The sequence below is a fragment of the Tenrec ecaudatus genome, chromosome 12 (assembly GCF_050624435.1).
Source record: "Tenrec ecaudatus isolate mTenEca1 chromosome 12, mTenEca1.hap1, whole genome shotgun sequence".
NCBI lineage: Eukaryota > Metazoa > Chordata > Mammalia > Afrosoricida > Tenrecidae > Tenrec > Tenrec ecaudatus.
The window spans coordinates 98,669,792-98,741,880 of record NC_134541.1 but is presented as its reverse complement, the minus strand read 5'-3'; the positions used below and the strand labels follow the sequence as shown (position 1 = coordinate 98,741,880).

The 72,089-nt window shown below is 43.8% G+C and overlaps 1 pseudogene; it reads left to right on the top strand.

Annotated features, from left to right (window-relative positions):
* Positions 1-47,657: 47,657 nt before the first annotated feature.
* LOC142423400 (STING ER exit protein pseudogene) lies at positions 47,658-48,326 on the top strand (annotated as a pseudogene).
* Positions 48,327-72,089: the final 23,763 nt, after the last annotated feature.

The following is a 72,089-nucleotide window of genomic DNA, read 5'->3' as shown; positions in this document are numbered from 1 at the left end:
AATGGAGGAGGAAAGGACACCCTGGCCCACCAAGCCCCAAGGATGATGTTCCTGCTCAGAGCAATGCACAGAGAGGACCATAGCGCCAGCCCCACCATGAGACACAATGTCCCCCACTAAACCATAACACTAAGAGGGACAACACTGGAGACATGGTGGGGGAATAGTGCACAGTCTGACCTCATCACCCTGGGGTGAAACACTAAGGGCATGCAACAGAGCAGCAAGTGGAGCATAGCGAGGAAACCCCTGGGGAATACCGAAAATAGACTTTGGAGACAGAGTGTGGCACCCCATCAGACTCAACTGGAAAACACTCATAAAGGCCAACAAATAGGCCTTGAACTATTTATAGGCTTTTCCAGTTTTGTCAGTGGCTTTCTTTTTGTTATTGTTATTTTGCTTTTGTTTGTTATTATTGTTTTTTGTTTTGATTTCCTTTGTTGTTTTATTTGGCTTTGCCAGGTTTTTGTACTTATTAATGTATCTGCATGTATATCTAGATAAGATAGGCGGGATACATAATTCAGAGATGAAAAGAATGGGACCGATGTTTCTGGGGGATACGGGAGAAGGGGAGATGGGAGAAAGGAAGGGGGGTGGAGTAACTAACCCAGGTACAAGGGAACAACAAGTGAACTATAATCAATGGAAGGAACATCGTAGGATGCCTAGTGGACCTTAATCAAGGGCAATGTAGCTTCAAGAAATTATTAAACCTGAATGAAGGCTGAACGTGATGGTGGACATCATCATGGAAAGTAAAAGGAAAGAACCAGGAGGCAAAGGACATTTATAGAGGGCTAACTACAGGCATGTACATATGTAAACACATAGATAACGAGAGGGGAAAATAACTATGTACTCATATCTATATGTTAAGAATTAAGGTTGCAGATTAACTTTGGGCCTCAACTCAAGTACTCCATTAACACCAGAACACTTCGTTCTAACAATCTGGCATTCTGTGATGCTTACCTTTCCGACAGGATTGCTGAAGACAAAATGGGTGCATAAGCAAATGTATTGAAGAAAGCTGATGGTGCCCAGCTATCGAAAGATATAACATCTGGGGTCTTAAAGGCTTGAAGATAAACAAGTGGCCATCTAGCTCAGAAGCAACAAGACCCACATGGAAGAAGCATACCAGCCTTTGTGATCATGATGTATCCATGGAATCCAGTATCTGGCATCTAAGACCCAGAACAAAATCATACGCAATGTATGGGGTATGGGGGGGGCATGGAGTGGAGACCCAATGCCCATACATAGACAATTGGACATCCCCTCACAGAGGAGTCACAGTGAAGAGATGAGCCAGTCAGGGTGCAGTATAGCACCAATGAAACACACAACTTTTCTCTAGTTCTTTGGTGCTTCCTTCATCCCACTATAATGACCTCAGTTCTACCTTTCAAATAAGATTACACCAGAACATGCACACTGCTACTAATAAGAGCCCTCAACACAGGGAATCCAGTATAGATAAGCCCCTCAAGGCCAACAATGATAGTAGAGATACCAATAGGATTAGGGGGTGGTGGGAGAGAAAATGGGAAATCGATCCCAAGGATCAACCTATAACCCCCCTCTCAATAACAAAATAATGTATACAGTGATGGAGGAAGATGTAAGATATGAAAATAATAATCTATAACATACCAAGTGTTTGTGAGGGAGGGTGGACAGGGAAGGGAGGGGGGAGAAATGGGGAACTGATATCAGGGCTCAAGTGGGAAGAGAATTCTGTTAAAATGATGCTTCTATAAAGAAGAAATAATAAGAATTATACTTGTATTTCTTCACCATAACAATGGAAACCAGAAGACAACGTTTTCTGTGAAGTTACAGTGCTGACATGAATTTCTATTCATGAAATACTATTTGGACTTAAATTAGCCAAATGGCCAGCTCTCCAGAGGTCTTGGCACTAAAGAATGAAATTATCCCAAAGAAAACATGGATGTAACCAGCAGAAGAAACAGGGGGGAATAGTCAAATCCAACAGATGTGAGAGTTACCTGTATTATACTGACTTAAGTATTCACAGTTTTCTGTGGAAGGCCAAGGGAAATCGAAATCTTTTAGCCAGAGTTATATAGTGAGATGTCAAGATGACATTCAATTACAGGTCTATATAAATTCCAAACCTATACCCTTAGCTTCTGTTTCCAAAAGAAGGTAGAAAATGGGGAGTCAGATTAATTGAGTCAAACCTGGCTGTCTGGAATGGCAGATACTCTAAGCTGATTTCCTGCTTATCCAAAGGCAGGAGGTTGAGGTGAGGGGCAATATCTTGGCAGTCCAGGAAAAAGAACAATCTTTCTCTTTTTAGTAGTTTTCTTGATATAAAATTCATATATTATACAACTCAATAGTGAAATTGCTTTTTAAAAGAGTATATATATCATCACAATCAGTTCTAGTGCTCCCTCCGCCCTCCCACATTCATTGCTTGCTTCCCAATCCCATCCCGGGGCCCAGATAAACCATTGCCTCAGTTATTATCTCTATGCATCCACTTCTTATATGCTTTATAAACTAGGAAACCTAGCAGAAAAAAATGAAATAGAAAGAAGAAAACTATAATATAAGGATAAAGAGTAAGAGAAATTTTTATTCTCCATAAAACCCATAACATATTAGCTTACATAGATATTTCAAATGGAATTTTACCAATTAGCAAAATAGATATGCTTCTTCCTACTAAATATGAAAACTTTGTAATTCCGAATTCTTTATGTTATGCTTGTGACTACAGAACATACAGAATTAGTTTTGGGGCTTCATAGTAAAGATTACATTTAACCTATATTTTAAAACAATCATCATGTGTATTATAAATACTTATAAATTATAAAGCACTTATAACTTGAATAATCTTCACATAAACAATTTAGTGGTGTTAATATTTTAAAAAGTAAGAAATAGAAGGCTACCTACAATATTTAAAAAGGTAGAAAAGAAATTTCCGTCATGGAAAAAACAAAAAATATTTGAACCTAGAGGAAATTCTGGTTGGGTCGTGAGAGGTCAATCAACAAGTGTCATACTATACCTTGGTCTTTTCTACCATACTGACGTTTACAATAATCTCTGCCAGACAATGAAGCGGGTCGGTTCCTCACCCATGGCTAGAGAGACTGTGACCGAGAGGCTTCATCTGACTACATCACCTGCTGTTGGATTTGGGGCTCCCACTGTCCTCGAGTGTTCACAGTTTAAGTTCTGATGCTTTTCCCTTCATCATATTTGGATCTTGTTATCATTGTCTTTGGACCACACAGGCTGGTGCGCTTCTTCCATGTGGACTTAGTTGATGTCTCACTGAGATGGTTGCTTGTTTGAATGCAAGCCTTCAAGAAATTGTTTCAGTTGATAGCTGGGTACCATCTGCTTTCTTCACCACACTTTGCCATAGCACCCTAGTCTCCAGTGATTTATTCATGAAGGTAAGTCTTAAGAAAGGCCGTTATAAGAACTGACTGTTCTGGGATTGGAGCTGGAATTAATTGGGAGTCCAGAATCTACCTGCTTGTCCACAAGTCATGAACGACTCTGATTTACTGTGGTGGTCATATTATGACAAAAATAAAAACTAACAGCAACAACAGCAAAAACAAATAAAAAGAAAAACATTGCCAATCATCCCGTAGCATAAAAGGCAATTGCATTGATAACATCAATAATTTATCCAGTGCCATATAATTTAAGGTATTATTGATATGAGGAGTTTATGTGAGTATCGTCCAACTGTGAGCAGCAATCTATGACTTGTTGCTTTGTACAGATTGATTTCTTAATTCATTGATCTCTGTTTACATTGAGCATGGGGGTTGGTGCTAGGGGAAAATTCCTTGTACCATTTCTTACAAGGGCATACCCTTGCCTATTAGATTAATATCTGTCACACTAATGCAAGGGGAGTGAGTTTATTGTGCTAACCTGGCCGATAAACACATGTGGGATTAATTGAAGGGTGGAGGGATAAATGGCTCAGTGAGCCTCGCCTTTCTAGTTCTCGGGTCTCTTGCTTTATGAGGGTTGCACCAGGGTGTAGCTGCCTTAACAGTTCCAGCTTCAGCTTACAAGGCTGACTTCCTGCAAGACATCCTCAAGGAGAAACCACATGGACCTACCCCGATGCAGCCCTGGGTGCTGGAGCACCCTTTTGGAGACCCCTGCCAGCGCTGAGATGTTTACATGTTCACTGACTCGGCTTTCCTCCTGCAGTTGGCATTGTTGTGTCTGTTTTGTGAGCTGGAGGAGGACTTTGTGGATTGGTGTTGGACATATGGGTTAGTGGGTTAATAATGTTGGAATTGTGGGCTTGGGCAGCACTGGGTTGGGATATTTTCTTGATGGCCAATTAACCTTTATATAAAACTCTCTCTTATACACGAGTTGCTGTGGGTTTGTTTCTCTAAAGTACCCAGACTAATACAGGGAGCATTGAGGTATTAACTATATGGTCTTTCTGGGCCCCCTTTCATTGAGCAGCCACTAAGCCAGATGTCCCACTCAAGTTCTAACAACCACCATTTCCACAGTGGCCATCCTTTGCTTCCTGTTCCATCAGGGTATTTCAGTCCTAAGGCCAAGGGTATAGATAGTTTTGAGGCAGGGCCCAGTTCAGAACAACCATTCTTAGAGACAAAAGACCTCACTCTGTGTAAGAGCCAACGGTGGGCTCTCATGCAGAATACCAAGTTCATCTATGTGCCAGTTAAGAGGAGGAAGAGCCTGACTCAGAGCTAGAGACTTGAGCCTGTGCTCTGTATACACAGAACAGCAGCAGAGGCACAGAGTAACTCCACTAAGTCAAATTCATTCCTAAGAGAGAGTAACGACAGGACACAGGAATGGATGGAGCTGTCTGATAACGTTGCTTAAATTCTTGGTGTTTCTCTGAGCTACACCCCTAGTGAGAGGTAATAAACACCCAGATAAGAGCTTCTCCTGGAATTTGGCCAAGTGTTCCCATTGCTTCTTTTATGATTAACAAGCCCCAGAGGGCATATTTTCCCAACCTTCCAAATCAGATTTAATGGACGCACACTAACAGAGGACAAGACTCAAAAAAGATGTGTTTCTTCAGAAAAACTCCCATCCTACTTGTCTGGCAGAAGTGAATCATTTGCTTTTCAAGTGATGTTTTCTTATTTTGAGCAGCCTTTCCACCATCCAAACACAGCCTGTCAGACCAGTCTTAGACGTCACCTATTAAAATGTTAAGCTTCGCTGATAAAATATCATCATGGCATTTCTGACGTTTTTACACAGCACGCACATGCTTCAAGTCAATTTTGCTGGAGTTAAAACGACTCCTCTCAATGCGCGAGTGCATGGCAACACAGTAAGGAAATATCACGATGTCAAACTCTAATGTAGTTGAGAAACCGGGCCCCAAATAAACAGGAAAACCAAAGCAGAATGTACGTACAATGGAAACAAATGGTGACAAAAATCAACAAAGACCTGCAGAGCTACCCGCGTCATATACTCTGAAAAAAGAGTGAGATGGCATTCCATGGTCGCTTGCTTAAAGTTTATAAATTCATCTTTTTTTTTTCCTTTTCTAACAGTGATGATTCATTTCCCTGGGGATATTTTAAGCATTACCCATAGCCAGTTCCCATCCCAGACCATTTAAGTCAGGATCTCAGAGAGTGGAACCACTGCATTAACATTTTAAAAGTCCCGCCCTGCCATCCTACCCCACTCTGAGTGACTCTAACGTGTGACCATGTCAATAGTCATTGTATAACTAGCATCTAAAAGTGGTTAGATGATTAGGTCAGCTTGTTCATCAATCACAATTAAGTCTGGATTTACCTAGTCTTAATGTAAAAGTAACTTCCTTTGAATAAAGTGATGTGCGGTGGTGTGACTAAACATATCTACAAAGTCTTTGCTATGCCTCTATTCACAGGATAGAGGTAGAATGCTCTACAGAAGCAAGTATAGCAAGCATTCCTCTCACCTACGTTGAGCATGTTATCAGGAGGGACAGGACCCTCCTGGAAATGGATTAACAGAGTACTTCAAATATAGCAGGGATGGAGGGGAAGGCGCGAGGATAAGCTGTGTTTCTGTTGTCCTATGACTCAGAACTGACTCAACAGCACCTGCAATAGTAACAACGGCACTCAACAGAGTCCTAGACATCTGTATCTACCTGGAAATAATCACCAATATTTTATTCTGAACAGAGCTTAAAGTTTTTGAAAGAGTTAAGACTCCGAATTAACAGAAATGTGTCCCTCATACAGGAAACACTAAATATTATGCCCTCTTCAGCTCACTAGCGAATGGGGACTTTTCAATGCTGTGAGCATTGTTTTCCCTACCTTTCATTTTAAAAATTGGTGTGGCTTTCCTTGCCTTCAAAAATGGTTAATCCAACATTAAACAAACCCATTTCCTTGAATAACTAATTAATTACCCATGTTTAATTACTAAGACCACAGGCCTCACTTCCTCCATTGTTAGCAGTCCCTCTCCGCCCCCCCCCCCCCCAATCTTTGGGGATCATGTTGCTCTTTTCACCGTTCAAGAGGCACATGCCTTCTTACCGCTCCTTGGATGTGGATCTTTGTTTCTTCTTTCTCATTCTCCAAATGAAAAAGCAGGTAAGCCTTCTGAATCTGTAATTCCTGAAGTTTATACCAATCATGGCAAACTTGGTAAAACTGTAGACATCTCTTCCTGGCCTCCTGAGATTCTAATGTCAGGGGCCCCCAAATGCATATCTTCAAATACTCATGTTCATGAAGAAACTATCACTTTTCAAAGAATGGACCATCCTTGAGATCTTTACCAAAAGATTTACACCCAAATTTTGGCTGAGACTTTTTCTTCTTCATACCCTTTCCAGGGTCTGGACAAACCACAAATGAGGGCAGGCACCCCATCAGACTCGACCAGAAAACACTCCTAAAGGCCAACAAACAGTCCGTGAACTAACTACAAGTTTCTCTTTTTGTTGTTGTGTTACGTTTTTGTTTTGTTTTGTCATTGGCTTTTGTTGTTGTTATTGTTTTGTTTTCTTTTGTTGCTTGGTTTTGCTGTGTCTTGGTTTTGTGCATGTTATTATCTCCGCAGGTCTGTCTAAATAAGATAGGCTGGATGAACAATCTGAAGGAGAAAACAATGGGACTGATAGTTCCAGGGGGACATGGGAGAGGAAGAAGTGGGGGTAGGGGGAAAGGAAGTGGCGTTAACAAACCCAGGGACAAGGGAACAACAAGTGATACAAATCAGTGGTGAAGAGGATGTAGGAGGCCTGGTGAGGCGTAATCGAGGGTAATGTAACCGAGAGGAATTACTGAAACCCAAATGAAGGTTGAACATGATAGTGGGACAAGAGGAAAGTAAAAGGAAATAGAGGGAAGAACTAGGAGGCAAAGGGCATTTATAGAGGTCTAAATAAAGGCATATACATATGTAAATATATTTATATATGAGGATGGAGAACTAGATCTATGTGCATATATTTATAGGTCCAGTATTAATGTAGCAGAAGGACATTGGGCCTCCACTCAAGTACTCCCTCAATGCAAGAATACTTTGTTCTATTAAACTGGCATTCCATGATGCTCATCTTCCCTACACGATCGCTGAAGAGAAACTGGGTACATAAGCAAATGTGGTGAAGAAAGCTGATGGAGGCCGGCTATCAAAAGATATAGCATCTGGGTTCTTAAAGGCTTGAAGGTAAACAAGTGGCCATCTAGCTCAGAAGCAACAAAACTCACCTGAAAGAAGCACACCAGCCTGTGTGATCACAAGATATCAAAGGGGTCAGTTATCAGGTATCAAAGAATAAAAAAATCATATCATTGTGAATGAGGGGGAGTGAAAAGTGGGAACCGAAGGCCCATCTGTAGGCAACTGGACATCCCCTTACAAAAGGGTCTCGGGGAGGAGATGAGCCAGTCAGGGTGCAGGGTAGCAATGATGAAACATACAACTTTCCTCTAGTTCCTAAATGCTTCCTCCCCCACAATTATCAAATTTGGCTAGACCAGAGGATGTACACTGGTACAGATAGGAGCTGAAAACACAGGGAATCCAGGACGGATGATCCCTTTAGGACCAGTGATGAGAGTGGCGACACTGGGAGGTTAGAAGGAGGGTGGTAGAAAGGGGGAACCAATTACAAGGATCTACTTATAACCTCCTCCCTGGGGGAGAGAAAACAGAAAAGTGGGTGAAGGGAGATGTCAGACAGTGTAAGATATGACAAAATAATAAATTTATAAATTATCAAGTTTCATGAGGGCGTGGGGAGTGGGGAGGGCAGGGGAAAAATGAGGAGTTGATACCAGGGGCTTAAGTGGAGAGCAAATGTTTTTAGAATGATGAGGGTAATGAATGTACAAACGTGCTTTCTACAATTGATGTAGGTATGGATTATGATCATAGTTGGATGAGCCCCCAATAAAATGATTTTTTAAAAACCCAGCTGCTAACTGAAAGGTCGGGAGTTTGAACCTCCAAGCCATCCACCAGAGAAAGGAAGGCAGTCTGCTCCTATAAAGATGGAAACCTTAGAAACCACATGGATCAATTCTATCCTATTGTATAGGGCCACCTACAGTTGGAAGCAGCTCAACATAAACGTTTTCTTAGGGTTATGAAGTCCCTGGATGGAACTGATAAACTGATAGGTGGAACAAACACATACACCCATAGAAAATTACCCCACTCAAGATACACAACATCCCCATCTCCTTGGAAGGCCTCTCCCATCCATGCTGAATATATATACATATATCCTCTGGAATTAGAGATACGGTTTGCTTGTGGATTTTGAAGGAGAGTAACGTCTTCTGCTTGCAAAGGGCCCCAGTGGACTCCCACATGAGACAGCATCATAGACGATGCGGGACAGAGGACGGAGAAGGTGAGAAACGGAGAGAGAAGTTATCCAAGGAAGGAATATGTGCTTCTCAGATGGGGGCAGGCAGGCCTCCCGGCAGAATCCTGCTGGCCAGCCATCCAGACTGAAACTCCTCAGGAGCCTTGGCATTCTGTGAGCATGCCAACAAAACAAACGCAGCCAGAGACAGCGAGCATATTTCTTAAAAGTCAACTTGATCTACCTCCTGGAGAGGAGGCTGCCTGTTCATGAGCCAGCCACATTAGAGTACTCAACTTCCTGCCAGCAACTGGGGGAGAATGAAACCCATGCGGGCTGCCAGGGCACCCTACCTGCCAATGTGACAAAGTAAAGGCATGCTACCTTTACCTAAAAATGCACACAGCCAGCCTCCTCGCTGAGAACAACCCCTCTCTCCTTCGCTTAGGACAAATGTGAATTTAGAAGCGCATGCTAGTGGGTTAATTCACTTTTCTATGGCTGGGATTTTGCCAGGTGTAATCAGGTTGGAAACACATGTGTGTGGGCTAGTGGATCTTTGAGATCCAATGCTGGTCTAATCTCTCTAGGCCAGTTCAGAAGCAAATTGTTGCCCTGGAAACAGCTACCAGATTGAAAATAGTTTTTTATTTATTAATTTTTGAATAACTTCCATCTTTCTTTGTGCCTGAGTTCATGGGAGCTGTTTCTTACCTTTAATGATGGCAGTCAATTTGTAGGAGACTGTTAATATAACCTTGTTACATGTCACTAGTTTCCGTCCAGTTGACTCTATGGTTGTCACAGTAGAATTGAGAATTCCATAGGGTTTGGGAAGTAGACTTGCCAGACCTTACGTCTGAGGTCCTCCAGGGTGGATTTGATCCTCCAAGCTTTTGGTTAGCAGCCAAGCACATCAATAGAAATCCCATTGACACAGAAGCAATGGTGATACAGCAGCAGCTGCCACAGTCACCACAATTTGGGGAAGGGGAACTCTTCTCCCTGCCCAGAGGGAATCTGTATTGCTTATTGACATTCTCTGTCCTTTCGTCTCTCAGGCCTAGAGTTAGACAGAGTCATGCAGTGGGGAGAGGAGAAGGAATGAAATAGAGCTCTGAAATTCTATTCAGAAGAACAGGAAGAGAGCCTAGAGGACCTGAAAATGCCCAGGGAATCAGAGTGGAAGAAGATCATGGAAGTGATCCCTTGAAATTATGTCTGAATTTCTAACTTCATTCATTAAATCATGCATGCATGAACGGGACCTTAAATAGCATAGCAAAGGTTGTGATCTATGGAGTATGTCACTAATGAGGTACCAGACAGGTCAATCAATGACTGATGCTTACACAACACAGATCTAAATAGCACTATGAAACTTTGAAAACCAAACTATGATTAGAACCACCGTCCACAGAGTTTGCATTAAAAAACCAAAATCATGATACTCTCCATAGGTATTAAGGAAGACCCAGAGTCTCATAGCATAGCAGTCCAAAATGGAATTCAAAATTACCCAACACATTAATAATAATAATAATAATATATCAATAACTTTCAAGGAAAGATAGAATCAACAGATGCCAACCATGAGGTGACACAGGATTTGGATGTTGGAATTATCAGACAAAGGCATTAAATTAATTACTGTAATTTAATTCCAAAAAATAAGAGGTGACATTTTTGAAACAGATTAAAAGATAGAATCTCCCAACTGAGAAACAGATGATAAAAAAAAGAGAAATTTAATCATTGAAAAATACAAAATTTCTCTGAAAGGGTTCCATAGCAGATGGAGATAAGAGAGGAAAGTATCAGTCAACTTAAACAAAAATCAACAGAATTGTCCAAACTGTGACACAGAGAGAAAAAAGACTGATTAAAATAATTATAAGCTAGCATATCAGACAAAATCAAAATGTGCAGTGTGTGTTTCATAGGACTTGCAGAAGTAAAGGAGAGAGTATACTGCAGAAAAAAGTATTTGAAGAAATAATGACTGAGAACTTCATCAATTTTCTGGAAGGCGTTTTGTTTTTGTTGTTCTTGGATGCCAACAGTTCAGTTCCTACTCATAACCACCCTAGCACCAGCCTCACCATTGATATTTTGAGCCCTTTGCTGGAGCCACCATGGCAACCCATCTCTTTGAAGGTCTTCATCTCTCTCACCATCCTTCGCTTTCATTGTTGTTGTTGTTGTTAGGTGTCATGTAATCCGTTTGGACCCACAATGACCTGGAACACAACAGAAGGAAGCGCTGCTGGGTCCTGTGCCATCCTCACAATTGTTCCCATGCTTGAGCCTATTGTTGCAGCCACTGTGTCCATTCATCTCCTTAATGGGTCTTCCCCTTTGCGCTGCCCCTCCACTTTACCAAGCATGATGTCCTTCTCCAGGGACTGGTCTCTCTTGCAACATGACCAAAGTATGCGAGACAAAGTCTCGCCTTCTTTCCCTTTAAGGAGCCCTCTAACAGTACTTCTTTTGAGATAGATCGGTTTGTCCTTCTCCCTTCTATGGTAGTTTCGGTATTCTTCTCCAGCGCCACAATTCAAAGGCATTGATTCTTCTTTGGTCTTCTTTATTCAATGGCCAACTTCCACATGCATATGAGGCAAATACCATGACTTGGGTTAGGTGTACCTTAGTCCTCAAAGTAACATCCTTGCTTTTCAGTACTCTAACGAGGTCTCATGTAGTAGATTTACCGAATGTAGATTGTCTTTTGATCCACAACCAATGCCCTTTACCAAATATGATATTGGAATTACCAGACAAGAGACTGGTCTTTCCTGGTAATATGTCCAAAGTATATGAAATGAAATCTTGCCATTCTCAGAGTTGTTTGTTTTTTGGGGGCAGTCTCTGGTACTTTCCACAGTTTTTCCAACACCATAATTCAAATGCATTGATTCTTCTTCAGTCTCGTCATTCAATGTCCAACTTTCACATGCATACAAGGCAATTGAAAATAACATTGCTTGGGTCAGGCACACCTTAGACCTCAAAGTGACATCCCTACTATTCAACACTTTACAGAAGTTTTGTGCAACAGATTTACCCATGAAATGTGCCACTTGATTTCTTGGCTGGGGCTTCCATGAACACTGAATGTGAATACAAGCAAAGCAAGATGAAATCATTGACAACTTCAATCTTTTCTCCATTTTTCATAATATTACCGATTGGTCCTATTGTGAGGGTTTTCATATATACCTTCAGAATTAGAACATCCAGAAGGGATAGATGTAAAGAAGTTAATACTCTAGCACATTATAATAAAGTTGCTAAAAGTAAAGACAAAATGAAAAGTCTCAAAAGGACTCATAGCAGAGGTGGTGGGGGCAGATGTAATATAGGTTACATATATCATACAGATTACATATAGAGGGCTACAACTTGAATGACTAGTTTTTCACCAGGCATCATGGAGGACAGAAAAAGTGGTGCACCGTTTTCCAAATGCTAAAAAAATAATAATAAATTGTGAAATGAAAGTCACTGCCCTGGAGTTCATTCTACTTCCTACTGACTCTAACACACAGCAGAATTGCTTCCTTTGTGCTTCAGAGACTGGATCTACAGCGGAAAACCCCATTTTTATCCCGAAACGTGGCTGTTGATTTTGAACTGCTGACTTTGTGGTTATCAGCCCAACATGTAACCCAAAATCCCATCAACACTCTTACCTACCTATAAATGTGCTAAAATTTATGAAATTATAAACCAACAAAAGGTGAATTTTACATGAGTAAAGAGAGAGAAAATCATGGCTGCATCTTGGTATTCGCTCTCTAAGCAAAAAAAAAAAAAAAGTTTTTAAGTAGAAAACAAGAAAGCCTGAGTTCTGAACCTCCCCAATAGAAAAGAAGTCTGAACCAGACACAAACTAACGATTCACAGGGAGCAAGTTCATGCAAGAAACCCTGAAAAACCAGCTGATTCTTGATTGCCTCAACAAAACACTGGAAGGCTTCAGTGTGTGTACCTGAAGAGGATGAGAAGGTGAGCTGATAACTTGTTCCCCACACCTCCTTGGGCCCAAGAATCAATCTAATTCCATGGCATTACTTGCCTGGAATACTTGAGCAGCAAGCCTGCCCTAATAGAGGGTGAAATTGAGTGAATCCAAAGTGGAAAGGAGTGAACTAAAAGGACCTTGAACCAACACTGTGTGTTTACCTCTTCTCTTTCTTTATTGAGTTTCTTCCCCAATCACCTGTCTTCCCTTGAGAGTGCTGTCTTGAAGGCTCCTACTATCATTGCCAAACCATCTATCCTGTCTTTAACTCTGGAAGGGCTTGATTAATATATTTTGAGGGTCTTTCATTGGGATCATATATTTATAGTACAGTTATGTCTTCCTCTTCTAGTGTTCCTGTAATCATCATGTAGTATCCTCTCTTGTCTCTTATATGTCTGGAAGTCTACTTTATCAGAGATTAATAGTGCTATTCCTGTTTTTTTATATCAGCCATAGACTTGATAAAATTTTCTCCGTTGTTTGATTATCAGTCAAAATATCTGAGTTCAAAGTGTGTCTCTTATAGGCAGGGTTTGACAAGTTTTCTATGCTGTCCCTTACATTTTCAGTCACTAGTTCTTCTGAAGCAGAAAAGAAAGATCAAAGCAGATGTAAGAAGAGATTCTGAAACATGCTTTTGATCATAACGTAGCTAAGATAATTAGAAGAAATGATTAAACAAAGGAGATGAACAGAAAATTTCAAAAGGCAGCTAGAGTAGAAAGAAAAGTAAAGTATTATAATAAAATGTATAAAGATCCATAGTTGAAAAATCAGAAAGGGAGAACACGCTCACTACATCTTAAACTAAAAGTACTAAAGCCACTAGGGCTGCAATATTGAAAGATTCTATGGGCAAAATATTGAACAATGAAGGACACATGAAAAGAAGATGGAGAGAATACAGCGTCACTGTATTGAAAAGAATTAGTTGACATCCAACCATTTCAAAATGTAGCATATGAGCAAAACCCAGTGGCACTGAAAGAAGACGAACAAGCTGCCTTGAAGGCATTAGTCAAAAATAAGGCTAAAGAAATTGATTGAATACCAACCGAAATATTTCAACAAGCTGATGAAAACACTGGAAGTACTTTCTCATCTATACCAGGAAGTTTGGAAGGCAGTTACTTGGCCAACTGACTGGAAGAGATCCCTGTATATGCTCATTTTAAATAAAGGTAACACAACAGAAGATGAAAACCATTGAAACAATGTCACGAAAAGCACATGCAAGCAAAATTTTGCTGAAAATCATTCAACAATGGTTGCAGCAGTACAAGGAGCTGCCAGAAGCTCAGGCCAGATTCAGAAGAGGGTGTGAAATAAGAGATAGCACTGATGACATCGGATGAATTTTGGCTAAAAGCAGAAACTACCAGAACGAGGTTTACTTGTGTTTGATTGACAGTGTGAGAGCATTCGACCATGTGGATCATAACTACTATGGATAGCCTTGAGGAGAATGAGAATTCCGGAACACGCATTTGTGGTCATACATGGCTCAAGAGGCAGTAGCATGATTTAAAATCAGGAAAGGTGTGCATCAGAGATGTATCTGGTCACTCTACTTATTCAATCTGTGCGCTGAGAAATCATCAGAGAAGCTGGCTTATATGGGAAAAAAATGCAGCACTGGGATTGGAGAAAGGCTAATTAATAACCTGTGGTAGGCAGATGACGCAACCTTGCTTGCTGAAAGTGATGAGAACTTGAAGCACTTGCTGGTGAAGATCAAGAATTGTAGCCTTGATTTGGATTACAACTCAATGTAAAGAAAACCAATATCCCCAGACCGAACCATTAGGAAACACCATGATAAATCAAGAAAATACCGGTGTTTTCATCTTGTTTGCATCTGCAGTCAATGCTAAGAGAAGCAGCAGTCTAGAGATCAAGTTCAGCATTAAATCTGCTGCACAGGACCTCTTTAAAGTGCTGAAAAGCAAGGGTGTTACTGTGAAGACTAAGCCTCAAGCCATGGTATTTTCCATCACTTCATATGTATATGAAAGTTTGACATCGAATATATAATGAAAACCGAAAAGAATCGATATATTTGAGTTTTGACAAAAATCATTGAAAGTACCATGGACTGCCAAAGGAATTAACAAATCTGTCTTGGAAGAAGTACAGACAGAATTCTCCTTAGAGGCAAGGATGGTAAGACTTCGTCTCAAGTACATTGGACATATTGTCAGGAGAGACTAGTTCCTGGGGAAGAACATAATGCTTGGTAAAGTAGAGGGGTGGCGGGGTGGGGGAAGCTGAAGACCTTTGACAAGGTGGATTGACATAGTGGTGCAACAATGGGTTCATACATAAGAATAGTTGTGAAGATGGTGCAGGACTGGGCAGAATTTAGTCTGGGAGTGCATGAGATAACTCTGAGTTGGAACTAACTAGGTGGCACCTAACAACAACAACAAAGTTGAGTAATTGCTTTATTTATTTATGTTGTGAAAGATAGTCATAGGAAACTCAATGGAAATAAAGAGAGATAGTGGCCAGCAATGTGGAAAAGTTAAACAATTTCAATAGGACAGACGTATAGGAACGCTCATAAAAGGGTATGCAATTAGAATCAGGGGAGAGTAGATTGAAAATATAGTCTCAACAGAATTGGCCTCAGCAATTGCCTTAGTGCTGCTGCCTTTTTGATCGCCCATAAAGGTCAGACAGGTTCTGGCTCAGGCCCAAGTTGTAAGTTTCAGATCATAACAGGCTTAGTAAATATATATGTATATAAGAGAGAAAGTAAATATTACACCCAGGAAGAAAGATTAATTATTTAGCTCTCATTTAAACAAACTAAAACGCAATCATGAAATAATTAGAAACACTGAACAATGTCTGGATAATTTATGGTATTAAGAAATTAATAATTTTCTTAAACTTAATAACCACAATATTCAAATTTATGATTTGAGTATAAATTAATAAATTTAAGAAAATTATTAATTTATACTCAAATCATAAATTTGAATATTGTTATTTTTTCTAAAGTAGTTCCCACTTACTTTGTACTTATTTTTCAGATCTTTTAATTAATATTTCTTTATAGATATTTAATATTATATCTTTCATTTTTTTTAAAACATTTTATTAGGGGCTCATACAACTCTTATCACAATCCATGCATATACATACATCAATTGCATAAAGCACATCTGCACATTCTTTACCCTAATCATTTTCTTTTTTTCTTCTTTTCTTTTTTTACATTTTATTAGGGGCTCATACAACCCTTATCACAATCCACACATATACATACATCAATTGTATAAAGCACATCCATGCATTCTTTGTCCTAATCACTCTCAAAGCATTTGCTCTCCACTTAAGCCCTCTATGTTTTCAAGGAAGGGAGGAATAAGAATGAGGGTGTTAACCAACCCAAACTCAAAACTCACTGCCATCGATTTGATACTGACTTATAGCGAACCTAAGGGCAGAACAGAATGCCTCTGTGAGTTGCTGAGACTATACTCTTTATGTTCTGCTAACATAAACCTTGTCTTTCGCCTGCAGAGTGACTGATGGTTTTGTATTGCTGACCTTGGCACCCAACAGGCAAACCTACAGAATGGGCGGAAAATTAGGCAACAATATATCACACAAGAGACCAATCTCTAAAATGTTTATAAAATGTCAACACATCAACAACAACAAAATTAAAAATATACAAACAGCATGAATAGACACTTCACCAAAGAAGATATTCAGGCAGCCAACAGACACATGAAAAATACTTGTTGTGCTCATTGGTCATCAAGGAAATACAATCAGAACAACTAGGAGGTATCATTTCTCCCCAGCATACTTAGTGTAATTCGATAAAACAGGAAACAACAAATGCTAGTGAAGGTTTGGAGAGATTAGAACCCTTATACATAAACTGATAGAATTGTAAAACTGCGAGACCACCATGGAAAATAATATGGTACTTCTTTTAAAAAAGAGAAACAGGAAACCTTAGAATTTAGCATATATATATCAGAGAAATATCATGAATGGATATATGCAAATCCATGTTCATTACAGCATGATTCACAACAGTAAAATGATGAAAATAATCTAAGTTCCCATCAATGAGTAAACAAAGTATGGAATAATATGCAACATTACAGACAATGATAATTTTTCAAAGCACCCTATAGTATGGATCAATCTAAAGAACATTATGCTGACTAAAGCTGACGCATGGAAGGAAACCTACTTTGAAGGTTGCCAAGGGCAAGGGAGGACAGAGTATAAATCGCTAACTAGAGGATAGACATGCGTTAACTTGGGTGAGAGAAAGATCATATACTGTAAGGTGGGGGAATCAGCACAAAAAGATGAAGGAAAGGAAGGCACTGGGAGGCATACAAGAGAAAAGGCAACACACTGGAATATTATATACTTCATCCGTCAGTGACAATAATGACAATAATCCACTACACAGACACTCAAACTGCACAAGGATGGAGAGGGTCAACGGGCCTACAACCTTGGGAGAAAGATAAGGCTTTCTACTCCCATACAAAATACACAACCTTGGAAACCCTAATTGGGGTAACTATGAGTCAGACTTGACTCAGTAGCAGCAGCTAATAAGGTGAACAATATCAGGAAGTTCACACTCCTGAGAACAATCAACCATACTAAATCAAAAGGGCATCGTTTGCATAGGACTAAAACTCAGGAAAAGGAAGGGATGAAATGGATGAATGGAAACAGAAACACAGATGGAAAGTAGGGAAAGTGCTATTTTATTGTGGGGATTTCAGCCAATGTCACAAACCAAAATGGGTATGAACTGCTCTGATCTGTAACTGAGGTAGTTAGCTTATTGTGCCAACCTGGCCAATAAACACATGTGGGGTTAATTGAAGGGCGGAGAGATAAAAGGCTCAGTGAGCCTCGCCTTTTGAGTTCTCGGGTCTCTTACTTTCTGATGGTCGGAACAGGGTGCAGCTGCCTTAGGCAGTTCCCTGCTTCAACTGGCAAGGCTCACTTCCTGCAGGACATCCTTGAGGAGAAGCCGTATGGACCTACCCCGATGCAGTTCTGGGTGCTGGAGCAGCCGTGTGGAGACCCCTGCCAGCGCTGAGATGTTTACACGTTCACTGATTCAGCTGTCCTCCTGCAGTCTGTTTTGTGAGATGGAGGAGGATTTTGTGGATTGTTGTGGGACATGTGGGTTAATGGGTTACTGTTGGACTTATGGGCTTGGGCAGCACTGGGTTGGGATGATTTCTTGATGTGCACTTAACCTTTATATAAAACTCTCTCTTATACATGAGTTTCTGTGGATTTGTTTCTCTAAAGCACTCAGACTAACACAGAAACCTTTCACTAAATCACATTACAAAGTTTAAAAAAAGACAACATTGATGAAACAGGATTGGCTGTGAATTGAATTGTTCATCATTAAAGCTAAAGGATGAGTAGGTGAGGTTCATTATACTTTCTTGATATTTTTACTTATGTTTGAAATTTTCCACAATTAAAGTGGTGTTCGAGAATGAAAAGGAATCCCGTAAGTCAAGAGGGAGCTGGATGGCGCAGGTACACTCACCTACTCTCCTCATCTGAGGTGACCCTTTGTAGGCGAATGCAAAATAAGTGCTAGTCCTTAGCACAACTTAGTCCCTTTGTTATACTAGAGAAAGGCAGAAGAGGGAAAAAATCATCACAATCTACCTTGTTCAAAACACAGAAATATGAACCTAATAGTAAGTTTTGGTCTTGTTTGCCAGATTTTTCAATGCCCTCATATTGAAATTATATGCCAGCCCCTCCATTCAGTCTAAGGAGCATGGGTCAAAATACCACGAGAGGGTTTGTTGTCATGCCATTTCAGGAATTGCTGCTATTAGCGGCATCAAGTGGGTCCCCAATTTATGGAGATGCCACGCACTACAGAGACACTGTCATGTCCCCATCAGTGAGGGATCCGACCATGGTGATCCCAGAGTGTTGCACTGGCTCATTTTCAGAAGTAGAATGCCAGTTTTTAAATCATTTTATTAGGGGCTCATACATCTCTTTTCACAATCCATACATACATCATTTGTGTCCAGCACATTCGTACATATGTTGCCAACATCATTCTCAAAACACCTGCTTTCTGCTTGAGCCTTTGGTATCAGCTCCTCATTTTCTCCTCCCTCCCTTCTACCCCTCCCCCTGAAGCCTTTATGATTTATAAATTATTATTATTTGATCATCTTACACCATCCGACGTCTCCCTCACCCACTTCTCTGTTGTCCATCCCCCAGGGAGGAGGTTATATGTAGACCTTGTCATCTGTCCCTCCTTAGAATGCCAGTTTTATTCCGCCTTTTTCTCCCCGTCCATATTCACCGCCATGGTATTGCTTCTGAATCACAGAGACCCCGTAGTGCAGAGTAGCACTGCTCCCTGTGAGATTTTGAGACCGTAACGCTTTACAGGAACGGAAAGCTCCGGCTTTCCCCCTGAGGAGCAACTGGTGACTCCCACCTGCTGGCTTTGCACCTAGGAGCCCAGCCGTAGGCACTATCCCATGAGGGCTCCTCCCCCTCTCTAGAGGACGGTCTACTGTGATCGTATTCAGCATAGTTGGTAGTGGTAGCTCGGTACCATCTAGTTCTTCCGATTTCAGACCTTTCTTACTAGTTTATCTGAGTCTGGAAGCCTTGTTGAAACTTGTTCAGCATCATAACAACACATAAGCCTCCAGTGATAGAGAAGTGGTACCTGTGTATGAGATACATTGACTGGGAATTAAAATTGCATCTCTTTCATGGAAAGTAAGGATTCTACCACAGAGGAAGTTCTATTCTTGTCCTAGGCGGTCTCAATGAGTGGGCATTGACTCAATAGCAGTGAGAATATAACAAAAGTAATCCCACGGTCTTACATATAACCATTTTATATAGGCGGTCTCTCTCCGATGAGCTTTAAGTACCTCAAGGGTAGAAGCCACACCTGTCTTGCTCATTGCTATCGCCTTGGCACCCAGCACATGACAGGTGTCTATTTATTAGTTTCTTAATGCATTGGATGAAAATGGGGAAGAAGGAAAAAGCATGGAGATTTTCAGGAAGGGAAGCAAAGGTATCTTTGCACACCTTAAAATATGCAATGAGCCTGATATTAAAAATAATACATTTGTTATCATTTCTTCCCATTTCCTCCCTCTCACAGGCACTGCTAAAAATATAACAACTTCTCATATGAGGCTTCATTGGGGTCATTTTAGAGATGAACTAACTGAGTGTCCGGGATTGATTTGTGTTGGGATCCTCATTCTGTGCTTGTGGATGTAACCCAGGAAAGGAAGAGGGATTCTCCATTGTGTTCGTGCAACTGGAGCAATGTGTGGCATATTCAAGATCTAGTCCCCTCGGAGTTATTAAAAGGGCCGATTAGACCCTGAAGCAAGCACAGTTTGACATGAGGTGAGGTATAGCTGTCACATGAGGATCAACCAGGAATAGGGCCTAAAAGTTTCCCCCCAGAGCTGAGACAGTGGCTTCCCCTATAGACAATACCTGAACGTGAACTTCTAGCCGCGTGAACTGTGAAAGAAATAAGTTTCCTTGATGCCACCTCGTGTGTTATTTCTGTGAGAGCAGTTCTGGCAAACCAACGCTCTAGCAAGCCCAGGCTTGGCAAGAGGCCATGCCTTACCCAAGGTCATTCAGCTAACGAGAGGCAGTGCCCAGACTTGAGTCCTGAATTTGGGGAGCATCTACTGCCACAGCACAAATGGACTCTCATCTCCTGGCCCAGTCCCGATCCCGTCCCCGGAGCAGAATGTTCAGTAACCATTCTTTACCACTTCCCCGCCTGCTCCTTTGGAAGAGAGATCTTTGTCACTGAAGGAGCTGTTAGAATTAGGGGGAACTGCTTGATTTGCAGGTGCTGTAAATAAAGATGAGGCTGTTCTGGTCCCAAAGGCGATTTAACTTTAATTGCTGCCAGAACAGATCAGCGAGTGAGAGGTGACTCAGATGTGATGCTTCAGTGAGGCGGGGGTGGGGAGGCGGGTGGATGATACAGTATGCCCCCCCTCTTCTTTGCAAATAATACTGTTAAAAGCTGGTTTGAACTTCATGACATAAAATGATAGTGTTTTGAAGAGCAAAGGGGCTTTCAAACCAGGGCATTCAAAGTAGCCATCAAAGGAAAATGGAGACATTTCATAAAATCTGCCAAAACATACTTCAGACTTCCCAGACTCACCTGCAGCCACTGTGCTTCCAAGAATGCAGGAATTGGAAGCAGACACATTATCCATTCATCCCATCTTTATTGAGTGCCTTTTCTGTGCCAACCCAAAGGCTGACAGTTTAAACCCACCCAGAGTCTCTATAAGAGAAAGGCCTGATAGTCTAATCCCATAAAAACAACAGCCTAAGAAGCATTATTGAGCAGTTCTGTCCAGTGGGGTCCCTATGAATCAAAACCACTCAATAGCACCCGATAACCCTGTGTTAGGTGCTGTCTGAGCACTGGAGCTAGAGCATGGAGCAAAATAAAATCCTAGCCTTCATGGAATCAATTCCCTTCTTCCAAGACCCCTACTAACAACTGCTTGAAGGGGACTGTAGGTCCAAATAACAGCCTTGATGGTGTAGTGGTTACACATTGGGCTGCTAACTACAAGGTTGGCAGTTCAAAACCACCAGCTGCTCCTCAGGAAGAAGATGAGACTTTCTACTCCCGTAAAGAATCACAGCATTGGAAACCCACAGGAGCAGCTCTGCCCTGTCCTATAGGGTCGCTATGTGTCAGAACGGACTCGATGACAGTGAGGTTGGTTTGGAGTAGCTGCAAGTACCTGTCCATCTAATGGCTATTCCTGCATCCACCTCTTCATCACAACCTACAGGTGAGTGACAAAGAGCAAGTAGGTGGTAGCATCCTCTATTGTGAAGTCAAAACCTTGTTCTTCCTCAGTCCTGTGAGAAAAAGATGGATGTTGAACAGTGGGGATTGTGGGGGTTGTTTAATGATGAAGTTGCTTGGGTTAAGCCTGGGTAGCAATCATTTCCTCTCAGTTTCCACAGATGACTCCATAAATGGAGAGCATCCATCAAGGACAGAGGCTCCTGAAATGACAACATGCTTGTGCCAAAATGGTTTCTTTTCCTATTTATCATCCAGACGATGATGAATCAAGGTGGGAGCACATGATGGAAGGTCTTTCAGCACAGAGGGCTGCTCAAAGGAGCTGCTCACCTGCAGGACCCAGGGTAATGCCTCCTTCTGTGCACTGGTTATCTGCTGATGGCCTGCCCTAGCACTCGGAGAATGGAAATCATCTCTTCCTCCTGCTCTCACTCATGCACTTGACCAGGAGGTATTGCCAGTACCCCAGCACTAGGATTCCATGCTGAACAAGCAACCAAGCACGATCCTCCTGCCGTTGAGGACTTGACACTGTGCTAAACCAAGAAGTAAATCCATAGGACTCCCCTAAGCTAATGAGCACCCACACAGTTCTCCGTGTGGGGAAACTATGTGAAGATGAGAGTCCAGTAGCCTGAACCAAGGTGCTCATCACCCATCTCCAGGAGAAAAGATAGGTCATTAAAGTGGAGCCAAGGCTGAAGCCTGGGGTGCTTGAGGAGATGGGAGGTCGGTATCACTATGCCCTGCCTTTTCTTCCCCCAATACCCAACATATAAGGCACTCAGGTGCCACTGTCAGCTAAGTGTTGGGCTGCTAACCACAAGGTCAGTTGTTCAAACCCAGCAGCCATTCCTCCAAAAAAAAAAAAGACGGAGCCGCCTGCTTCCATAAAGACTTATCCCCTCAGAAACCCTGTGAGTCAGAATTTACTCAATGACAGTTGGGTTTGGGCCCTCCACCACCTCAGACAGTGACCTTGAACCTGCTTTTTCAAAGCCTTTGGGCTTTCTCGCTCCTGTGCTGCTTCCAAGATGGCTCTTCCTTGCAGCCACAAGGGTGGTAATGAAAGCCAACCAATTCCCTCTGTCAGTGTTGCGCACATCCTATTTGCATAGGTCCACCCAATCATTTTCCCGGAGTTACAGAGACTTGGGTAGAAAGCCACATTAAGAAATTTCAATCCACTACACTTGGTGCTAATGTGATTATTACTTTGCCATAATGTGTTCTAACTTATTTGCAATTAGTCCATCACCGTTACTAGACTGTATTATTGAGCTCTGTATCGCTATCATCTTAATATCAATTCTGACACAAAGAAGGCGGAGCATAAACTCAAGGTTGAAAATTACTCCCTGTTCATATCTTCCTTTCTTCCAAGGCTGGCTCCCAGACAGCAGCCGGAGCCTGGGAGTGAGGGCTTGAGTTTCTCTTCATCTGTTGTTCCTCTAGCGCCTCAAGCCAGGTTGTCTGCAGCTCTTTCCTGGTCTCCTCCTGCATATCATAGGACACGCTCCTCATTTGCCTCTGTTACAGGCAGTGAGACTTGTGTTGAGAGGTTAATAGAGGTCCCAATACATTCTAGCATCGGGCCAATATAAATAGAATTTTATATCTAGTTCACTCCCCTGGCTAATACCTTTCAGCAGAGGCTTAGCCAAACAATGAAATAGTACCTTGTTTTCTGTTTGCTACCATGGTATGCGAGAATTTCTCTCCGAAGATCTTGTGACTGGGAACTGTTGTGATGTGAGGGAAGGCATTCCTTTGCAGAACTGCCTGACCATCGTGACATTTTATGCCTCTGAGCAGGGGCGGAATGCAACTGGGAAGAATGGCAAGACTTCATCCTGTTTATTTTGGACACATCATCAGGAAAGCTCAATAATTAGAAAAACCAATTATGTTTGGTAAAGTCAAGGTCAGCCAAACCAAGGAACCTCTCGATGAGATGGGCTGACACAATTGGACTCAAACAGGTCAGCGATCATGAAGGTGGCACAGGCCCAGCCAATGTTTCCTTCTGCCTCCAAGAGTCACCGTGAGTCAGAGTACTTAGTGCATGTACCCACCACCACAGCAACGGTGCCACCTGGATGCCTCCATTGTTTCTAAATCCAGGTACCCAGTAACGGTTGGCTCATTTGCATTTGGTGGGCAGAAAGCCATGGATCAGCCTCCTCTGAAGGATATCACATTTTGGAGACTCTTTCTATGTGCCTTCAACAGAAGGAACAAGGGAATGCTGAACGTCTGTCCAAGCAGACCTCACTGCCGAGCTCGCAAGCCCTTCTGTGCTTTCATCTAAAACCTTTTTCAAAGGTCTCATTCATAAGAAAGATTAATAATATATCAGGAACATAAAGGCAACAGGAGCATAAACTTAATAGCAAACATACAATCAATGTTTTATAATGTTTGTAGAATAGGAGGCTCTGTGAAGGCTGCTTGCTATAATTTCTTTCCCAGGTCTCATAAATAAACAATGACTCTTTCTCCCCCATGTTCAACTGACTTACAGGCAGATCTTTAAGTAGAGTGCTTCCATTCATTACTAATACATTGCATAATGCACCATAATCAGTGAATATAGCTTGAGCCATGATCACTTAACATATTAATAAAGCATCGATGGAATTTAAAGCAACAACTGTTTCACTTTACACAAATAAGCTCTGAATGAGAAACAGGGAGATGTAGGGGTGAGAAAACAGTGCCCAACCTATGATTTTTGTTGTTGTTGTTAGGTGCCGTTGAGTTGGCTCCAACCCATAGTTACCTTGTGCACAACAGAACAAAATGCTGCCCAGTCCTGTGCCATCCTCCTAATGGTTGCTATGCTGAAGTCCATTGTTGCAGCCAGTGTGCCAGACCATCTCCGTGAGGGCCGTTCTCTCGGTCACGCCCCCCTCTAATGTACCAAGCATGATGTCTTTCCTGATAACATGTCCAACATATGTAAGATGAAGTCTCACCATCCTTGCCTCTAAGGAGCACTCTGGCCGTACTTCTTCCAAGACAGCTGTTTGTCCTTTTCACAGCCCATGGTATTTTCAGTATTCTTCACCAGCACCACAATTTTAGTTCACCGATTCTTCTTCGGTCTTCTTTATTCAACACCCCCAGGAGTTTGGGGGTGGGGGGGGTGAGGAACCCAAACAAGCCTGTTGCCATCAAGTCGATTGTAACTCACGGTAATCCCGTGCATTACAGAATTGTTGTTGTTGAGTGCCACCGAGTAGACAGTGACCCTTTAGAGTCACACAATAGAACTGCTACCTACCCCTACCCATAGGGTTCCCTATAGGGGTTATAATCCTTCCAGTAGCAAAATGCTAGGTCTCTTTGCTTGCCGAATCGCTGGTGGGCTCAAACCTCTGACCTGTGATAGGGGCCAAGTGCTTAACCGATGTGCCAGTGGGGCTCTTGTGTTATAGACTAGAACTGCTGTATACAGTTGTCGTGGCTCAAATTTTAATAAAAGCAGACTGTCTGCCCTTTCCTTTGTGGTGCCACCAGGTGGCGCCACCACCAGATGGCAATACCAGAGGCTGTCCACGGGCTGAGGGCACCCTGAGTGCCTGTCCTTCCCAGGGGCACCAGAAACCAGCCACATCTTCCCACTGCACGATCCACATTTAGCCACAAAACCTCCTGCCGAAGGCCAACATATGCTATTATTTCAAACCTGCCACCCTGCCCTGTTGGGCAATCTTATGGGAAATTAGTCAGAAGCTCTTCGCCAAGAATAGAATTAACCCTTGTCACTTAGTATTTCAGGCCATCCTGGAGCTCCCTTCAAGAGAGCTTATGGCCGCATCTGAAGGGGGGCTTCTTTATGCCGCATGGGATTCAGCAATGAGGATGGCGGAGTACACATCATGCACTGCATCCTACCTGTGTTCCTTAGTGCACTGCACTGGACTAGTGCTCATCCTTGCTGGGGGGTTTTGGTGCATGGGGTAAAACAGCTTTCCTCACAGCTCAAAAAGGGACCAAATTAGAAGAGGAAACCATGTCGGACAGTGTAAGATATGACCAAAAATATAATTTGTAAATTACTAAGGGTTCATGAGGGAGGAGAGGGGGTAAGGGAGGAGGAAAATGAGGATCTGATACCAAGGGTTCAAGCAGAAAGCAAATATTTTGAGGATGATGATGGCAATGAATGTACAAATATGCTTGACACAATGGGTGTATGGGTGGATTGTGATAAGAGTTGTATGAGCCCCAATAAAAATGATTTTTTTTAAAGAAGAAGAAACCATATTGGTATTGATTTTTCTCCGGGAGGGCAAGGTATGAGCTGAGGTAGAAAGAAAATTACTTTAGGGATGGTGTGCTTTTCATGGACGACAGGGCGGCTATTTCCCTGCATCTCTGATTTCAGTCATCCGACTTCGCTTTGCTCTTTTCCACCAAAATAACATCTGTTTTGGAAGCTGGGCTCTGGCAGCCCTGACTTCTTGTTTTTCAGATGATGAACTGCCTCTCCATTGTGATTTATGAACCTTGGAGTTCCTGGAGTGAGCCTGCCTGGCCAGAGAGCCCAGTGCGCGTGCTTCAGTTGGCAGAACTCGATCTGGGCATGCAAGGATCTGGATGAAACACAAGGAAGGTGCTCCAATTGGACGGCAACTGGGGCAGAGAGGATGGTGCTCACTGGAGGATGTGCTCGTGGCATCAATGGCTCTCTGCCCAGCAAAGATTGGTTCTTTTCTTACAGATGGTAGAATCATGGCTTGGAATTTTTAAAAAACATTTTATTAGGGACTCATACAACTCTTATCACAATCCATACATACATCAATTGTGTAAACCACATCTGTACATTCTTTGCCCTCATCATTTTTAAAGCATTTGCTCTCTGCTTAAGCCCTTTACATCAGGTCCTCTTTTTTTCCCCTCCCTTCCCGCTTTCCCCACCCTCATGAGCCCTTGGTAATTTATAAATTATTATTTTGTCACATCTTGCCCTGTCTGACATCTCTCTTCACCCCCTTTTCTGTTGTCCGTCCCCCAGGGAGGAAGTCACATGTAGATCCTTGTAATCGGTTCCCTCTTTCCAACCCACTCACTCTCTGTCCTCCCAGTATCGCCCCTCACACCCCCGGTCCTGAAGCTATCATGCACCCTGAATTCCCTGTGCCTCCAGCTCCTGTCTGCACCAGTGTACATCCTCTGCTCTATCCAGACTTGGAAGTAGAATTCGGATCATGATAGTTGGGGGAGAGGAAGCATTTAAGAACTGGAGGAAAGCTGTATTCTTCATTGATGCTACATCGCACCCTGATTGACTCATCTCCGCCCCTAGAACCCTCTGCAAGGGGATCTCCAGTGGCCGACAAATGGGCTTTGAGTCTCCACTCTGCACTTCTCCCTTCATTCACTATGGTAAGATTTCTTTTTGTTCTGATGATGCCTTATACCTGATCCCTTTGACACCTCATGATCGCACAGGCTGATGTGCTTCTTCCATGTGGGCTTTGTTGCTTCTGAGCCAGATCTAGCTGTCTCATGGAAGTGAGTTGCTCTGAGCCACTTGTACTGCTTTATAGATTAATTAACTGTTTATTTCTTATGCCATCTATCTATATAAATATATATATAATTATTAGTGTCCTGGTTTTGTTTCTAACACAGTATCCAAGATGGCTCTTACACACAGAGGGATATCTTTTAGCTTATCACACCCAAGGGGAAATGAAGGATGGTGTCTTACTTTGCCACTCTTTTGTAGAGTCTAAAGACTCTCGAAGGAAACAAAGGGTGTGGCTTGGTTCCTGACTTCTTTGAAGGTCAGGACTTCTCTCTTTCACTGTCGTCAAGTTAATGCTGATTCATAGCAACCTCCTGTGAGTTTACAAGACTGTAACTTGTTATAGGAGTAGAAAGCCCAGTCCTTCTCTTGCTGAACTGCTGGTGGTTTTGAACTGCTGACCGTGCGGCTCAGAGCCCAACGCTTAACCACTACACCACCAGGACTTACCTCCACCTTAACTTGTACCTAAGTATAGCACAGAACTACTTCCAAAATGGGATTACAGCCATGGATATAGAGCATGAGTGGCAGAATTATAATACGTCACAAAAAGAATTACGGCCAGAAGGGCCATAGCAATGCACTACATTTCATTTAAGGGAACTATGTAGTGCCCGAAACAGTGGAGGAAGAGACAGGCATGCTGGATGAATACTGAGCCAACCCCCATCCTTGAGCAAGAGCATCGCATTTGATGGACATGCACAAGCAGGAGGAAAGGTGTTATTACTCACCCCCCACCCCAACCACCCAAGCAAAGGTTGTTCCCAACACTAACAGAGACATCTACCATCCAGGTTCCTTGATGGTCCAGAGACACATCCCAGAGCAAGGAATGTCAATGTGATGTCTAGATTAATATCAGAAAATCCCATGTGTAACTCTAGGTCCAGGCGCTCCTCAAGCAGTGCAGCAGCGTAACCACGGGCTCAGCTCTTACGGAAAGGAAACTACCATCTTGCATTAGGAAAGGGATCCCTTACAGTCTGATATTTTTAATTCTAGCAGGAAGGTCAAAAGGATCACCTTTCCTAAAAGGAAGCAAATTGTCAGTGTTTGCCTAGTGGAGGGGTCAATTACCACATATGTCACCTCAATTAGGAAATGACACTCACTAATTGGGTAATTGTGTACCTAAATGGCCAGTTAGTGCAGGCAAATTGAAGGCATGCCATATTCAAATCAACCTGCATACAAAATGTGTGTCCCATTAAGCCTAACTGTCATTGTGTCAATCACGGGGTCAGCCAATCATGCCCACCTCTTTCTGAGTGAATCTTTTTAGCCAAGGTGATTTCCAAGTGTAGCTGAATCTGACAAATGATGTACAAATCATAATGTATGCCTTATATGACACCTGGCTACAATCTGAATCCCCCGCACTGTGGATTCTTACAGATGATTGCGATTGCCTGCCACAGAAGTCCGCCCTTAGAGGAAGGGAACAAGGGATCAATCTCCAAAATGAGACAGGAAGGGCTAAAACCTTGCTAACTAACTCGACCATTGCGTGTCGCTTTCCTCTCATGGGGACCTGTGTGTGTCAGAGTAGAACTGGCCTCGCTAAGGTTGCCAGTGGCCCATTCTCAGAAGTTAATCACCGGGCTACTTGTCTGAAGGACTTCTGGGACTCTAAGCACCAACCTTTTGTTTCAGAGCAAACCCATCTAACATAGTCTTTTTTTAAAAAAACATTTTATCAGGGGCTCATACAACTCTTATCACAATCCATACATATACACACATCAACTGTATAAAACACATATGTACATTCTTTGCCCGAATCATTTTCAAAGCATTTGCTCTCCACTTAAACCCTTTGTATCTGGTCCTCTTATTTTTCCCCCTCCCTCATGAGCCCTTGATAATTTATAGATTATTATTTTGTCATATCTTGCCCTATCCGGCGACTCCCTTCACCCCCTTCTCTGTTGTCCGTCCCCCAGGGAGGAGATCACACGTAGATCCTTGTAATCGGTTCCCCCTTTCCAACCCACTCACTCTCTACTCTTCCAGCTAAAATATTCTAATGCAAACCGGCTGCTACAGAGTCAATGCGGACACATAGTGACCCTGTAGGACCGCCCATTGGGTTTCAAGGACTGTAAATTGTTATAGGATCAGGCTGCTTCATCTTTCTCGCAAGGAACAGGTGCTGGGCTCAATCCCACAACCTTTGATTTATCACCCCAACCATTTGGCATGCCCTAAAGTAAACATTTAACACACATTCTCTCACTTAATCCCATAGCCTCCATATGAGCTAAATAACAGTATTGGCCCCATTTTATAGATGAGCAAACTGAGGTACATAAGTATATACTTGTTCAGGTCCACACGACAACCAAGTGGTATAGCCAGGATTAGACTCACTCACCTTCCCCACCCATCGTGTCTAACCTGTTTTCCAAACTGTAGATATGATGTCCTCCATTTTTTCCAAGTCAGGTTATTCCCTCTATCTCCACAGACCCACCACTGGCTTGAGTGACGATTACCCAATGACAATGAAGTCGGCTTCACTTCCAGGATGGTTGTCAGGGCGATCTTTCTGTAATGCTAACTTTACCACGTCAATCCTCTTGCTAAAATCCTGCTGAGCTCAGGATGAATTCATGATCTCTTCCACAAAACCGTGGGGAAGTCCCTGGAACTCTCTACCACTCACTCGGGCGGCATCCCAGCACACCAGTGGAATTCCTCGTTTTCCGTTGCTCAGTGGGTTACCTCCTGTGTCCCCACCTTACCAAGGTGACCAATTCCCCGTCCCCAACTCTCAGACTTTCAGCATCACCTGGCACTTTGGATCACACCTCCTTTGGGGGCTTTCTCTCTACTTTGATTCCTGGCTACCACCTTCTTGGTTTTCCCCAGTCTCGTGGGCTTTGCCTCTTCCTGGGATTCAGTCCTTGGACCCTTTCTCTTCAATAAAAGTATCAGTTTTAAATACTATCTAACGAACTCTAGTTATCAGGGACATCACGTCTACTCATGGCAAATCCATGTAGCAGAGTAGAACTATGTTTCATAGAATTGTCATGGCTATGACCTTTCAAAAGCAGATTGCCAGATCTTTCTTCTAAGATGTCTCTGGGTGGGTCATATGATCAACCTGTTGTTTATTAGTCTATCATGTATGTGCATTGTTGTTGTTGTTGTTGTTAGGTGCCATTGGGATCAATTTCAACTCATAGCAACCCCATGTAAAACAGAACAAGTTGCTGCCCAGAGAAGGTACCGTGCTGATCGTTGTTACCTTTGAACCCATCATTGCAATGTTGTGTCACTCCCTCTCTTTGAGGCTCTTCTTCCCACTGCCCTTCTCCTTGACCAAGCATGATGTCCTTTCCGAGGGACTGGTCCCTCCTGATGACATATTCAAAGCATTGGTCTCACCATCCTTGCTTCTCAGGAGCATTCTGGCTGTACGTCTTATGACTGTCTGTTCATCCTTCTGGCGTCCACAGGACTTTCTATATTCCTCACAAACACCTTCTAACAAAGTGATTTTCAAGCCCTGCTCCCACTCCTTCACCTGTGCTCAGATTTCCAATTGTCTCGTTTCATGTCTGAAGACCCCTGCTGGCACAGTAATAAAGCCTTCAGCTGCTAAGTAGAAGGTCAGCAGTTCGAACTCACCGGTGCTCTGTGGTCAAAAGATGTGTCACTGATTCTGTAAAGTTTACAGCATTGCAAACCCTATGGGGCAGTTCACTATTTTATCATGTCATATATTTCATACCCTAACTATATGGTAGTTAAGAGTCAACTTGAGTGTCAAGCAGACCTCTCCAACAACATAACCCAAAACTGATTCCATCACTTAGCCACAAACCTGGCCCCCTCTCAGTACATGGAAGGTCAGTTATCCCAGTGCTCAGGAGCCATTTTCTCTCTCCTACTCTTGACATTCCCATACAATTGATCAGCAAGTCCTGTCCATTCTTCTTGCAAAATATACCCTAAATCCCACCACTCCGCACCACTTTCAACCAGAGCACTGTCATCGGCACCATGATCCTTTCTTGGTCAGCATTGCTGACCAAGCCTCCACCCCTGGTCCCATCCTGCCTATAATCCATCTCTTGTTCTCTTTCTCTCACGGCCATCAAATCAATGCCAACTCTTAGTGGCCCATAGGACAGAGTTGAACTTCTCCTAACTCTATAGGAATAGAAAGCTTCCTCTTTCTCCCATGGAGTGACAGGTGATTTTGTCCTGCTGACCTTGTGGCCAGCAGCCCAATGTGTCACCACCAGGGCTTCTCCTATAATCCATACTCCAAAGTAATCTTCCAAAATATACGTCTGATCCTGTCATTACCCACTCCACATATCTTAATGGCCTCCTGTCACACTTAGTTCTCTCCAACCTCAGTGCCTTCCATTCCCTCCCCTGATCCATCATATTTTATACTCTTCTTAGTTACACTAGTATAATTCCATCCTACTGGCCATCAGGTTTCTCTTTTGATCAATGTTGTCGTTAGGTGCCTTCAAGTCTGTTCCAAACCAGAGCAATCCCATGCCCAGCAGAACTGTCCTCACCATTGTTCCTGCTTGAGCTCATTATTGCAGCCACTGTATTAACCCATCTTGTTGCCCAATATTGCCCTTTAAGCAATAATAGCAACCATTACCGTACACCAAGTGTTTGCCTCGCCTTGCCTTGCATTCCTCTCACCTAGTTGCCCACATTCTAGAAAGTAGAAATGTTTGGCCATGTCTGGGACTGCTCTATTGGGTTCAGCATGATGCTCAGGTTTATTGTCCCTTGGCAAAAATAGCATGTGGGTGGCACATACCTGGCGAAGAGTATGCACAAAGACACAGCTGCATCGATTTTGTCTTATGCGACACCAATATCGCTCAGATTCCTGAAGGCATACTGGTCTCTACCACGTCAGCCCAATTCTCAGTTCCAAGGTGTTGCTAGAAACCAGTAGTGTTCGACCAAAAGCACTATGCTGTTCTGCATCCTGATTTCAGTGAAGTCCAAGGCACAGAAATGATGCTTTTGTGTTGACTCGAATTTACTAGAAAGGTACAGGAAGTCAACTCCCTAAAGTGGATCTTGCTCCCTCAACTGTAGAACTGGCAATGGTGGGGGCTGTGCCAGCTAGCCATCATCAACCATCTCCCTCTTTGTTATGAGAAGATTTAGATTTTCTTTGGGGGTGGCTGACAGACATCCTTTCCAGACTCTCTTGTGGTCAGGGATAAGCATGTGACCAGTTCTGCCCAGTGAGAGGTAACCAGAAGTCTATTAGATGAGACTTCTTGGAAATCTACTGTTTTCCTGATTTAAAGTAGACTCAGGAACTATCCTTCCCTTCTTGTCTCCTCTTACATGGAACGTAGGCACACAATGTCTGGACATAAAATCGAATGGTGGGGAGAGCATGAAGCTAGAAGCAACCATGGTCTCTAGGAGCATTTCTGGGTCGCCACAGGAGCCTTGGGTCAGGCACACCTTAGTCCTCAGATGACATCCTTGCTTTTCAATATTCTAGAGAGGGCTTTTGCAACAGATTTTCCCACTGCAGTGCATCTTTGATCTCTTTATTGCTGCTCCCACGATCATTGAGTGTGCACCCAAACAAGGCAAAATCCTTAACAACATGTATAGTGATGCTAATTATGACTCTTGTGTTGTGTGCAAAAGGAATTCAAGTGGCAGAGTGGGTTATATAGTGAACTGCTAACCACAAGGTCAGTGGTTTGAACCTAACAACCACACTGCTGGAGAAAAATGAGGCAGTCTACTCTTGTAAAGATTTAAAGTCTTGGAAAACCAAAGGGCTAGTTCTACTTTGTTCTATAGGATTTCTATAAATCAGAATCAACTTAACAGCAGTGAACTTTTATTTTAAATTTGCAGCCATCACCACGCTTTATTCTTGAATTATGCCATCACCATTCACAGAAATTCTGTGTCTCCCAAGTACTCAGTCTTCATTGTCCCCCTCCACATGGCCCTGGTAGCTATTAATAGGTCTCCATATTCTCCATATTCCTGCTTATTCTAGCTCTCTCATATAAGTGGTAGCAGACAATATTTATCCTTTTCTCACTATTTTCCCCCCAAGAAGTCATCAATCCTATTACTTTATAGATTTAATTAACCTGGATTTCATATATGGAAAAACATGCCAAAAGTGAAATAAATAACAACAAAAATAAAACAGAGAAAAACCGTAATCAAAATGAAAGCATAATATATTAAAAGTAGAACAAATTTCCAGTGGTTCTAAGGGGAGAGCAAATGATAAGGTGTTAAATCTTAGCCTAACTGCTTCTGCTTTCATTTGTTTTCCAATGCACTCTGCATTAGAGCAAGGCTATTCACACCTCTGTCTTCCCCCATCTCTGTTTGTTCAATTATTAACCTCTTTTATATCTTCAAACAAATCGACTGCAGGCTCAGCCTACCCTACTCCTGCCTTATAAACATAACAAAAAGAACCCATCCCCAAATGGGATTATCACCACTGTAGGGGTTAGAATTTGTGGCACACACTTTGGAAGACCCAATTCTATCTATGAAACCATTTTATTGGACAAAGAGAGGGCAAAGTCTCATCCATTTCCTCAAGAGGTTGCACCTTTGAGTCATCTTTTTTAAATCATTTTATTGGGGGCTCATACAACTCTTATCACGGTCCATCCATCCATCTGTGCGTCAAGCACATTTGTGCATTTGTTGCTATCATCATTCTGAAACCATTTTCTTTCTCCCTGAGCCCTTAATATCAGCTCCTCATTTTTCCTCTCCCTCTCTGCACCCCCTCTCAGAACTCTTGATAAGTTATAAATTATTATTTTGTCATGTTTACACTGTCCAACTTCTTTGCCTCTGCAAACCAATCGAGTTGGCCATTTCACCAACCCCATTATGTGCACTATGACTATTAAAGGCCCAGGTCTGCAGGGAAGGTGGTTTCCGTGGTCCCCCTTACCTTCATTCTCATGTGGCTCTCACTGCTAGCAGAGTCACTAGCAGCCTGCTATGCACCCTTCTTACGTAGCTCAAAACAGAAAAGGAAAGCATTTTTCTTCTGTCATGGCACACACTTTCTTCTTCTGCCTTCCCGAGTGAACATCTATGAGTTGGTCAATGTCAGATCCAGAAAGGTCAGACCAGATGTTTTAGAACACTGTTCAAGTTTTGCATGCAATCTGTATGCTCTCTTGAAGTTTGGAAAGGCACTCACAGACTAATTGGAGTTCCCTTAAGGTTGAGAGTACCTGGTTACAAGGAAGTTGATTAGATGTTTTCTAAAGTTATAGGTGATTCAGTGGTAAAATTCTCGCCCTCTATATGGGAGACCTAGTTTCTATTCTTAATGCACATATTTACTGTGGTAGTTATATAATCTGTTGTCAATTTGAGAGGATTGTGGCAAAGGAGTGGAGTCTAGCCTGTCAATCAGGTCATAGCCAATGAGGGCTCTGTGTGGACATGGCCTTCTCCTGAGGATTCTGGGAACTCCAGTATTCCTCCTTAGAGGCAGGAGAATATTTATCTCTCTCTCTCTCTCTCTCTCTCTCTCTCTCTCTCTCTCTCTCTCTCTCTCTCTCTCTCCCTCTCTCTCTCTCTCTCTCTCTCCCCCCTTCCTTCCTGAGGGACATTGCTGTTGAGAAGACACATGGAACTATGCTAGTGTTCTGAACTGGAGGAACCACATGGAGACCCCTGCCAGTGCTGAGATGCTATGACGCCACTGGATCCACAAGACTTCCCACCCATTAGCCTGTGATCTTCCTGTATTTGGTGCCATTGCATGTGTTTTTGTGAGTCAGAAGAGGACTTTATAGATTGTTATTGGACATGTGGGCTAATATTGGACTTATGGACTTGGTCTGGACTCGACTGGGATGTTTTCTTGATGTACAATTACTCTTTATATAAAGTTCTTTCTTATACACATATGGGTGTCCATGAATTTGTTTCTCTAGTCAACCCAGACTAACACAGTTACCACCCATTTATCAGTGGGTATTTGTGTGTTTCTATGATGCCTCCTATACATGTGAAAGTTGGATATTGAATAAGGAAGACTGAAGAAGAATCAATGTATTTGAATTGTGGTGCTGGAGAAGAGTATTGCAAATACTATGGACTGCTAAAAGGACAAACTGATCTGTCTTTGAAGAAGTACAGCCAGAGTGCTCCTTAGAGACAAGAATGGTAAGACTTTGTCTTACAAACCTTGGGCAGGTTGTCAGCAAAGACCAGTTCCTGGAGAAGGACATTATGCTTCATGTAATAGAGACAGTGAAAATGGGGAAGACCCTCAACAAGATGGATTGGCACAGCAGCTACAGCGATGGGCTCAATAATTGTGAGGATGGTGCAGGACTGGCCATTGTTTGGTTCTGTTGTGTGTAGCGTCAGTATGGGTCAGAACTGACTCAGTGGTACTTATCAACAACATGATGCTGAACAGGTTTAAGTGGAGTTTCGAGACTAAGGCTAGGAAGATAATCTACTTCCAAAGATCAGCTCAAAAAAACTCTGTGGAGCACAATCGTCTGATCTGCATCTGCAATCAATCACAAAGGTGATGCAGGACCAGCAGCATTGCATTCACTGTAAATGGAGTCTCCATGAATCTGGGGACATACTAGACAGTGGCCAACAACAAAGTTCACTGAACATCTAATATAATATTCTCAGTTCTATGTAATTCTCTCTTCCTGCACAAACGCTTCCCTTGGGGCACTTTACCTTTAAAAACGCCACTTTACCTTTAAATCCAAATATAAGAAAACAACACAAATATAAGACCAAGATTAGTTTGGGCGTTTTATTGTTCTGCAGGCACCAAGTCCTTCTTCACCCGAGTAAGGGAGGCATCCAATCATTTCCCAAGAGAAGAGGACATAAACACCACTTTTGTGAATGAGGGAGAAAAACAGCCTTGGGATTCTTGAACAATTGAAAAGAAATGCAACATTGGTGTTTTTGCCTTTATAATTCTCTCCCAAGACATAGAGTCCATTTCTCTCTCTCCAGAAAGTGAAAAGAAACCACCAAAATGACTTCAATGAGTTACGTTGCTGACAACCGGGAATGGCAATGTTTGAGATATCAGCCAAGATAATCATTTCCACAGATGATCCTTGGAAATAGGAACAGCTAAACCTTTAGTGTGGGAGTTTTCTCTTACCCCGCAAGAAGATTTTTCAGGAAGTAGCAATGAAATCATGACAACTAACTTAACGCACTACAGCAATGTCGTCCCTACGGACTATTGGGATGGATCATTCTTGGTCATACATGCTGTCCTATTCAGTGTAGGGTGTTTGGCAGCAATCCTGGCCTTCACTCATTTAGCCTTACCCACTCTGTGTCAACACTACCTCTCCCAGTTATGACACCAAAAATGTCTCTAGACATGGCCCTATTGTCCCAGGTGACAACCACTCCCCTAAACCAAACAAATGTTGACTATGCTGATTTTAGTTGAGAGTGGAATCACAGCCTGCTAGGAACCATCATGTCTCAATCACATTTTACTAATAGGCATCGTGGCTCACAGGCCCCACCTGTCACATTGTGGAGAGAAGCCACGTTCTGGTGAGGTCAAGTCTCAAACCACACAGAACAATAATGTACGTGTAGCTGCATGACCAGAGACAAAAATGCATGCATTTGTTTTCATGATTTTCATGAAAATATCTCCTGTTCCTTCTTTGATGATTTTCCTTTTAGTGTTTGGAAGCTCCTCCGAGGTCTTCTTAGCCTACACTTCCTCCTCTTGAGTTGGCCAACTCCTCCACTGGTCAAGTTTCTAAAGTTACAGACTCAAGTCCTCATCTTTTCTTTCTCTGTACTCATGACTTTCAAATAACATTTTTATCTCAATGACTCCAAATGGTTATGTATAACTGAGATGTCCACTCTTGATTCTTGATTTGTAGAGTTAACATGTCGTCAGGAGAGACCACTCCCTGGAGAAGAACATCATGCTTGGGAAAGTAGCAGGGCCATGAAAACGAGGAAGGCCTTCAAAGAGATGGATTGACAGAGTGGCCTTAACAATTGGCTTCAAAATGACAATAATTGTGAGGATGGTCCAGAGCTGGGCAGTGCTTCCTTCTGTTCTACTGGGTCACTATGAGTTGGAAACGACTAAAAGGCACCAAACAAAAACAACATACCATCTAGTTAAGTTGGCATCACTAGGAGATAACCTTTGTTAAGGCTCTCAGTGTTTGAAAATGCTTTGGGGCCACACACAAAGTCTCCAGCGGCCTCTTCCTCCAAAGTGGGAAGCCAAGTCCTCTGTCCTCGTCTGTCCTTAGTCTGGAAGCTCCACTGAAACCTGCTCACTCTGGATGACCCTGCTGGCATTTGAAATACCACTAGCCTTGCTTCCAGCATCACAGCAACCCACAAGCAACCACAGTGTGACAACCTGACAGACAAGCCCTGAATTGAAATGATGGAAGATCCTATTGGCAAAATATTGAATTATACAGGAAGCATAAAGAGAAGAAGGAAAGAACGCAGAGTCACTGTGTCAAAAAGAACAAGTTGACAGTCCACCATTTCAGGAGGTAGCATATGAGTAAGAACCAATGGTGCTGAAGGAAGACGTTCCAACTGCACTGAAAGCATTAGCCAAAAACAAGACTCCAGGAATTGATCAAATACCCAATGAAATGTTTCAGAAAACTGAAGAAGCCCTGGAAGGACTCACTCTTCTATGCCAGGAAATGTGGAAGACAGCTACTTGTCCAACTGACTGAAAAAGATGCATATTTGTGCCCATTCCAAAGAAAGTGACTCAACAGAATGCCCAAACTATAGAATGATGCCACTGATATTGCACATAAGTAAAATTTTGTTTAAGAGCATTCAATAATGGCTGCAGCAATACATTGACAGGGGACTGCTAGAAGTTCAGGCTAGATTCAGAATAAAACATGAAACAAGATTTTATCATTGTTGATGTCACATGGATTGCGCTTCAAAGTAGAAAATGCCAGAAAGATGTTCACCTGTGTTCCATTGACTGTGCTGAGGCATTTGACTGTATAGACCATAATAAACTGTGAATAACCTTTAGAAGGATGGGAATTTCAGAACACCTCATTTTTCTCATGAGGAACTTGTACGTGGACCAAGAGACAGTTCTGTGACCAGAACTGGGAAAAACTGCCCGGTTTTTAAATAGGGAAAGGAGTGCATCAAGGTTGTATCCTCTCACCATCCTCGTTCCATCTGTATGCTGAGCTAATCATCAGAGAAGCTGATTATATGACGAAGAATGCAGCATCAGGATTGGAGGAAGGCTTATTAGCCCGTGATATGCTGGTGACACAAACTTGCTTGCTGAAAGTGAGGAGGAATTGAAGCACTTTCTAATAAAGATCAAGGATTGCAGCCCTCAGTGTGGATTAAACCTCAACACAAGGAAGACCCAAATCCTTACAACTGTGCCAATAGGTAATGTCATTGTAAATGGAGAAAAGGTTGATAATGACATGGATTTTGTCTTGTTTGGATCCACAATCAGTGCTCATGGAAGTAGTAGTCATGAGATCAAAAGACAAGGTGCATTAGGTAAATATGCTGCACAAGACCACTTTAGTGTTGCAGATCAAGGATGTTACTTTGAGGACTGAGGTATACCTGACCCAAGTCATGGTCTTCTCCATTGAATCATATGCATGTGAAAGTTAGACATTGAATAAGGAAGACCAAACAAGAATAAATGCATTTGAATTGTGGTGCTGGAGAAGAATATTGAAAGTGCCATGGACTGCTGAAAGAAAAAAATCCATCTGTATTGAAAGAAGGAAGACCAAAGCATGCCTTAGAGACAAGAATGGTAAGACTTCATCTTACATCCTTTGGACATATTGGTAGGAGAGACCTGTCCTTGGAGAAGGACATTATGTTTGGTAAAGTGGAAGGGCAGAGAATAAAATGAAGACCTTCAATAAGATGGATTGACACAGTGGGCTGTGCCCATCAATGGGCTCAAACTTAAGAGCCTTGTGAGGATGGCACAGGATAGGGTAACATTTCATTCTGTTGTGCATAGGGTCTCCATGGATCGGAGACAACTCGATGACACTGAACAGCAACACGAGATCACCACTGCTCCTTTTTGTCCTGTGTGCCATTTTAAGCATCAATAGTGTTTAATATATTATTGTCTTTTTAGTGAAGGTTTGCACAGCAATTTCCAGTCAACAATTCCTACCCAAGTTGTTTGGTGACATTGACTACTTGCTACACAATGTGGGAACATTCTCATTATTTCTGCTGGGTTTTTTTTCAATTCATATTTAAATTTGAAGACCCACAATTTTTTTTTGTTTTAATCTTTTTATTGGGGCTCATAAGGCTCTTATCACAATCTGTGCATACATCAAATGAGCAAAGCACCCTTATACATTCGTTGCACTCGTCACTCTCATAATTCACCTTCCACTTGGGTTCCTGGAATCAGCTCGGTTTCCCTTTTTTTTCCCCCATCCCCCTCCCTCCCCGATCCCACCCCTGGTCCCTTGATAGTTTATAAATAATTATTATATCTTATCTTACACTCCCCGGCGTCTCCCCTCACCCGCCTCCCCCTTGACAATCTCCCAGAGAGGAGGTTACACATAGATCTCCGAGATCGGTTCTCCCTTTCTACATGCCCTTCCCTCCTGGTGTCGCCTCTCCCACCGCTGGTGTTGAAGGGTTCGTCTGTCCTAGATTCCCTGTGCCTCCAGATCCCCACTGCACTGCTGTACATCCTCTGGTACAACCAGGTCCGCAAGGCAACGTAGGATTGGGGTCATGATGATTGGGAGGGGAGGAAGCGTTCAGGAACTAGAGGAAGGTTTTGAGTTTCATTGTTGTTACACTGAACCCTGTGTGGCCCATCTCCTCCTCCCTACCCCTCTGGAAGGGGTGTTCAGCTCTCTACAGGTGGGCATTGGGTCCCCATCATGCACTCCCCCTCTTTCACGGTGATGTGATTCTCACCACCACCTCACCTTTGATGTTGGAGACCTGGTCTCCTTTGTCCTTCATGGTCACCTATGTTGGTGTGCTGCTTCCGTGTGGGCTCGGTTGCTTCTGGGCTAGATGGCCGCTTGTTTGCTTTCAAGCCTTTAAGTCCCCAGACGCTATATCTCTCAGTAGCCGGGCACCATCCGCCTTCTTCACCACACTTGCTTATGCACACTTTCATCTTCAGCCATTATGTGAGGAAGGTGATCACACAATGATTGTTTTTGTTCCTTTGTATCTGCTACATGGTCCATTCAACACCTTGTGTTCGCTTAGGCCGTGTGCTTCTTCTCTGTGGGCTTTGTTGCTTCTGAGCTAGATGGCCGCTTATTTGCCTTCAAGCCTTTAAGACCCCAGATGCTATATCTTTTTTTGATCGCCGGGCACCATCAGCTTTCTTCACCACATTTGCTTACACACACGGCTGTCTTCAGTGATCATGTCGGGAAGATGGGTATCCTGCAATGGCTGCTTAGCAGGGCGAGGTGCTATTGTATTGGGAAGAAGACCCACAATTTTACTATTTTCATTTCCTCATCAATATTTCCTCATCAACTTCATGCCAAGGACCTGGTTCAAATTTCACATATGAGGCAATTGAAAATACCCCAACTTGAGTCAGGCACACCTTAGAAGAATATTACAAGAATCTGATTAAAATACAAACACACACACATATGCACACACATAACATTTTAAAGTATGCATGGTCCATGTCTCCTCTCACATGCTGTCTTCTGAGGGACAAACCAGTGAGAGAAGCTCCCACTCTGGTCACAGTTACAAGTACATCCCCTGGTTGGGTTACAAGTACATCCCCTGGTTTGGGTCCTCCTGGTATATATGTGTATACTTATTCATCTGTCTCCCCTGACTAGAGTGTAAGCTCCATGAGGGCAAGGGCTACATTTATCTTGTTTGATGCTGAATACCTGGTGCCTCCTCACAGTCCCTGGGAAATAGCAGCTAGTTGCCATCAAGTTGACTTCAACTCACAGTGACATTATGCAAATAGAAGGAAATGCTGTGTCATCCTCATGATTAAAACAGCATGTTCAAATCCATCATTGTGGCTGCTGTGCCCATCTGTCTCCCTTGTCCTTGCTGGTCCTCACCTTCACCAACCATGATGTCCTTCTTCGGTGATTGATCCTTCCTGACGATGCGTTCAAAGAAAGCAAGTTGGACAATGGTCTATGGTGATTCTTAGAGTTTCCATTGGATAATTCTCTGAAGCAGATCTCCAAGCCTTTCTTCCTTGTCTGACTTGGTCTGGAAGATCTGTTGAAGCCTATCCAGCCTGGGTGACCTTGCTGGGATTTGAAATACTGGCAACATAATATCCCGCTCACAGCAGCATGCAAGAAGCCATAGCATAACCCACTACTGGGCAGTGAGTGGTGGTAGGAAATAGTAGGCACTCAATAAAAATGTTCTGAGTGATAAATGCAAGTCTGAAGTTCCTCTGCCCGGAAAGTGCTCTCAGCCAGATGCAAACTGTCAGTTGGAATTAAGGAAGAACCTTTTCACTGCACTTAGCATGTCAAGACCATCACCAACCACACAGAAACACTAGCATCTAAAAGATGGGCTCTCAGCAAAGCTGTCACTTGTGCTTGGCCACAGCTATGGCAAAATGCAGAGTGGCATTTTCCCTGATGCAAGATGAAGACTTGACCTTTCTGGCCTGAAAATGGGGTCTCGATTGTCATCTGTCAAAGAAAGCAACCACATCCTATTCAAACCAACAGCAAACTTCAGCCAGTGTCAGTTTACTGCGTGAGGGCCAAGGCCACGTGGCTGCAAAATGAAGAAATGAGCAGACGCAGACGAACAGGTGTAGTAGCAGAACAAAAGAAAAAGGCTGTCTCCCTATAGTCAGAGAGAGGACAAGGGAACTGGAGCGCAGACGTGGAGTCCCAATATGAATGCCCTAGGCAGTGACGGCTCATCTCCCCAGCCCAATGACCACTCCATTGTCCCGGCTGCTGCTGCTGTTGCAAAGCAGAGGTCACAAACCGGTGACTGCTGCTTCAGATCCAGCACACAGAGATGCTCTGCGCTGCGCACCCAGCATGTTGCAGAGAGCTAAATTATTTGCTGAAATTTCTAAATTTGAAAACTCTAACTGTTTATCCATCATCTATCTATCGACCTACATTAATTCCTAGCTTCTCTGGAAAAATCAGAAAATCCAGCAACACTGAACCCATATTGTCACATGCCAACACTAACTAGCTGGGCTTGATCATCAGATCATCCCACTTCCCCCGTGACTCTCGGCACTTTTCTATAATACCTAGCTGGCCTCCACAGGCGGTGGTCGCTCAAGGATAGCATGCTCACCTTCCATCCAGGATATCTGTGTTCAAATCCTGGCCATAGCACCTCATGGGAGGAGATAGTCCAGCAAGCTAATCATTGGGTGGTTGGCCTAAAGGCCAGGGGCTGGAGCCCACTAGCCACTCGCCAGGAGGAGAATGTGGCTGTGTGTTCCCATTAAGATTACAGAGTGACTGTGAGGGGGCAGTCGCCTCAGTGGCAGTGGGTGAACACATTCACAGCATGCATGTCACCCACATGTCTGTCAATAGACACCTGAGTGTCGCAATGATGCAGGACAGGTTTCAGGAGCTTGCAGTCTAAAGCAGACTGGAGTCACATGCTTGGTGCTCCACTTCCAAACACCAGCCAATGCCAGTTCTTCGGACCACAACAGCCTAGTCTTCCAAGCATAAGGATGGTGCAGGACTAGGCAGTGTTTTCTTTCGTTCTGCTGTGCCTGAGGGCACCATGGGAGGAAAGGAAAAGTGGTTCGATGACAGCTAACAGTAACAGCCTGGTTCCTGCAGACATTTGAATGTGTGCTCTCTGCTGCTGAAAGGGAAACATCCTTACTCTCCTGTCCTCAAATTCCCAAAGGAATGTCTACCAAAAGAGTCACCCTCTTGGGAAGGCACCAGAGATTTCTCGTCTCTCACTCCACCTTTTGCCTGCTCCTCACCTCAAGGGAAGAGTAAGCAATCTGATGAGTGAAATTCCAAAAGGCCGACCTCAGAAGCAGGGAAGGCGGTCCCACCTATTCTCTTTCACCCGGCCCAGGGACCTCTGAGGTGGGAAACCCAGGCCTCCTCTCGACATATCAGTGGTCACAGCTGGGCCAGGGCCCTCTCAGACTTCTCCTTCACCAGGACCTTTAGACCTTTGGTTTAAAGCCAACATGAGTCCCATAAAGCTATCTGGGTGACCATTCTCCATGGCTGCCTTGCCACCAAAGGCTATAAGCAAATGAGTCCAAGGCTCAAATTTGGCGGAAAGTAACAAAAGATCAGGTTCAACTGTGTTCTTCAACCTAATATACCAGGGATCACGGCATGTTTAGACTTACAGATCTCAGTGATAAAAATGTTGCCTTCTTCCCTGTCTGGTTCTTTGTGATTGTTCTGAGGAGAACAAGGACAGTAGGTGGGGGCAGCATTCAGAATCCTATCTCCACCCCCCCCCAAAAAAAAATCCCCACTGTCTTCCAACCGACTCCAACTCATAGTGATCCTATAGGACAGAGTAGAACCGTCGCCTTGGGTTTCTGAGGCTGTTAATCTATGCAGAATCAGACAGCCTCATGTTTCTCCTGTGGATTAGAACCATTGATGTTTTATTTCGCAGCTCAAGCTTAACCCATTATGCCACCAAGTCCCCCCCCCCCCATTCCTCAGTATGTCAGGAAAATTTAATCCTTGGCAGGGTTTCTGGGATTCCTAAAAGCACAAAAATATGGTGTACCTTCTTGAAGCAGTAATTACTCAGATTTGGAAAGAACATTTTAGAATTTTTCACTCTTAAATAGCTTTATCACATGTATACCTATGTGTAATTAGCAAAAAATCATCTTTCCCAGGTTGATCAATCTTGTGATATATTTCAGGTGTGAAATTATGAAGCATCTAACTTTTATGTGCAAGGAAGCGACTGGATAATTAGGTGCTCTGGGTAATTAGGGTGCACAGTGAAGTTGCATCACGGCGAACAGGATTTATCAAAGCAAAGATGGTGACAACTTTCCGGGGTGTCAAGGCTGATAGTGGTCCACAAGACCCTCGGAAGTGTGAATGGTTTACACTCTGCTGCTAATGTCAAGGTTGATGGTTCAAACCCAGGAATTAGCACCTGCAGAAGAAAGGTCTGACCATCTGCCTCCATAAGTAGTACAGTCAAAAAACCACTATGGGACAGTACTACTCAGCTACCACATGAGGTCACTAGGAGTCAGAAGTAAGTCAACTGCAATGGATTTGGGTGGTCAACAGGGGCGAGGATCTCTCACGTACATCTGAAATTTTTTATGAGCTTTTTTGCTACATTCTCTCATGTTTTCCATGGTTTCATTCCATAGAACACCCCTGCCCTCTCACAGTCCCTCTGATTCCTGCCACAATCTGGCTACATATTTTTTGCCCTTGATTTATGTCCTTTTCCCACAATAGTGAGCTTCTGGTAGCACAAGGAGACTGAAATGTTTTTTGTCTGTTTGATTGACTTAAGTGTCACTGTTCATGTACTTTCCCATATACTGGTAGCTCATAAATTATATTGTCAACGTGGAAGATGCCTTGGGGTTTAAAGCCCAGTAGTTTGAAGACTAAGCATAAAACTTGTGAAAACAACCACAATAATGAGGGAAATTTTAAATAGCCTGGAATCATTTTTTCCCAGAAGAGACCGACCGCAAGAGCAAAGATAGAACTCACAGTCAATCACCAGAACTGGTTGATACCTACTAAATAGGACAATTAGGCCACCAAATGTCATTTTTTTAAATGAGAGTTTTAGGTGAATGCCCATAATGCACACATTCTGTAAAAAAGAACTATGTTTTCTGATGAAATGGATGACTCGAGGTGTTGGCATAAATGAACAAGCGACTGGAATGCTTTATACCAGAAAGAAAGGAAGCTAACAGAATTACCATGATCATCTTTATGATCAATCAAATGTCCATAGCAAAAAAAGCAGAAACAACCAGCATGCGTAGCCACAGAATGAGCCTAAACAAAATGCAATTGTCCTAGGCGGAGTTTTCTGCTGCTCTTGTGGACGTTGTTGTTGATGACGACGGTGCTGTTGAGTCTGTTCAGTTCATAGCAATTCTAGGAACAGCAGAATGACACGCCTCCTGGTCCTATGCCACACTCAAAATTGTTCTTAGGCTTCAGCTATTGTTGCAGGCACTGTGTTGCTTCCCCTCTCCTTTACCAAGCATGATGACCTTTTCCAGGGACTGGTCGCTCCTGATAACATGGCCAAAATATGTAAGATGAGTCTTGCCATCTTGCCTCAAAGGAGCACTCTGGCCATACTTCTTCCAAACAGATTTGTTTTTCTTTGGGCAGTCTGTGGTACGTTTAATATTCTTCACCAGCACCATACTCCAGGTGTATTGATTCTTCTTCAGTGTTCCGTATTCAACATCCAACACTTTAAAGTGTTCTTGTACAGCAGATTTACCCAATCCAAATGTATCCTTTGATCTCTTGACTGACTGCTGCTTCAATAAGTATCAGTTGTGGATCCAAGCAAGATAAAATCCTTGACAACCTCTATCTTTTCTCCACCTATTATGGTTGGTCCAGCTGTGAGGATTTGGGTTTTCTTTACACTAACTTGTAACGCATTTTGAAGGCTGTAATCCTTGATCTTCATCCACAAGTTCTTCAAGTCTGCCTGAATTGCACCGGGCAAGGCTGGGTCATCTGCATAACACAGGGAACAGGTCTTCCTCCAATCCTGATGCTGGATTCTTCTTCATATAATCCAGCTTCTCTTGGCATATTTTCACTCACAGTATTTACTCAGCATGTAGATTGAATAAGCATGTTGAAAGGATGCAACCCTGACACTCCATAGAAGCAAAACCAGTAATATGTATTTATCAATCACCTCATATGCATGTGAAAGGTGAACATTGAATATTGAAAAGTACTTCTGACTGCCAGAAGAACAAATAATCTGTCTGGAAAGAAGTACAGCTAGAATGCTCCTTAGAAGTGAGGATGCAAGGCCTCAGTCATCTCATTGGAAGTTGGATCACACATTGGGCATACACCAGGAGAGACCAGTCCCTGAAAAAGACGTGTATGCTTGTAAAGCCATTTGGCCCTTGGTTTTGTTTGTTGTTGTTTTTTTGTTTTTTTTGGTGGGGGGGTTGGAAGTGTTTTGATGACCTTCTCTGTTTCTCCTTTAGGTATGGGTCTGTTGAGGTTTTCAACTGTCTGTGTTAATTTGGATAGATGATATATTTCTAAGTATTTGTTCATGTTTTCTAGATTATCAAACTTGTTGGAGTTGTCTTTGATAATAGTGTTACTCTTCTTATTTCATTTGGATCTCTATTGTGATATCACCCTTTTCATTTCTACTTCTAGATTTTTGCATATTTCCCCCTTTGTTAAATTTGCTAGAGGTTTGTCAGTTTTGTTCATCCTTTCAAAGAACCAACTTCTTATCTTGTTGATTTTTCCCTTGTTTTTCTGTTTTCCAGCTCACATATTTATGCTCAAGTCTTTATGATTCCTTTACTACTGTTGTTGGATGCTCTATGTTGTTATTTCTTGTTCCAGTTGTTGCTATAAATTGCCCTCTGTTAACTGCTTTTGCTGGGTCCCAGTGGTTTGGAGATGTTGTGTTATCATTCTCACTTATGTCAAGCAATGTCTTAATTTATCCCTTATTTGACCTAGTTTTTTTAAAGTAACATGCTGTTCAGTTTCTATCTGCTTGGCTTTATGTTCTTGATCTTCTTTCGATTATTGATTTCTAGTTTTAGAACATGGTAACCTGAGAAAATGAATTGTAGGCCCTCAGTGTTTTTGAATTTATTGAGCTTGCTTTTTTCTCCTCTTTATATTTGTGGTTTTATTGGTGTCTTTGGTTCCTCCTCTAATTCCACTGTTATTTTAGTTTTACTTTCAGTGTATGGGTTTCCAGGTAGTGTTGTTCTGTATGCTGCTCTTGGGTTTGTCTGTTGTTGATCCTCTCTGTCCAAAATCTTGGGTTTTTTTTTTTTTTATGAATTCCTTTCATTTGTCCTTGCCGATGTAAATACCTTCCATAGGTAAGGGACCATTTTGCTTGCCATAGGATGTTCGTTTGGTCCCATTCTTCTTTAAGAATTTGATAGGATGAAAGAAGCCGAGCGCGGGAGTGGCGTCATTTCTGTGCGTCTCTCTCTCTCTCTCTCTCTCTCTCTCTCTCTCTCTCTCTCTCTCTCTCGCTCGCTCGCTCCGCATCCGGTTTCCGGTTTCTCCTGTGCGCGATGCCGAAGGTGGTGTCCCGCTCGGTGGTCTGCTCCGACACCCGGGACCGGGAGGAGTACGAGGACGGCGAGAAGCCCCTGCACGTCTACTACTGCTTGTGCGGCCAGATGGTCCTGGTGCTGGACTGCCAGTTAGGGAAGTTACCCATGAGGCCCCGCGACCGCTCCCGCGTGATCGATGCTGCCAAGCACGCCCGCAAGTTCTGCAACACGGAGGACGAGGCGGCCGTGTACCTGCGGAGACGCGAAGGCATTGAGCGGCAGTACCGCAAGAAGTGCGCCAAGTGTGGGCTCCCGCTCTTCTACCAGGCGCAGCCCAAGAACGCGCCCGTCACCTTCGTCCTGGACGGCGCCCTGGTGAAGCTGGGCCAGGGTCTCGGGAAGACAAACCTATTCCCTCCGAGGCCGGAGCCGCCCAAAAAGGTGATGATGACCAAACGCACCAAAGACATGGGCAAGTTCAGTTCGGTCACCGTGTCTACCATCGACGAAGAGGAGGAGGAGATGGAGGCCCGGGACGTTGCTGACTCCTACGCGCAGAACGCCAAGGTCATCGAGAAGCAGCTGGAGCGGAAGGGCGGCAGCCGGAGGCGGCTGCCAGGGCGGGCCGGGCTGGGAGCTGAGAAAGCCAAAAGGAGGGGGACCTTGATCGACAGCCAGTTCAAATGAGCAGAAGCAGACATTTCGAGCAGGGGGGACAAGAACTGCTGCTGGTTGGGGGCTGCCGGGGTAGGGGTGGGGGGGAGGGGGACACGGACTGTGGCTTCTCCCTGGTGCAGTGAACTCTTCAGCCACTACTACCCAGACAGGAGGGTGGGTAAGAATATGATTGATGCCAGGCCATGAATTTTTCTAAATCTTTCTGTATTGGGGGGCGAGGGGGTGTGCGCACGGGGCAGGCTTCACCAAGTTCGTGGAAAACTGGAATGAGAAGTTAACGCCATTTCCCCACAAAGCGTTCGAAGCCCCCTCATAGGTGGGCTTTCTGTACTGGTCTTGGTTGCCCTGCTGCGGCCCAGTGGACACCACATGAATAGGTTACTCTTGGAGGGGTCCTCGTTTCTAAAGTGGCTGTTTTTTTTCCTGCCTTCTGGAAAGGTGATACAATTTTGGAACGACCCTTCTAGTGTGTCTGCAAACAAAGCAACATTGGGCTGTATTTGCCATCACACCAAGTCATCTGGTTTGAGTGACTCTGACTTATCTGTTTGTTCTTAGGATGGCAAGTATTGGCTATGGGTTACTGACTATTTCTGCTATGAGAGGAAAATCATCAACATCCAGAATCTGCCTGAAGTCTTTCCCCTTCAGACATTAAAACGAGAGGTAAACTGGCCCCCCTTGTGCCTGTGGATCAGGATGGCCCCGTGCTGAATGAAAATCTCCCAGGGGACTTCAAAAGGCTCTCAGGGAACAATGGAAAGCAGAGTCAGGGCCATCTGCCCACAAACGTTTTGAAGTCCGCTCAGCAAGTAAACCCAAGGGAAGCTGCCTTCGTGTCCAGCCGCTTAGTGAAGATGGAGAAAAGAGACAGCGATCTCCAAGAGTGGCCGTGTGGGGTGGGGGGAGGCTGGTGTTCCTCTTTTGCTCTGTGCATAATGAAAACATCATTTTGTCTCTCTGCATCTGTGGTGTCCCTGTGCAGTCTGTGTCCATGTTTCTCTCTGCCCAGCTGGACCAGAGATGTGCCCTCCGTGGATTGTGGGCACAGCGTTCTGCCCAATGGGTGTGCCTGGCACATGTGTGAGGTGCTGCTGGGAAACCTGACATTTCCCTTGGTTTCCCCCTCCTCAAACTTCGGATTTCCTTATTTGAAAGAAGTGAGCAGAAAGGGGGGATAGGTAGGAGGTGGCAAGAAAGGCGGGGGGTGGGGTGGTAAAGAGGGATGGGGGCCCTGGAAGGGAGGGTACCATAGTGGGGCTTACCATGTCACCATCTTCTCGCCAGCCCTGCATTCAATGAGCTGTCTGCACCTGGATGGTCCCCTTCACCTCATTCCCAGTGGTTCTCCGAATGGACCCTTCACCTCAGCTCCAAACAGTGACCCCCACTATCAGTCCCCTTTAGCCCAAGACCCCCTCGGGAAATAAAGGACATCCCTCCCCTGCAGCAGACACTTAGTCCCTCAGTCTCACTTCCCAACCTCCACCTCCCTCTCGTACTGGGACATGCAAGCAGTGAGCTCAGCTGCTGGGCAGAAAGGTGGCTCCCTTGGGTTGCTTCCTGAGACCCTAAGTCTGAGGAAAATGCCCAACACTGTATCATCCCACGGGGTCTCCTCAACACCCCCTGCAAAGCCTTGTTGCTCTCACACAGGGGCGCTTTAGAAAGTTGATGGGGTGTTTCCATTCCCTGTCACTCCTTTCCCCTCAGACAATCTCAAGCCCCCTTCCCCGCCTCGGGTAAACCGTTTTTGCTTGCTTGGGCTTCGTTTCCGGGGTTGTAATGAAAAATCATTGCCCTCATCACCAATACTGCCCGCCACTCTCTAATGAGCTGCGGTCTGCGCAGCGCACTCTACAGGGACGAGTGTAACCCAGCAAGCACACCGGGCTGGGAGTCCAGTGCAAGCCTATCAGTCATACGTTACCAGCGTGGACTCAGGCTCGGAGAGCTGTCAGCTAGACCACAAACCATAGGGAGAAAGCCCAACACTGACTCTCGAACCTGAACTTGTCACCATTCCACTTACTGCCACCCGTATGGGATTTTAAAAATAGAGCATGCTTGACCCCGGGCACCTTGTCGTGTCAGGAAACCAAGCGCAGTGTAAATACATGCACAGCAGACTCCTGGTGACCTCAGCACATGTTTTCCAAAACATTTGTCCTCAGAAGAATCACGCAATCCCCCGTTTTTCTCTTGATAAAATCGCAAATGTGTAAAGCTCTTCATCGTGTTTTGTTCCATTGGTGTTGAAATAGGGCCTTAAATATCTCCCGGTAATATTGTCATGAAAAGGAACTGCTTCCTTGTTCGTGTGAAGACCCACATTGGAATGTCGGTGTCTTCCTCTTTGTGTGTGCGCACAGATTATCAACTGTGATCATGTATTACCAAGTGATAAAATACTCTCACTGTAATAAAATTGTACTTCCAAATGTTACTGCTGGTGGTTTGAGAGAAACGGGAAAAAGCCTTTTAAAAACTAGCTTGTCACTAACATGCACGAAAACAAGACAGAGGAAAACAAAGCAACAGTATACAACCAGACAACAAAACAACAAAAACAAACCACTGACAAAGAACAGAACAAAACAGTTCACAAGAGAAAAGCTTGTAGTTAGTTCAGGGATCGTTTGCTGGCCCTTAGGAGCGTTTTCCAGTCCAGTCTGTTGGGGCACCACGCCCTGGCCCCAAGTCCACTTTCAGCATTCCCTGGGGACCTTGCCACTCCATTCCCTTGCTGTTCCGCTGCACTCCCCCAGTGATTTGCCTCGGTGTGGTGGGATCAGGTCAGGTGCAATTCCCACACTGTGTCTCCGGTGCTGTCCCCTGTATCGCCCTTAGTCACTGAGGGGCATCATGTCTCATAGTGGGGCCAGCCATGTTGTTCTCTCTGTGGACTGGCTGCTCTACTCAGGAACATCATCATCACGGCCATATTAAATGAAGGGGAAAGTGCAGAGTGGAGACCCAAGGCCCAAGTGTCGGCCAATGGAGATCCCCTCATAGAGGGGTTTAGGAGAGGAGATGGGTTAATTAGGGTGCGAGGTAGTACCCATGAAGAACACAGCTTTCTCCCAGATCCTGGATGCTTCCTCCCCCCAACTACCATGATCCGAATTCTACCTTGCAGGACTGGATAGGGCAGAGGCTGTACACTGGTACATATGAGGGCTGGAAGTACAGGGAATCCAGGGTGGATGATACCTTCAGGACCAAGGGTGTGAGGGGCGATGTTGGGAGAGTGGAGGGTGAGTGGGTTGGAAGGGGGGAACTGATTACAAGGATCCACATGTGACCTCTTCCCTGGGAGAGGGACAGCAGAGAAGGGGGGAAGGGAGACTCCGGATAGGGCAAGATATGACAAAATAACGAGGTATAAATTACCAAGGGCACATGAGGGAGGGGGGAAAGGGGAGGGAGGGGAAAAAAAAAGAGGACCTGATGCAAGGGGCTTAAGTGGAGAGCAAATGCTTTGAGAATGATTGGGGCAGGGAATGTATGGATGTGCTTTATACAATTGATGTATGTATATGTATGGGTGGTGATAAGAGTTGTATGGGTCCCTAATAAAATGTAAAAAAAGAAAAGAGGAGAAAAAAATGATTAGGGCAGGGACTGTACAGATGTGCTTTATACAATTGATGTATGTATATGTATGAACTGTGATAAGAATTGTATGAGCCCCTAATAAATTGTTAAAATTAAAAAAAAAATTTTAAAAAAGAAAATGATTAGGGCAAAGAATGTACAGATATGTTTTATACAATTGATGTATGTATATGTATGGATTGTGATAAGAGTTGTATGAGCCCCTAATAAAATGTTTTTTAATAAAATTTTTAAAAAGGAAAAAAAAACCTAGCTTGTCTTGACTCTAGGTGTGCCCCGGTGGCATAGTGGATTATGGATGAGGCTGCTAAGCACAAGGTTAACAGTTCAAAACCACCGGGTACTTCGTGGGGAGAAAAAAATGAGGCTTTTTACTTCCATTAAGAGTGAGCAGCCTCAGAAACTCCCTGGTGGGAGACGAAGCAAGTGACTGCCAGCCACCCCAAGGCTGTGGACTTGGCGGTCACTGGACCTTCCTTAGAATCTCTTCCTTTGTGTGCGCTCAGTGAAATGAGGCCCAGAACCACTGTATATTTATTATTTTAATGCCCTCCTAGCTTTTACTATGACATGTGTTAATCTCAGACGTGACTCGACCCTTGTCAATGAATGTTACTGGAAAATTCCCCCGTCACCAGCCCCATGGTTAACGTGTAAACAGCTCGGTCATTTAAGAATGTTTTCTATACAATCCACAGCTCATGGACTATGGTGCAGAGCCAGTCTGTACTTATACAACTTCCCTTTCCTCAACTATGTTAACTTCTGTACTGTTGGACACATTCATGACATTATCAATAGAATTACCTGATGCCCCAGGGAGATGATTGATAATATTCTCTGTCATAAAATGATCATGATAATGTAAAACAGAGACTTACATGAACAATAGACAAGTGAATGGCTTTTGGGTTTGCTCTCAATTCTAGCCCTAATCCAAGAACAATTAGTTCTTATAACATGGCCCTGCTCGATACTTGCCCTCAGGAAGGGATTGCTGAAGACAGTGCTACAGCAAAGTGTGGTGTGGGAGGCAGATGGTACCTTGTTATCAATTGGAATAGTGTCGTGGCCTTAATTATCACAGTTCTATATATAGAAGGGCTTCAAAGAGTTTGTACAATAATTCTATTATCTTTCAATTCCATTTTTCCGTGAACTTTATGAAGCCTCATTGTACATGCAATAAGATATTATGCAGCCATGAAGAGAAATGAACTTCTATGCTAAGCAATATAAGTCATTTGGTAAAGGATGCTCTATGGTTTCATGGACAAGAAATAAGGAAAAATTATACAAACTGGGGATGATTTTATGGCTACCAGAGGTGGGAGGGATAGGGAATGGGAAGATTTTGTTTTGAGCCATTGAGTGTATATTAATAGAAAAAGATCTTGATAATAGTGGCAAAGCATGAGGAATGTGATCAATATCATTTAATTATAAGCATGAAAGTTGTGTTGGCTTATATTTTAGTTATATTTTTTCTCCATAATAAAAAATTTTTTAACAAATGTGATGGGTCAAGAGAACCCAGGGGCCAACCTAAAGAGGGTCTAACTGATCAAAGATGCTTTCTTCACCCAAAAGTCTACTGTTGGGCCAGTTGTTTATCAACTGCCTCCAGTTCCCAGTATACCCTTCTAAGCTCTAAGGTTGCTGAGTTGGGACTCTGCAAACCACATCTCACGGCCGCCTTTGCTTTTGCGTTCCCTAGTCAGCTCTGCAAATGGGAAGCACAAGAAGGAAGAAGGCAAGAAGGAGTTTTTGTCTTTGTCCTGAGGCTCATCAGTTTTGCTCCAACAGCAGCTTCCTTTGGGTGTAACCTCTAGCTTCTTTCAATACTTCCAACACCAGCTCTCAGCCCTCCCTCAGAGCTTCTAGCTTCCTGTAGCCCTGCATCTTCCTGTTTCCTCCCTTGAGGCAGAAAATCAGATCCTTAGCCCGTACCTGGTAGAAAACAGGTCCACAATCAGCTTGGCTATTTTATTTGTCTTTGCTCTCTCTGGTGATAAAGATACTGTCTTATAATCAGTTACTATAAATTTGTACAAATAATATGCCCACAAATATAACATGCCAACATATAAAGCATGTGGAAATTAGCATAGTATGTTTACAAAAATAGTGTGCAGAAAGAGGGGAGTTGCAAGATTGGCACCAAAAAAACATACAATATGTGTTATTTTTTTAATACAGTGATTATGTTAGCTATTTGTTTATATTGTTCTTGATGATATCTGTAAATAATTTTCCACAACACTTATTTATGTGGCATGATGTGATATTCTTTTATGCAACATGGCACTCCTCACGGAGACCTCAGGTGTCAAAGGAGAATGGTGCTCCAGAGTTTCAGAAGCCGATTTTCCAGAAGAGTGCTTGGCTTTTCTTGCGAGGCACCTCTGGGTGGATTTGCCTTTCAGTTAACAGCAAAACACTTAACTCTTTGACCACCAGGGACTCCCGCACTGCCTTTCTATAAAGAAGGGCTCATAATTGACTGTCCACTAGAAGACATCAGCAGTGAATGTGTTATTCACCAGTAACACTTTGTCCTAAGCAGTTTGCCTCTTGGTTTTCTCACTGTTCAGTGGAGGAATAAAATTGTGACATTATTTTAAGTGGCTTTAATGCTCTGTTTTCGTAAAACTGGGAGGCAGCTTGAAAGTTCATTCCTTTACACAGCTCTCCATTGAGGGAAGGAATGAGTTCCACTGAGAATTTTCAACCTCGGGACTAAATTGTTTCTTCTTGAGTAATCCCCGATGGCATTAGACCCGGGGAAAGGGTCCATGGCAAAGGGACGCTTGTGTGTTTAGACATTTCAAGTGTGAACATGTTCAGCCAACTAATAACCATCGAAGCAAACTAGTAACCAGTATCTCATTATGTAATTACACAAGGATGAGTCAAAGAATATTGCAACAAAATAATAAACCCCTCCATTGAACAAGGATATCAAAAATATGAAGTTATTATTTCCAGACACATCCTTTATCTAGGTCTGTACACTTCTAAAGGTGGGGTTTTCACCTTTCTAACCCTTACCCGAGGAATTCTGCACTCTTCAATGTACACCGCGTCAAAATAGCCATTCTGGCATCCTCAAGGGACTAAATCATGTTGCTTTGATGTCTTTTGAGTTTTGGGGTGCTTAAAACCTCTCAAGGGTCAAGATCAAGGCTGGAGAATGGATGGGATAACGTTTCTCAAGGACATTCTCTCAGGAGCCTTGGCTGCCCTTCAAGAAGGACAGGGACATTGCTGGGAGGAAAGGAAGTTCCTTGGTGCAACATTCCTGGCCTTTTTCTCATCAACGCAGTTTTCAAGTTTCTTAAAAACTTCTTCATAACAAGCACTATGTTCTTTGAGGAAATCTATCAAAATCACCCCTTTGGAATCCCCCAAAATAGTCACCACAAGTTCAGAGCTGACCTATCTTAAACTTTACTGGGTAAGGACATCCCCATCAGAAACTGCTGCCTTGATTGGATCTCTTCTTTGAAGGCACCCTACTGAGACCAAGACGTGTGCTATTGCAAGAAGTTATCTGGAGCCAGCTACTGAAATAGAGTCTCATTTAATCATTAGCCTGGAGCGAATACAAGGTCTGCTATTTAGTCATTCACTGATGCTATGAATATTTTGAGCACATACTATGTACTAAATGTTGTGCTGGACACTGAGGATGTAAGGATGGGTCTGACCAGGGATCATTAAACTACAGCCTATTGGCCAAATGGGGCCTTATAAATAAAGTTTTATTTATAAGTTTTATTTCTGGTGAGAAAAAGACCAGGGATGTGGCACCAAGGAATTTTCCCAGAACAGCAATGTGCCCGCTCATTCTCGAAGGTATGTGTTGTTTGGAACAAGTCCACACATGCATGAACTAATACCTAGGAGCAATACTCTTTGACTCACCCTCATACATTTAAGAAATTATTTGATCAATAGTCATCTTCCTGATCCATGAGAAGTCCCGTGACAGTAAGAACAGTGACTACCTAGCTCAGGAGTCAAAAACTCTTTCTGTTAAAAGTCAGAGAGAAAATATTTTGCCCATTATGTGCCATCCAATCATTGTTATAACTATTCAACTCTGCTGTTGTCAGACAAAAGCAGCTGTGGACAATACATAAGCAAAGAGATATGGCTGAGTCCCAATAAAACTTTATGCATAAGGCCACATTTGGCTGACAGGCTGTAGTTTGATGATCCCTGGTCAGACCCATCATTACATCCTCAGTGTCCAGCACAACACTTAGTACAAAGTAAGTGCTCAAAATATTCATAGCACCAGTGAATAGCAGGCCTCATATTCATTCCAGACTAATCTTTAAATGAGAATAGATTTGAAATTTTTCTCCGCATGAGACATCAAGTACTACCTCTCATTAATTTTGTCCATTTCTCTTCTTTGTCTTCCATCCTGATTTTCCTTTATTTTTGAAAAGTTACTTTTTTATGTGATTCATGTCTCATTAGCTTAGGCTGAACATGAACAATTTTACACTTAGCAACTTCTGCTCCACTGAGTTTGTGACCTAACCTTATTCCAATAAACACAGTGGAAATAAAAAGTGTATTCTTCGTATTGAAAATTGGGATAGGTGTTTTGGATGACAATTTACCATTTAACGATTAAGTTTTTGAATAGGCCTCCCCTTCAACCCAGCCATCCCTGGGACTTTTTCCAGAACACCCTTGGGTCTGTGTCATGAATCTAGGGTCTCACACAGTGGCCAGATAGGGAGTAGCTACCCTCTGCAATTGGCCAACTGTGATACAGACTCCAGCAATAGACCCCTGAGGAAGCATTCCCTTTGATTCTCTGCTGCCTACAATCTCGGCTTTGCTGGCTGCGGTGGGGTAGTGGAGAGGTGATTCTGACTCATAGCTATGCTGCAAGACAGAGGAGACTCGCCCTGTTGAGTTCGTTACATAAGCAGACTACTACAGAGCACCTCTGGCAGGGCTCAGAAGCTAAGCTATGTCGACTTATTTTTCTAAGAAGGACGCAGTCTTCTGTGCTAGACAGCTGGTAGCATAGCCCCAATGGCTACCGCCTCCTATCCATGCCTTCTGCAACTCTTTCCCCTCGCATGGTGGGGAGACGAGACTAGAGGATGGCATAAATGATGAGATGTCACTTGGGAGATGAGATTTCCAAAACAGTGGGTTCTGTCTTGCTAGCATATCTCTTTTTCTGGTTTTGCGAATGTACTTGCTCTGACAAAGTCAGCTGCCATATTTTGAACTGTCTTATGGGGAGAATTGAGGATCCCTGGCAGCTCTATGGGTTGGGTGTTGGATTACTAACCACAAAGTGGGTGGTTCAAATCCACCAGTGACTCCTGGAGAGAAAGAAGAAGCTGTCTGCTCCCGTAAGGATTTGTTATAACCTCATAAATCCAATGAGTCTGTTCTACTCTGTCCTATAGACCCACGATGAGCTGGAACTGACCTGATGGCAGTGCATTTCATTGAGCTGATGGGAGGGCCATTGTCCAGTCAACAGCCACTAAAAACAAAAACTACCAACTCGTGGTAGTCTATATGTAGAAGTGCATTCCTCAAGGTTTTCAGTGGCTTAGTTGTCAGATGTAGAGCACCAGGCCTTTCTTCCAAGACACCCCTGGGTGGACTCTATCCGCCAACCTTTTGGTTAGCAACCAAACACACTAACCATTTACACCGTCAGGTTCTCCTTTAAGTCATTGCAGTAATCTGTTAAGTGGCGTGATAGATTTTATGTCAACTTGCTTGGGCCAGGATTCGCAGTGATTTGGCAGTTCATACCCACTAATGATAGGGCCTAACACGATGGAACTGCCTATGTAAGCAGCTAGTCGGTTGTAAGAGATTAGGGCAGGATGCAAGACCCTTACTCAGGTCCCAGCCTGATGCAATCAATTGAAAGGAAGTGTCCTTAGGGCAATGGCCTCTTTCAATATATGTGGATTCATTCTCTGGAAGAGTTTGCTTGCTCTTGCTGGGTCTGGAACCTGCATCTGTCTCATAAACCTCTGATTCTTGGAACTTGAGTCAATGACCTGCCAAATGACCTGCCAATCCTGAGTCATCAGCAACCTGCCATCTGATCTGCTAACTTTGGATTCATTCACCTCTGCAGCCATAACCCATTACCTTCCTGACAATATAGGGTTCATCAGTACCCACACCTACGTGAGGCAAGAAAATCCTCCAGCCGAATATCTGAGCCATGGACTTAGAGCCTGCCTGGGCTTGGACTTGCTTGCTTCTACAACTTTCTTACTATAAATAAACGTATGAGTATAGATCTAGGTCTCAATCATGATGTACTATAACTATATAACTATAAATGTAATCAGTGCCATTGAGTCCATTCTTACTCCTAGGGACCCTATAGGACAGAGTAGAACTGCCCCTGTGAGTTTCTGAGAATGTAATTCTTCACAAGAGTAGAAAGCTTCATCTTTCTCCCAAAGAGTGGCCAGGGGTTTTGAACTGCTGACCTGTGGTTAGTCGCCCTGTGTGTAACCCACTATACCACCAGGGCTACACACACGCACACACACACACATCACTGGTTTTGCTTCTCTAGCGAACCCAGTGTAAGACATGCAGAAATAGGTAACAAATATTTCCTCGCTATGCGGCATCAGCTACACATGGTTATCTAGAGCATTGCTGCCTCTTAGTTGCCTTACAAATGTCTCCTCTTCCCAACACCATCCCGACGGGCCTCTAGTCTGGAGTTGAGGAGTCCCACACTCTCCTGCATTTTTAAGATACTTCATACCTATGAATCTCCGTTCCCTGCCCTTTACTTCCTCCCCTCAAAAACCCACTGCCATCGAGCCAATTCTGCCTCAGTGATACTGTAGGAGAGGGTTGAACGACCCCTGTGAGTTTCCAACTCTTTGTGGGAATAGAAAGCCTAGTGGTTCTCCCGGGGAGCTAGTTGGTGGCTTCAAAGTGCTGGTTAGCAGCCCAATATGGAAGCACTCGACAGCACCTCCTAATTCAACTGAGAATCAGGACTTTGGAAAACAAAATCCAGAAAGGAGATGTGCAGTGACTTCCGCTTCATGTCACATTCTTGCCCTGAAGCATTTGGGGTGCAGGGCGGCTTGCCTGCCTTAATGGGGCACAGGTAATGTATTTTGTATCAGGTCACCCATACGTATGCAATTTTGGCCTTACATTTGTATTGTTATGGTTGCATTGCTTTGCTTTTCAAATCAACAAGTAAGGAGGATGCGAGGGTGCAAAGAAAGCAGGAAACTGATCGATCCACTGTAGTCTGTTAGATTACTCAGTCGCAAGGCCAGAAATTTCATAAAGCGGTTTTCATTTGTGAATGTGTGCTGCTTGGTGTGGTTTCGGGGGAATACTTCCACTGCAGAACTCCCATCAAAAGAAAAAGGTTTTGCGCCCAACTAAACCGGGGAATGGCTACATGCCTTTTGGGAATTCATTGTACATAAATTTCCACAAGTCATTTAAATTCGGAGCATCCTCTGGACTTCACACTTGTTAGCGTCGAGAGGCAATGCTTGGGTTCCTAACCTCGCCACGCTGTTACACCTTCCATGCTTTTGCTTCTATGCTTCTCTGGACCTGAGAAAGTAAAGGTGTCTCCTTGACCTCAACCACCGCCTTCCTGGGCCTTAAAAATGAGTCCATTGCTGTGCTTCCCATCTTTGCTTAAAGCATTGGCTAATGTGCCTGCATCACGTAGCCTCTACCATCCATAGGGACCAGCTCTGTATCACATTTTAATATCTCAGCATTCACCCCAGTCTCGGACTCAGTGTTGAGAACTTTACTCAGCTTATCTCATTTAATTCTCCCAGCTCCTCATGATTTTCATCCGATGTCTGAGAAAGCTGAGGCCAGGTGATTTGGTGGTAGATTCTCACCTTCCATGAAGAGACCTAGGTTTTATTTCCAGCCAGTGCACTTCATGCACAGCCACCACCTGTCTATCAGCAAACGTGTATGTTGCTATGATACTGAATAAAAGATGCATTGCATTGGGTAAATCTACTGCAAAAGACCTCTTTAAAGTATTGAAAAGTAAAGATGTTACTTTGAGAACTGAGGTGTGTCTAACCAATTCCATATTTTCAATTGCCTCCGGGCATGTGAAAATTAGACATTGAATAAGAAAGACAAAAGACGAATCAATGCATTTGAATTGTGGTGCTGGAGAAGAAAATCGAAAGTACTATGGACTGCCAAAAGGACAAAACACTCTATCTTGGAGGAAGTGCAAGGATGGCGAGACTTCATCTTACACACTTTGAACATGTGATCAGGAAATCCCAGTCCCTGGTGAAAGACATTGTGTTTGGTAAAGTAGAGGGGCAGAAAGAAAGAGGAAGGCCCTCATCGAGATGGATTGGCACAGTGGCTGCAACAATGGGCTCAGCGCAGCAACAATTGTGTGGATGACATGGTGCAGATCAGTGTTTCAATCTGTTGTGCATTGGGTCACTGTGGGTTGGAACTGATCCAGCGGCGCCTACCAACCACATGATGCTGAACATGTTTCAGTGGTGCTTCCAGACTAAATCAGAGTAGGAACAAAGACCTGGAAATCTACTTCTAAAAACCAACCCAGGAAAGACCTGGGGAGCACCACAGTTTGACCCTCCTGGATACGGTGTCACCATGGGTCAAGGGCAACTAATAGCCACCACAAACCTGAAGTATGCACACCTGCCCACCACGCTACATCCCTCTACTGTGTGGCTCCACAGTGAGGTTTGGGAACAGCACTGACAACCAGTAACATAAAACAAGGAGAGGAGAGTCTTGGAGGTAAACCGATTCTGTTTTGGTGTTAAAGCTTGTCTGTTGCAACTTTGAATCTGAAACCCATGCTGAGGCTGCAGGGGTGTAGAGCTCTATGGCTCGATGAGAGCAAGACAAAACTTCTCTTTTTCTATGACCTCTTCTGGCCCCAGACTGCATTGTTCATCCCTAACCCCACATTGGGCCTCCCTAGCAGGGGCGGAAGGTACTTCTCTGGGTAGAAAGCGTTGGAGACCTCATTCACTGCAGTAGGAATGTAAAAATGGTACCGCTGCTGTGGGAAAACTGGTGAGTTAGCTGCTCCTTCTAAGGGACGACATCTCAGAACTAATCCCAAACCGAAAAAGAATGGATGTCCCCAGTTCAGTGGTGCCTTTATGTACATCTCTGAGCAGAGATGGTCACGGGCCATAGCACTAAACCCTGTAATGCTTTGTGACTCTCAGCCTGGGGATTTGTCGTTCAGCGTCAGCCCCTCATTGTCCATCCCTGTCTCCCCTGTCAAAGCCATCTGACAGCCATAGCAACTGAGACGTGGCTTTCACTTTGGATTTGTCTTCTTCATACTCCTTGTTCCCCACGGCCGTCTCATTGCCTGTCAGCTCCATTCAGTTCATCGTCTTACTCTAAATTGGGTCTTCTTTCTTGTCTTGTCTGGGGTTCTTATTACCTACGTCGCTGTCCCGAGCACGGAGGCAGTTTAGCACTTCCCGTTTGGCTAACTTGGAGCCCCTCATCTGTGCTACCCCCTCTTTCCCCCTCCACCCCCCCGCACTCCCTCAGCCTCTCCTGGCCTCTCACCGGCCCCTAGCCGACCCTCCATGGCTGCCTTATCCCTGATGCATGTCATTGACTTTGAATCTTTGTAGCAAGGGGTACTTTCTTCTTGTTTTCCATGGGATTTTTGCTCCCCCTTCCCCCGTGAACAATTTCTGCCTTCTTTCCCTTTTCCTCCCAGTTCCCAAAGATCTCATTTCCAGTTTTCATGGAGACCAGTTGGCTAAACCACCTTGCACTCCCTGAGCTTTTTGTGGCTTCCCTGAATTGCAAGAGCCTGATTCAGAAAGCTCACCAAGTCCATTTCACTGCAGAAACAGCTGTCTCCGGGTGAAGACTTGGTTCCCAGGTAACCCCCTAAAGCCAATGTGGTTACAAGAGTGAAGCAGCTCCCAGGAACTGTCTTCCTCCCCCACGAGGGAGTCACTGAGCTTCCAAAACTGGGAGGACCGGCACCCAAGATCTCCTCTCCCAAAGTCCTCATAAGGTCCCCACCATTCGCATGGTAAAAGATGTAGATAACACGGTATTTGCCAGTCCAGAGATTTTCACGTAAACTCAACGAAACCAATTATTTATCAGCATGTTGTGCAACTATCGCTGCCATAGTTTCCATCCCCATAAACAGACACTCCGCATTAGCTAGACAACGCTGGCCCTTTCCCCACCCCACCCCCGCCTCATTCCCTCTTGCCCCTGGTAACCACTGTTAGACTGTGCTGGCCTAGTCCAAATGGTTCTATTAGTGGTATCATACAATCTTGTCCTTCTGTGACTGGCTAGTTACAATCACACGTTTTCAGGGTTCATCCATGCTGTGGCATGTTTCAGGACTTCATCTCTCTTTGTGACAGAGTAACTCTCATTGTGTGTACTGAGCACACGTTGTTTACCCATTCGTCTGTTGATGGGCATTGGATTGTTTCTAGTTTGGGGCTAGTGTGGATAGTACTGCAAAGGACATTGCATACATGTGTCTATTAACATTCTGCTTTTAAATCTCTCGGGTATCTACCAAAGAATGAGATTTCCCGGGTCATATAGTGATGGTGATGTTGAGATGATACACAGAAATGGAACAGTATATATATTTCAGTGACATTTATTATATTCCTTGGACTATTCAACCACTTTTACCTGCTTTTCTAAGTTGTTTCTTCCCCATTAACAACAACCTGTTGTCCTCTAAGGCTCCTTCCTATCTTATTTTTGGGCTATCTCATGCAGATTGTGCTAAAAGAGCAGACTGCTCAAAACTAACCCAAACTCACCACCATCAAGTCAGTGCTGACTCAGAGCCAACCACCTGTGGGTTTCTGAGACTATCACTCTTTACGGGAGTAGAAAGCCCGGTCTTTCTCCCAAGAAGCTGCTGGTGGTTTCACACTGCTGACTATGAAGATTGCAACCCAACATGTAACCACTACACCACCAGGCTATTATTTGGTTTTAAGAGGACCTCAGAGGATATTTGCAAGTGTCATCCAAGACAAAACAATCTGTATCTATTTGCCTGGAGCAAAATAGAAAGAAGAGTCAGAAATAGAAGCAGAAAATAGGATGTGAGGCTAATTGCCTCCATGAGCATCTGCCTCTTCTGTCATGAGATCAGAACCAGGTAGAACCACTACCAGACATTTTGAACAATTAATCAATAACAGAATCTTGATCAAAATGGATAAATGTTGTTGAATAGAACTTAAATTCTCACTGACTTCAGAATCTCTGGAGCCATGAAGGCTGTGTGGACCCTGGAAATTATTGACCTGAGATCATCTTTTAAACCTTAACCAAAAAAAATTTTAATGCTATGAGCTGTTTTCCATAGCAGCTGTATCATATTATATTCCCATCACAATGAATGAGGTCCCCAACATTTTCTACATGGAAAAGTTCCTTCAGAGTATGCTGGGGTGCCGAGTGTTGGCCTATGTATGAAGAATGCAGATCTGGGGCAGAAGAAGGTACCAGAAGAAGACAAGGAGCATTGTCTTGCCCCTATCAAACAGTAGCGCTCTATACCTGCAGCATCAGAATGGGGTAGATAGAAAGGAATATTCTCTCTTCTCCATAAACATGGCAGCAACTTTTCACCCTAGTGATGATGGATCTTCTCATGACAGCAGTTAAAATAACAAAATGAGATCAACTCTAGGATTCGTGGATGAATGCTGGCTCTGCCAGTTATTGCTTTTGAGTCTTGCTGAGCTCCAGCATTCTCTCACGTAAAGCAAGAATGATGACAACTCATGGGAGGAAATGTGATCATTGGCATCTCATTAAGTATATGGTTGGGTATATCCAGGTACAATAAGTATGAAAAATCTCATTTCTTCACCAAGAGTGTGGCAAAATTATGTATATATCAACATACTAGGAATATAGATAATAATGACATCTATTGAGTGTGCAGGTCCCTGGGTGGTAGAAATGATTTGCTCTTAGTTACTAATCTAAAGGGTACCAGACTCAACCTATTCAGTGATACCGTGGTAAGAGGGGTGAGGGGAACTCTTCCTGTAAAGGTTTCAGCCAAGAAATTCCCATGGAGCCATTCTACTCTGTACCACATGAGCACGCTATCAGTCAGAAGCAACTTAACAGCCATGGCCTGGATGGTGTTTTCTATGGTAGTCATCTTTTTGTCTCTTGAGTACCAAGCTTCACTGCTCACAGGTCACTCCATGTGCACTTCACAGAAACTCTAATACAAAGTAGATACTTTCCAGTGTCTTTGAGGAAACCAAGAAACAATTCAAGTGTGAAAGTATATCCAAGATTACATAGTTGGTCTGTGGCTTTGTCAGACGCAAGACTCTGTAAGCACATTCAAGGTCATCACTCTATCACTCTGCTGTTGAGTCTGCATCTCCGACCAGAGGAGGCCCTGGACTTGACAAGACCCCGGGTACATGTGGATAAGTTGGCACTTTTGTCTTTTTTAATTACTTGGTTCAAATATTCTGCCATTTTCAGGATTTCATCCCACTACAAACCCATTGGTAACGATGGTAAGCTAATTCTTGAATTCGTATCCACTCCTTATGCAGTTGGTGTTGGGGGCCATCCAGAAGGTTCTGAAGCAAAGGGGCATCATAAACAACAGATGCAAAACTGCCAGTCCTGTTTCATCTCCACAGGTGTCACCTTGCTTCAGCCCATTGTTGCAGCCATGGCGCCAATCCGTCTGATTGAGAGCCTTTCTCTTTTGCACGGCTCCTCTACTCTACCAAACATGATGTCCTTTTCCAGGGGCTGCCTCTCCTGACAACAGGCCCACGGCAGTAGGACAACGTCCCCTTCTCGCCTCTAAGGGGCACTCTGATCATACTTCTTCGGAGACATGTCAGTTTGTCCTTTTCGCAGTCCAGGCTACTTTCAAACGCGCTCCTTAAGTTAACTACACCAACCACAGTCGCTGGGTTCCATTTGCTGGCTCAAATAATAAGCTGTGTGATTGGAGCAACAAATCATGTAGTTGCTGGTCAGAATTTCTCCCAGTTTGAGAGGATCAGTATTATTCAGTCATGCACAATCCTGAGATGATAAAATAAATCATGTTCTGCGTGCTTTTTGCTTAACATAGATTCTACTGAGTGTTCCCTATTATAACTAAATATAATTCAATATCCAAATTCATACATCCTATATATGAAGGACTATAACCCAGTCCCTTGTTTTTCCTTACCTAATAAGGAAACTAAGTATCATAGCTCCTTCACAAACACCATTTTGGGGCTCTACGTCCCAAAGGAAAGGAAGATTTTTTTTAAAGCGATATCACCAATGACATACAACCAAACAAAGCATCCTAATCAAACCCAAATAAAACTCACTGCCTGCCACTGGGTCAATTCCAATTCATAGCTACCCAATAGGGCAAGGTAGAACTGTCCTGTCACTTTGTGAGACTAACTCTTTACGGAAGTAGAAAGCATTGACATTCTCCCACAAGAGCATCCTACTTTTAACATTTTTCAATGTACATAATCCTCTAATTTCATATTATCAGTGTAATGGGAAACATGGATAGTTTTCATCCCAATAGGAATGTCCACTCCTCTTTAAGGATTTATAAAATCAGTCCTTTTGGAAGGCCAAGGGCATATTTAAAAACCAGTTGTCACTGAGCTGCCCCCACCAGTATCAGAGGGGAACTGTGCTCCATAGAAGTGTCGATGGCTTATTTTTTAGAACCTAAGTTGTGCTCCTGAGCTCCCTCCAGGCAGACTCAAACTCTAATCTTTCAGCTAGCTGCCAAGCCTACTAGCCATCTTATTTGCACAATTGGGTGCATATCTAACCAAACAGAACCAAGCCTGTAGCTGTCAGCCGAGTGGATCCCAACTCATTACAGCCCTGTAGGCAGAGTAGAACTGGTCCAGGAGGGTTCCCAAGGCTGTAAATATCTATGAAAGCAGACTGCCACCCACACCTCTCCCCTAAGGAAGAGCTAGCAGTTTTGAACCACCAGCCTTTCAGTTGACAGCAGAGTGCTTTAACCACATTCTACCAGGGTTCCTGTAGCCTATCTGGAGTCTATTAACTGACTGAGTGAGAGTCTGGGATGTGGTAGGGACACAATAGGATGTGGTAGGGACGCATGTTTAAAACATTAAAATATTTTGTGCCACTGCCAGTTGATAAGCAGAAATGAACGTCGCAAGCATCCCCAATTACAGTGTGGAAATGGGAAAGCAGGTCTTAATCACTCAGATCCAGGGCATGTCGCACCTCAGCATTACCAGCCACACCTGTATTCTCAGGACTAGGAAGGAAATTAACACCCGAGTTCAAGGAGCGTGTATATAACACCTGTTGGGATGGCTGCTGGCTTTGACCTGTAGGCTGACATCCCTCCCTCTGGGGAAGAGGAACTGTTCCCAGCTCCTCCCTACTTCCCGTGCCTCCCCCCTCTTAGTGGGGGGTGGGTTGTAATACGAAATGCTGCCGTTTCAAATCACTGAACCTAAATAGATTGGATATGTCTCCCGTCAAGGATGAATTAATGCCTGATGCCATTAGAATTCTTGTCATTTTGTCAAGGCTTTTATGACTTCTGATTTCACATTTGCACAGAATGGGGAGGGTGCAGACAAAATAAGGGCAGAAACAATCAGAAACAAAACAATATCCAGGCCCTTCTAAGAGCTTCCATGTTGAGAAAATAAGATATAAATATAGGGTGTCCAGTTAAAATTGTATTTCAGATAGACAACAAGTAACTTTTTTGTGTATATTCTATATACACCATCCATCTATCAATTTGTTACCTTAAAGCATCAGTTCTCAACCTGTGGGTCATGACCCCTTTGGAGGTCAAACAACCCTTTCACAAGGGTCGCCCGATTCATAACAGTGGCACAATTACAGTTATGAAGTAGCAACAAAAATAATTTTATGGTGGTAGGGGGGGAGACCACAACATGAGGGACTGTATGAAAGGGGCGTGGCATTAGGAAGGTTGAGAACCGCGGCCCTAGAGGGTGGACAGGGATCGGGGGAGGTTAGGTGTAACTGTGTTATCAGACGCTATCCCTCCAACATTCCAAATACCAGCAGGGTCACTCATGGCAAATGAGCTGCAGGGGACCTTCCTAAGTCTATGAAGAAATGCCTGGCTATCTACTTCTGAAAACTAGCTGCTGCAGGACTATGGTAGAATGTTGTCTGGCATCCTGCTGTAAGCTGAGTCTCCAAGGATGGTGAGTTCTCCAAATACACAGCAGTTCCAACGATAGTTGCCAAGGAAGAAGGTTCTAGTGAAGATGAGGCTGGAAGAGGCAACATTTCATTCTGAGCTGATTTGGAAGCTTGAACAGCATTGGATCATTTCATTAAGTATAAGAATATTCACTGATTGTCTGAAAGGAAAAATGCAATGGATGTTCTGTGCTTTTTTCTGGCAACCCTAGTTTCTCTCTAATACACAGTCTATCCCTTGGTCCCAGAATAAGAGCACAATGTTAGTTTATGTCCACTTGACTAGCATGGTCCCTTAGCAAGAAAAGTGTTTGCATGCCTCAAAATCGTATCTGTTAAGGACCATAATGGCCAACTTGTTTGCTTCCTTTGTGGCAGGAAATAACTGGGGGTGATGTGAACCCCAATAGCCTTAGTCCAAAGCCCAGGAATATGATCAGTATACGATCCAGTTTTAAATGCAACAGGAAGTTCTCTTTATAGGGTATCTATAGGTAAATCTACAATGTTTCAACACTCTCTTGTCTATATCTTATTCTTGGATGTCCCTATGCTGTCAAACACAGAGAGCCCATTGGGCCAAAGATTTGTCCACATGGCCTCCTCATGCCAAATAGGCACTGAATGGAATACGGGACCTTGCAGATAGGGACTCGCTCTTGTACTCCCAATTTGGTGTTGCAAATGACCTCCTTTTGTGCAATCTGAAAAGAGGAAGCCCTCACAAAACTGGGCACATAATTCCATGATGCTCGCCTTTCCGACATGATCACTGAAGACAAAGCGGGTGCATAAGCGCATTAGGTGAAGAAAGCTGATGGAGCCTGGCTATCAAAAGATAGAGTATCTGGAGTCTTAAAGGCTTGAAGGTAAACAAGCGACCATCTAGCTCCGAAGCAACAAATCCCACATGGAAGCACACCAGCCTGTATGATCACAATGTGTCAAAGGGATCAGGTATCAGTCATCAAAGAACAAAAAAATCATATCATTGAGAATGAGGGACAGTGCAAACTGGGGACCTAAAACCCATCTGTAGACAACTGGACATCCCCTTACAGAAGGGTCATGGGGAGAAGATGAGCCAGTCAGGGTGCAGTGTAGTAACAGTGAAACATACAAATTTCCTCAAGTTTTTAAATGCTTCCTCTCTCCGCCACCCCCCACTATCATGATCCCAATTCTACCTTACAATCTGGCAAGACCAAAGGATGTACACTGGCACAGACAGGAACTGGAAACACAGGGAATCCAGGGTGGAGGATCCCTTCAGGACTGGTGGTGAGAGTGGTGATACCTGGAGGGTAGAGGGAAGATGGGGTAGAAGGTGGGAACAGACTTCAAGGATCTACATATAACCTCCTCCCTAGGGGATGGACAACAGAAAAGTGGGTGAAGGGAGACATCGGAAAGTGTAAGACATGACAACATTATAATAATAATTTATAAATTATCAAGTGTTCATGAGGGAGAGAGAGTGGGGAGGGAGGGAAAAAATTATGAGCTGATACCAAGGGCTCAAGTAGAAAGCAAATGTTTTGAGAATGATGATGGCAACCAATGTGCAAATGTGTTTGACATGATGGATGGATGGGTGGATGGATGGATGGATGGATGGATGAATGAATGGATGGAGATAAGAGTGGTATGAGCCCCCAATAAAATGATTTAAAAAACAAAAACTGGGCACATAAATTTCTAGTGTCCCCACTGTAACATGGAAATAGTACAACTCCCTCCTCCTAAACTGAGCGCTCCTTGGCAGCAAGGATGAGGAGATTTCATCTACATACCTTGGACATATTCTCAGGAGAGACCATCCCCTGAAGAAGGACATCGTGCTTGGTAAAGCAGAGAGGTAGCGAAAGAGAGGAAGGTCCTCAACAAGATGTATTGACACGGTGGCTGAAACAATGGACTCAAACATCGCCACAATTATAAGGAGGGCGCGGGACTGGGCAATGTCTCATTCTGTTGTGTAAAGGGTCACTATGGGCTGGAAGTGATTTGATGGCATCCCAACACAACTTCCAGCCCTTGGTAGTGCCAATGAGTCACACGCTCAAATGCTAACTAGAGGGTTGGCAATTGGTTTCAGTGCACCCGAGATGTCACAGAAGAAAGGCCTGGCAATCTCCTTTGGGAAAGTTAGTCATCGAGCAGCCTGTGGAGCACAGCTCTCGTCGGACACACTCGTGGGTGCCATGAGTTTGGATGAACTCACAGCAGCTGGTCTATACTCCGGCTCTATGGTAAAATAGCTGAAGACACATTATTAACTCCTTTAAGGTTTTTGGTTCCCTCCCTCCACATCTCCACCAAGGATAGTTCTCTAGAAGGTGACACAGATGATGAAGCAAGTGCCATGCAAGGTTATGCGTTCTGAGCAAAAGATCATAAGGGAGAGACGAAAGTACTTCAAGACTGCAGTAGTGTGGGACACAAATAAACAGAAACCAGGCAGATAATTAGGAGACCTGCATGGATATTTCCAGCGACTCATCTCCCTGTAATGGGTTATTTTACACAAACGAAGGGGGTAATGGCTCCCTGGGTTTTGTCCTACCCAAAGAACCAGGATTATGAATTTCCCCGTCTGCAAATACACAAAGAAAGCAGGACAGCAAACTGGGATGTTTTCACTGGGAAGAGTCAATTTCCTTCCCATCATGGGACCTCTCAGCAGGTAAATATTGATTACATTTTCCTGGTGCCTCAAGCCATTATGTCTGGTACCCATGCTTGCTGCCAAATACAAATTCCCCCCCTGTCTCCATGGGGATATCAGATAGACTGAGGAGGAAATTTTCCCTAAAGGAACCTGATAGAAAGGTACTTGCTAATGATATGAATTCAATTCACATTCCCAATCCTGTTGTCTTTTGGCAAATGACAGCCAGTGTCCAGGCTGAAGATCGACCTTGACCCTGCCACCTAGGGTTCAGAATCGCAGGGCGCCAGACTGAGCCAGAAGGTGGAGACAGCCCAGGGTCCGATGGCCTGGGGCAAGCCTCATCACCGTCCTAGTACTGTTGGTTCCCCTAGGAATTATGGATGCAGTCTCGGGATCTGTTGGGTGAAATGGAGGTGTCAGGGGTGACAGATGGCAGGTGGCTTATCCTGCCATGAGTAGGGGTTGGTGATCAGCCCTTCAGCCCAGCAATAGTGTTGACACTGTAGCCGTAGGCTGGTGGGTTCCCACTGTCCAAACCTGCCTGACACAGAAATACATCCCAAGCCGAGTGTTTCCACGGGTGTCTGTCGGGGTCCACCTGACACCACGCAGTGGTCAATGAAGAAAAGAGAAGACAGTGGGAACGGTGGCTCCGTGCCCATCATGAACACCTCCAGTCATGGAGTCCAAGCTCTGAGCTCTCGGTGAAGCTAAAATTGACTGGAAGTAGCAGCCATGCCTTGGCCAGAAACTGACCCGAGACTAAGATTTAAGTGTATGTGATTTATTTGGGAAGTGATTTCCAGAAACCCCAAGAAGTGGGACAATACATGCTGTTTATTAACAGTTCTGATTGCTCTGGGCCATTGAGACACAATCCCATTGCGAGTGTGGGAGAGAATGATCCCACCGCCCTGGACTTAGAGACCGAAGTATTTCCTTGGTAGCTCCCCTCCTTCTGGATACATCCACTCCTTCACCCTTCCTAGTCAACGTAAGCAACCTTTGCATGTAAAAGGGGCTACCCCGGGGCTGTGGACAAAGTACAGAGCAGCTAGGATAGCTCCTGTGGGTGTGCTGGGGGGTGGGTAGGGCTGGGGGCAGGGGGTGGGAGGGATTCCTGCTAAAATTACCTGGGCGCAAGCTGCCATAGAGTCTACCTGAACTCCTGGTGATGCCCCTGCACAACAGAACAAATCACTACGTGGTCTGGTGACAGGCTTGTGCAGTTTCAGATCAGACCACTGTCTTCCACAGGGTGTTCATTGTCTGATTTTTTAATTTAAAAAAATAACTTTTTTAAGTAGATCACAGGCCTTTCTTCTGCGTCTTGGTCTGGAAGCTGCACTATAACCTGTTCGGCACCTTATGTAGCAACACCGACAAGGAGGGAGAGACCGCACATAGGCTGGGAATCAAACCCAGATGGAACCCCCGAACCAAACCTACTGCCATCGAATCAGTTCTGACGCACAGCAACCTGCAGAGTATTCCTGCGACTGTAAACCTATGGGAGCAGACAGTCTGGTCTTTCTCCCTGCCGACCATGCAGTTAGCAACCCAGGGCTAGCCCACCACACCACCAGGCCTCCTAACTCCCGAATGTGTGCCATGGGAAGAGGGGCGGAGGGGGGGGGCTGTGTAAACGACGCGGACTCTGTGACGTCATTGGGTGTCACACAGTGGGTCCAACAATCGAACGAAACACCCCCAGTCCTACACCGCACTCACCATTGTTCTTATATCTGAACCCGTGGTTGCAGCCACTGCGTCCATCCAGCTAGTCGAGGGGCTTCCTCTACTTTGCTGCCTCTCTCCTTGACCAGGCATAATGTCCCTTTCCAGGGATTTGTCTCTCCCAGTAACAGGTCTAAAGTCTGTGAGATGAAGTCTCACCATTCTTGCCTCTAAAGATGTTTCGGCCGTGTTTGTTCCAGCACAGATTTGCTATTTCTTTTGGCAGTACGTCTTCTCCAGCACCGCAATTCAAGTGCATCGATTCTTCCTCCAGTCTGCGTTAGTCAATGTCCAACTTTCACATGCATATGAAGTGATCGAAAATATGGCTTCAGTCATGGCTACGTCTTCAAAGAAGCATCCTTGCTTTTGAACATTTTAAAACAGATTTAGCTAATGCAGTGCATCTTTTATCTCTTGACTGATGCTTCTGTGAGCATTGATTGTGGAAT